General features: G+C 37.2%; 1 protein-coding gene across 3 annotated transcripts; it reads right to left on the bottom strand.

Moving 5' to 3' along the window:
* Window positions 1-8,644: 8,644 nt before the first annotated feature.
* On the bottom strand, window positions 8,645-57,289 carry TRIQK (triple QxxK/R motif containing). Of its 3 annotated transcripts, none has more exons than XM_032223038.1 (5): window positions 57,183-57,289; window positions 55,159-55,306; window positions 37,930-38,009; window positions 14,811-14,896; window positions 8,645-9,076 (listed from the first exon to the last, which is right to left on the bottom strand). In XM_032223038.1, the coding sequence occupies exons 3-5, from the start codon at window positions 37,988-37,990 to the stop codon at window positions 8,963-8,965; spliced, it is 261 nt and encodes an 86-aa protein (XP_032078929.1). In that variant the 5' UTR covers window positions 37,991-38,009; window positions 55,159-55,306; window positions 57,183-57,289; the 3' UTR covers window positions 8,645-8,962. The 3 variants fall into 3 exon arrangements, with proteins under 3 accessions (XP_032078929.1, XP_032078930.1, XP_032078931.1); XM_032223039.1 differs by having other exon boundaries at window positions 55,159-55,203; window positions 57,183-57,285; XM_032223040.1 differs by lacking the exon at window positions 57,183-57,289 and adding an exon at window positions 56,964-57,173 and having other exon boundaries at window positions 55,159-55,203.
* Between the last annotated feature and the right edge of the window lie 14,800 nt (window positions 57,290-72,089).

A 72,089-nucleotide genomic window follows, 5' to 3' on the forward strand; every position in this document is an offset into this window, starting at 1 on the left:
GTTTTTTTAAAAAGCAATTCCTTAGGCTCAACTTTTAAAGGCAGACATTTTGAAAAAAAATGTGCAGTTTTTAAAGCCGCTTCCTTGGCTGTCATGCAAGAAGCCCTTTTACAAATGTGGACAGAGATGCCACCGGTCCCTCATCAAAGCAAGGCTGTTTGTAACAACTGTCTCAAGAGTTCTCCCTGGCTTAATGAGCTGGTAGCTGCCTGTGCTGGAAAGACAGGCAATCATATGTGTCTTTATCTGTTCATTAATCTTCACTATTCTCAAGCTGCTCTTCTCTTGCAATTCTTTACGTTTGTGCCGCATGGTCTCTCCCACAACTGACACACATTGTGATAAATATAATACAGGAGTTCCAGGGCTCGGCTGTATCCTCATTAAAGACTAATAATGAATCTAAAATCTAAACCACATACCCTGAGAGGAGATTTGAACATAATAGGGGAGTTTTGTCTTTCCCCTGTGTCACTTGAGAATTCAGTACCTTCCGAAACCTGATCTGCAGAGATGTATTCACTTTGACAAGGTATTTGTCACAGAGAGCTTGTATTAACAAAGCTAAGGCACATTCATTTAGGTACAGTTTCTATTTGGCCTTCTTTTGAATTATGATAAGAAGCTTGGTTAAACTACACATTTGCTTCAGAGCAGTGGTGGTTGCAGGTGGTACGCCCCGGTACAGTTGTACCAGAGCCTGCCCGGAGCACCGGGTACCATTCTGGTATGGTGCTCCAGAGGGCCCATTCGCCTGCATGAGCTCCTTACCTGTGCTTGAAGCCTTTGGCGCTTCCGCGCATGTGCATGATGCGTACAGCACCTATGTGATGCTCCACCAAGCAGCTGAAGTGTCGTGGAGGCTTGTGGAAGTGTCACAGGCAGGTATGATGCATGTGTACACCATGTGTGTGTGTACACGCACCGTGCACATCCATGTGGGTGACGCTAGGCCCGTTCCAACCATACTGGTTGGAATGGGATCCGGAACCCACCACTGCTCCAGAGCCTATGAAGAACTCCATTTTAAATCTTAGCAAATCTTGGCAAAACTTAGTGCACATGGCTGATCTATGGTTAAAAAGGGAACTTTGATTACTTTTATTAAGCACAATTTCCTTATCTGAGTGTATAATGTTGGTTATACACTTCATATCATTATGAAAACATTGTCTTGGTGGTCCAAGGCCAGAGTTTATTGCATTTCCCAATCTAATGCCCAAATACATTGAACTGTAATATCTAACATCTATGACCATAGATGGTGGAGAATGCTACAGTCCATTGTATCTGGAGGGCAACTGTTTGAAAAAAATTAAACTTGGCTGATCTTAAAAACCTAGGCAGAATCATACCTGGTTACTATTTGGATGGGAGATGATCAGGAAACACCATGTTGTAGAGTAGATGTAAGTAAATGATTTATCCAAGTCAGACCTTTTAAGTTGTTCTAATTTCTGGTGTACTCTGTAGGGTGATATTCATGTACATGGATATCATTTTGTTTGAAGGCTGTGTTAAATATGAAACAATAATTAGATTGATATAAACTGGGAAGTCATTCTCCTGCTTAATTTCAATTTCCTAGGCCAGTTTTTAGTTGAACTAGTTTTTCCTCCTCCCTTTTTCCAACTTTGAATTCCAGTCTTCATACACATCACATTGTCAACCTCTTCTTCTGGCTCAGTGGTTGGAGTATAAACTTGGATAATCATTATGTTGGTGTTTTCAACAAATTCTAATTGACCTTATTCAGTCATTGATTACATTGTACAAAAGCAGTGTCCTTTCTCCATCCTTCCCATGAAAACACTGCTATTTCTTTTTTTCATGTCTTAAATGGTAAACAGTATGATCTTCTGAAGTCTCCATCTCTAGTCTGTTTCAATTCACTAATGACCATGTCAAAGATGTCAATGTACAGTTGCTTCATTTTAGTGTTATGCTTTCCCATATTCATGCTTCTTGCATTCCATGTTCCAACTATAATCCTATTTTGGCAGTTTTAGATTTTCTTTCATGCATAGAAAGGAATCAACCAGTTGACTTCCCAAAGGTTTTAATTTAGCCACATCATAAACACCATTAGTACTCTCCAGGGACGTGCAGTCACTGGAGGCAAGGGAGGCGGGGTCTCACCAGTCTCATGAGGAAAAGGAAAGAATTTTTAAAATAATTAAAAAGGCCAAGGTAGTTGCTGCCAGACTCCAAGTCACAGTGACTCTGAGTCTGCTTAGTGTTAACTGTAGGGGGAGGCAAGAGAACTATGGGCCTCCTTTGCATAAGGAATTTTTTGCCTTTTAAGAGTTAAGCAAGGGTTAAAAAGCGAAAAATTCCTTATGCAAATGAGGCACATGATTCTCTTGCCTCCTCCTGCAGAGGGCACTTTGTTTAGAGGCTTTTTAAAAACATTTAAGCAGAGTCATCCACGTGGTGACTCTAGCAGCAACTATCCTAGCCTGACTGGCCCTGGCTAGACCAAATCTTGCATTTTTGACACAGCTGGAAGGTATGTGGGTCAGAGGGAGGGGGCAGGGGGGAGGAATTTAAAATTATTTGTAATGTAAGTAATTGTAATTTGTTTTTATTGTATGTGTGTGTGCGTGTGGTTTTTTTACCCGCCTCTGCTGGCGCGCGGGCTGGCACATTTATTTTTCATTTTTCGGCCCGCCATAGAGCGAAACATGTCCTGGTTTGTGGCCGGGAGGCATGCTGGCACTTTAAAGTGCATGCCGCCGCCCCGCTGTATGGCTGGGGCAGCGGCATGCACTTTAAAGTGCCAGCGGTCTCCCGGCCACAAACCAGGACATGTTTCGCTCTATGGCAGGCCGAGGCGGCATGCACTTTAAAGTGCATGCCTTCCAGGCCGGCCATTCAGCGGGACATGCTTGATGTGCTCCATCCTGGCAGGCGGAGAGGGCGAGGGAGGACAGGAGGCAACGGGCGGGCGGCAAAGCGAGGCTGCTCAGGTGGCTGAGCCAGCCTGTGGGACGAGGGGTGGTCACAGGCTCCAGAAGCTGAGGGGCCTCAGAAAATCTACTTAGCATGGGCGCCGGGACGGCAGCAGGAGCTTACACAGCACAGCAGGTCTCCTAGGACCTCCTAGACGCCGGCTGCGCCACTCATTACCATCAGTCACCCCGTGTTCAGCAAAGCAAGCGCGGGGAAGTTCTTCGCAGGCGGCTAAGACTGGCCGCCCGCAAAGAACCTCTCCAGACTTGTTTTGATGAGTGCAGGGCGACTGACGGTAGTTTGCGCTGGCCGCACCCGCTCAAACTAGTCTCAAACTAGCCTCAGTCGCTCCGTGTTCAGCAAAGCAAGCCCAGGGAGGTCCTTTGTGGGTGGCCAGTCTTAGCCACTTGTGCCCGACACTGCGGCTGAAGTGAAGCCCCAAAGCCCCTGCTGCCACCGGAATATCTCCTCCTCCTCCAACAGCACTGCCGGATTTGCCGCCCGATGCTGTGGCTGAGGTGAAGCTGGCAAAGGTCCCACCGGCGCCCCCGCCCGTGGCAGCGGCGTCTCCCCCTTCGCTCAGAGCACCTGAGTTGGGCTCCACGTTACCCCTGCCCCCTCCTCCTCCACCGTGCTTTTGAGGAGCCATGAGTCCGTGGGCGCAGGAAAAAAGGCCGCAGCGCCGGGCAGCAAATGTGGTGGTGATGTTGGAGGAGGTGGTAGCAGCAGTTATTTTGGTGGCGGCGGGGGCTCATCGGCATCTTCAGCGGCAGCCCTCCCCCCAGTGAATAAAGCGAAGTAGAGCAGATCCATAAAGATGACGTCATTGCAACCTGACTGGAGGGGGAATTCTGGGAGTTGAAGTCCACAAATCTTAAAGCTGTGCCGGGGCTTCAGCAGGGTTTTCGCGCTTGCCTCACCGACCATGAAGCTCATCGCACGTCACTGGTACTCTCAAATATACTCAACTGCTCCTGAGTAGCTTGTTTTATCATCATTGGATTTGAGAGGCCCATCATCTAGCATTATATCATCAATCACTTTAACTTGTCTTCCATGATGTTTTCGTAGTAAAATTAGGAATTCCTTACTATTGGCTTCTGCCATGGAGTATGAAATGGTGCCTTTGCCATTGTCGCAAAACTGATCATCATTTTCTTATTTATCAGCAGCATATTACTGCCTGCTCACTTTATCTGGACACCTGGATGACTTTCATTTCCCTGCTAAAGATAGATTATCTTGGGATATAGTCCCAGCATTGTTTGCTCATCCCTCCCAGGATTCCCAGACTAACAAATGATGTGACAACATTACAAGATTTGAGAGGGTAGGTTAGACTACAAAAGATCTGATGATAATAGTGGCATTACTTTTTTACTATTGACAAGATCAATATATTGACATAGACAAAAAATCACCAGGAGTCAAGCTCAATTCTTTTTAATATTTTTTAGTACAAATCTGAATCAAGATTGATGGCCTTGTTTACAAACTTGGTCTTCATCACTTTTGCCAGTTATAGATTTATCCAAAGCTGACCGTTGAATTGTTTAAAGTCACACTCTGGGGAATACCTTCATCAAACAGGTTTATATTATTAATTAATTCCATGTGCTAAGTAGTAGACTTGAAATATTCATGCATGGCTTCATCTTTGTTCTTGAATCCAGAGATTTTTTAAAAAAATAGAAAATACAGAATATGCTAGCGAGAATAAGCTCGCATTTTTAATAGTGGAATATAGTCTTTAAATTGGCAAACAAAATGCAGTAAAATTATATAGTAATTCCAACATTTAGCCTATGTGAGTTCTTATGAAATTCCTAGCTACTTGTTTCATCCCAGTAATTATAGGGCAGGGCTGCTATTGCTTCCAAAAACTGGCAAAATCTGATATTTACAGAACTGGAAATTATTAAAACAAACAAATAAATGGCACCTACAGTGTAGTAATTCAGAATTATGCATGTTTATTTTTCCAACCACGTGACAAAATTATGCTGAGACATCTGTTTGAGAAATACTAGCACCTAACATTTTGGCTGTTTCCTCACCAATTTGGATTTTTAGTAAACATGAGTTGTTGTTGTTAGTATACTGATGTGCTATGTGAAATTGTTTTCATCTTCTCAGAAATTTTATACATACATACATACATACATACATACATACATACATACATACATACATATATTGCATTTACTATACAACACATGGAATCCTGAATTACATTAAATAAGATTTGCATAAAAATGATCATATCCAACTCGGGTCCAATCATATAAACTCACAGACCAATGGTAATGGACACATATACAAATATATAGCCCTCCTTGACCATAGAATGTGACCAATTATATAGCCTAATCACCGTAAATTGCCTTACAAAAAGGCAGAGCTTGTGCAAGGTGGAGGTCAACACGATTACATACTGATAAGTGACCCCTTCAATGAGAAGGAACATTTGTCAGTCAACTGATTTACTAGAATGAATTCAATTGTTTATTCTCCATAATATCAGCAGAATTTATTAGTAAGTTATCGGAGAAACATTTGCAATACCACGATTTTTTTTTCTGTCTCAAAGAGCTGTATTATCATTTGCTTAATCACAACAATTTTTCCTGATTGTGCAAATCTATATAAAGTATATACTACAGTGGTGGGTTGCAAATATTTTTACTACCAGTTTGGGTGCGCTCCCATGCGTGCTCGCACGTGCAACATTTCTGTGCATGCGCAGAAGCGGCCGGGTGGGGCCTCCCACCGCCGCTACTAATGGTTCGGCCGAACTGGGCAGAAATGGGAGCAACACACCACTGATATACTCCACACATTTTTATTGTTTAAAGTAATTGCTTAAGTTTGGAATAATCAGCATTCTCTCAATTAGCTTATAGATAGAACCAAGAAGTATTGTGATCCCATGCTAATAAACAAACTGAAAGCATGTTTATTAAACTTCCTAATTCTGATCCATAATTAGGGTCATGTTACCACCCCACTGCTATTTGGTTGGTGTAAGCATCTGTGTTTGTGGACCTTTGCTGCCAACATTTCTGAACAGAAAAACACCAATGAAATACTTCATTCATATATATTTTAAAATAATATTTCTTTGGAATGAAAGTTATGAAGAAAGAGAGGGCAGTCGTGATATAACATAACTAGAATAATATATTTCAATAAAGTAAAGAAACTGTTGTTTTCTGTTTGAGAACGATTTCAGAGCCAATATTGAGATGAAAATTGTTTTAAAGCTACCATATATTTTGCATTTCTTGCTGATATTGCATGAGACCATTAAAATAGAATTTTCATCTTTATGTTAATGAAGCAGTGTACTAATTAAAATCAGCACTGAGTGAACTTTCTATTTACACGCTTTCAGTTAACCCAAGAGGAAGGAACTTTGCTTCAGAGCATATGTGAATCCTAGTGTTTCTATTATCCAGGTGCCATTTCTGACAGAACACATGTGCTCTGAACAGTTGGCAATGAACAAAAAATATGACTGCTGATACCCAGCTATAAAGGAGTTAGGAGAATGCTGAAAATAAATTTGCACCAGTGGTGATGAGATAGGAGTGATTTTTTTTTTCTGAGCAGAGAGATTTGATGTAGCCCCCATATAAATGTAAAGGTTCACCTCGTACATATGTGCTAGTCATTCCCAACTCTAGGGGGCGGTGCTCATCTCTGTTTCAAAGCTGACGAGCCAGCGCTGTCCAAAGACATTTCCATGGTCATGTGGTCGGCATGACTAAATGCCGAAGGTGGCTGTTACCGTCCCACCAAAGTGGTCCCTATTTTTCTACTTGCATTTTTACATGCTTTCAAACTAATAGGTTTGCAGAAGCTGGGACAAGTAACGGGAGCTCACTGTTATGCAACGCTAAGGATTCAAACTGCCAACCTTTCCGATCGGCAAGCTCAGTGTCCTAGCCACTGAGCCACCATGTCCCTTTTCCCATATAGATATATTGTCATTAAAAATGAGTAAAATGTGACTATTTGATCTCTTCTTTCTCTTGACAACACGAAGCTTTTATTTCTTAGTAAGGTGAAACTTTTCCCTTTCCATAAAAAGATGTAGTAGAGCATGAGTCAATGGTAGCTTGAGGTTGTCCTTTCTGTAAAACCATGTTGCATAGTACCCATCCCACTTTTTTTTTAGAGGATTTGGAATAAATTTCCCTTGTTATTGATTTACTAGTTTTTCTCACAAACAGTAATATTCAAACATTGTTTAATTTGATATTAGGAAATACATTCAAATATATCACACATCTCTGATATCTTTTGTGTTTTGGTTTAATGTTAACTGTTTTTCTAATAGATTCCCAGTTGTTTTTTCTAAAAGAAACTTTGAACTCAAGGTAGCCATTGGAAATTGTTTTTAAAATACATAAATAAAAAGTACTTTGTTCACATCTGCACTTGCAGAAGTGCAGCCAGCTTGGTAGAATTTTTGAACATGCATATTTCAGTTGTTTCCATTTAACTCAAAGGCCTTTTATTTGAATTAGGTTGTGCTCTGTATTCTACTCTTAATAGACCGACTGTGAAACATTTTGATTTCTAGGGCTTTGCTACAGAGCTAATATGCATGTCCTTCACGTAATATTAACATCAATTATTGTGTTCTACAAAAAAGAAACTTTTAAAAGATTCCTAATGAAGTGGAATGTAGGCATGTGGTTTGCTATCCTATTAAAACCAAAAGTATAAGATACATTGGTTTTATGGTACAAAGAGGAAGCCCTTATAATGTTGTAATGACAGAACTGTGCATAAGACGGTCACTTCCTGGCAAATCAAGTTAACTTATAAAGCAAAATATGCTATAGACAGTCCTCAACTTATGACTGGTCATTAAATGACCATTAGAAGTTATGATGATCAGCTGTGGTGGCGCAGTGGCTAGAATGCAGTATTGCAGGCCAATTCTGCTAACTACCAGGGATTTGATCCTGACCATCTCAAGGTTGACTCCACCTTCCATCCTTCCAAGGTCGGTAAAATGAGGACTTAATTTGTTGGGGGGCAATATGCTGACTCTGTAAACCACTTATAGAGGGCTGTAAAGGACTGTGAAGTGGTATACTATATAAGTCTAAGTACTATTGCTATGATGAACTTCCCCAACATTTCTTATGACCCAGTTTTGCAGTCAGATGACGGTCAGATGATCTCACATTTTGGTGCTGGGCAACTGTTCTGCATTTGCAGCATCCTACAGTTACATCACCGATCACATGGCGATTTATGCTTTTTGCTTGAAACCAGCATTTAAACCTGCATTAAAATGCCCATTGGGTACAATGGGTTTGCTTAACAATGGCAGTATTCACTTTAAAAAGTCACTACAAAAAAAGTCATAAAATCGGGTGCAGTCACAAGGTGACCCACTTAAAAAGTGGCATGACTTACGACTCTAATTCTGTGCTCAATTACAATCGTAAGTCAAGGACCAGCTGTATACGATTTTTAATCCCAGATTTATCATGCATGACTCACATACACATTCAGCACACTTAAATTATTTTTGTGTTGGAGATAAGAATTAAAAATGTGCCGAATCACTCACACAATTAGTACAACCTGGAAGTAATAGAAATATGTGTACAGATATGAAATTATATTGATTTCTGTTTGAGCCATATCTGTAATTTGTATTTGTTTGCCAAGCTCTAAGGAAATCTAATTCTTTTCACCCACACAATAACACTAATGAATATAGAAAATTGTTTTCTGAAATGAAATATTTCCAGTTTAAAAAAGAAATGAGGGAAAAGGTCAACTTTAGCCAATAAGCCACAGTTTGAAAAGGAGAAGAACCTCATTAATATCCATACGTCTGGCAGAGATATTCTCAAGTGTATTATTAATTTCAGAGTTGCAGGAACTGATTCCCATTTTGTCCACTTTCATGACGAGCAGCTGTTCATGGCTGAAGCCGACAAGAGTCATGCTTTTCTAGAAGAAATCTTCGAAAACAGTTTGGCTAATTTCCATCTTTTTCCAGGCCTAGGTCGTCTTCTTCAGAAAGGTTAAGATAAAAGAAAGCATAACATGCCAATAATAATACCAATATAGCCACAAGGATAAGGCTGACTTCCTGTATTAAAGAGAGAGGGGAAAAAAGAATTAAGCATCACTTTAAGCTTAAGTAAGATGCAATATTTACATTTATACATATAAAGATTATAATCAGTAATAGCCACTGAGATCCTCCAAATAGTTTTAACACAGACCATAATACTGCAATTTACGCAGGATGCTAAGATGCTGAGCTTGTCAATCAGAAGGTTGGCAGTTCAGCAGTTCGAATCCCTAGCGCCATGTAACGGAGTGAGCTCCCGTTATTTGTCTCAGCTTCTGCCAACCAAGCAGTTCAAAAGCACATAAAAAATGCAAGTAGAAAAATAGGGAGCACTTTGGTGGGAAGGCAACAGCACTCCGTGTGCCTTTGGCATTTAGTCATGCCGGCCACATGTCCACGGAGACATCTTTGGACAGCACTGGCTCTTCAGCTTAGGAACAGAGGTGAGCACTGCCCCTAGAGCCAAAAATGACTAGCACACATGTGCGGGGGAACCGTTACGTTTACCTAAGTATTGCATTGGAAGTTTTTTGTTTTTAATCTCATACCCAAGAGAATCATAACACCTGGCAATATCTATCTGGATAGAAGATTATGAGCAAATTTAAGGGCTATAGATTGCACTACTAATTTTTTTTAACAACAATCCTGAAATAAGGCAATTGCAAACCATTTCTATATTGCTATCAAGTAAACTATCTTCATGCATCTACATAATCAGAAGATTTCAGAGAGTTTTTGTTTTTACCTTGAACTTCAGAGCCTATATCTTAACACAATATTATTTTGAAACAGCTACTTTTTGTCAAAATTTTCTAGACCAAGGCTATGAAATTGGTTAGCAAAGCTGGGAGATTGGTTAGTAACTCTTGAAAATGCAGTCAGTGGTGAGGGATTTGGGGTGTTATACTTCAGCAAAAAGCTATTTCAGATTATGGCTTCCAACCTGTTCTAGACTATGAAATGACATATCATAAACACACCTGAAATATTACGTGGAGATCTGTAGAAGCAGAAGTCAGTTAGGGAATTTAGTTCTTCCTGCCACAATCTTAATGAAACTCATTTCTCACTTCCCACTAGACACACAATTTGTCAGAGGATGCTGTTTCAAACTGGAATAAAAGCTCTTATTATTGCCAGCCCTTATGGTAACAAGGGACATTTTTGACTGGAATTGGGATCACCCTCATTGTGGTTTCAGTCTTGCCTGTGGTTATAGATCTATATTAGGGGCCAGCAACGTTTTCTATTGGTGGACATCATCGTGATTTCACATATGCATAAGAGGCTATGTGATGTACTAGTTACAGCACTAGAATAGAGTGAGTAGACCCAAGTTCTGTACCGCATTTAGGAATGGAAATCAGCTGGATGACTTTGGATCAATCAATCCCACTTAGACTTAGAATAAAAATAAACACATATGAAGAGGCATTCATTCTGCAGGATATTGAGATTCTCAGTCATCCAGGTCATGGTTGTCTCAAAGGTGCTTTTTCAAGAAGCAACTGGACTTTCTTTGTTTTTCCTTGAAGACATTTCCCTTCTCATCCAAGAAACTTCTTCAGTTCTGACTGAATGGTGGGGAATTCTCCATTCTTGTTGTTAGTTGTGAAGTCATGTCCGACCCATTGCGATCTCATGGACAACCTTCCTCCAGGTCTTCCTGTTCTCTACCATCCTCTGGAGTCCATTTAAGCTCACGTCTACTGCTTCAGTGACTTCATCCAGACACCTCATTCTCTGTTGTCCCCTTCTTCTTTTGCCCTCAATCTTTCCCAGCATTAGGTTCTTCTCCAGTGAGTCCTTCCTTCTTATTAGGTGGGCAAAGTATTTGAGTTTCATCTTCAGGATCTGGCCTTCTAAAGAGCAGTCAGGATTAATGTCCTCTAGGACTGACCGGTTTGATTGCCTTGCAGTCCAAGGGACTCGCAGGAGTCTTTTCCAGCACCATAGTTCAAATGCCTTAATTCTTTGGTGCTCAGCCTTTCTTATGGTCCAACCTTCACAGCCATACATGGCAACTGGAAAAAACCATAACCTTGACTATACACACTTTTGTTGGCAGGGTGATGTCTCTGCTTTTTAGTATGCTGTCTAGATTCATCATTGCTTTCTTCCCCAGAAGCAAGCATCTTTTAATTTCTTGACTGCAGTCCCCATCTGCGGTGATCTTGGAGCCCAGGAAAATAAAATCTGTCACTACCTCCATTTCTTCCCCATTTATTTGCCAGGAATTGAGAAGGCCGGATGATCTTAATTTTCTTAATATTGAGTTTCAAGCCAACTTTTTCACTCTCCTTCTTCACCCGCATCAAGACGCTCTTTAGTTCCTCTTCACTTTCTGATATTAGAGTGGTATCCACTGTTCCCTCTAAGGTGCGCGGCTGCGCGGCCGCGCACGTGGAAAGAAACCCCGGCGCAGCAGTTTCTAACTGCCGCGCAGAGATTTCTACCAAAGCAAACGTGGGGAAGTCCTTTGCAGGCGGCTAGAACTGGCTGTCCGCAAAGGACCTCCACAGACTTGTTTTGATGAGCCGCCCGTGGCAGTGGTGCCTCTCCCTCCACACAGAGCACCTGAGCTGACCCCCGCGTTATCCCTCCCCCTTCCTCCTCTGCCGTGCTTTTGAGGCCGCAGGAGCTAGTAGGAAAGCGCCGGAGGTGGAGGCGGCGGCAGGGATAACCCAGAGCCCAGCTGAGGTGCTCTGAGTGGAGGGGGAGGCACCACCGCCGCTGCCATGGGCGGGGGCGCCAGCGGTAGCTTTGCCGGCTTCACCGGCAAAGAAGGAGAAGAAGCAAGAGGACTGGCGGCTTTGCAATGCAACCCCCTGGTCCCGCCGGCCGCGGATTTGATTCGGCATAAGCGGGGGCCAAACACATGCTGCGTCGACTTTGCGCCGCGTCTTTGCTGTGAGGCGGAGTAATTCAACAATCCCCCCAAAGAACGTGTGTGTGTGTGTGTGTGTCTGTGTGTGATTCCACTTGATGAGATGGTGGTAGAAAAAGTATACAAATTGCAAATTGGATCAAAATTGGTGGCCAAAGGAGTGGAGGGAAGGAAGGAAGGAAGGAAGGAAGGAAGGAAGGAAGGAAGGAAGGAAGGCCTGCCCCCTGTGAAAAAAACTGAAGATGGAGCAGTGAATGAATAAACCATAAAAGCAACAAACAGTTAATGCATAAGTAAGCTGAGGAGCAAGTTCTCAACTAAGGAAGCAATATAAGAAAGAAATATAAAAAGCTCAATATGCCAAAACACTTATTTTAGTCTTCATTTAATTACTTGTATTGTAGTCTGATGTAACATCTTTTTAAAGTTAACGTTAGTTAGAAAAGATAGGGTACAAAACTTAAATAATAATAAAAATTGTACATTCATTTTGAAAAATAAATACAATACTTGATTAATTTCATATCTTTATTTAAAATAGTTTTGGCATGGCATATGATTTTATTGACTCAGTTGGAAATGATGTGGATGTTGTATCTGACTCTGAGGTATATATATTCTTAAGTAACATAACATATAGCATATTGTCCAAACTTGCTAGACTGTTTAATTGATCTTACTACTTTAAAGGGGGAGAGTTTCATGATAAATTATTTTATTACATTTATGTTGCATTTATATATTATATTTATTACATTTATATTCCACATTATATATTTGTATTGTTATTTTAGTGTTTATTGTCAATTTTGATAGATATTATATTGATATATCAATACTGATTTTAATCATACTAAATAACAATTACTGCTATTATTTATCAGCATTAAATATTTACAGTTTTTAATATTGAGTTAGTCATATTTTAGAATAATAGCATTATCTTTTAATAGGATAATTGGCAAAATCTAATTCAAATGTGATGGGTTGCATTCCAAAGGAATGTGAGAGGACAGGTTGCCTGCAAAATGCCAGGACTGTTGGTGCCATGTCTCTCTCTAGCCAGTCTAACAATCTAAAAGCTGAGCAGAGAACTTTTTTTTTCAGGGTGAGCGGAAAAGTATAGTGTTTGAGTGGCACTTTTCATGCGTGGCATTCATCAGGCTGAAACCTCGCTCACAATCGGCGCTTGACGCTTGGAATGTTGCGCAAATGTCCAGCAGAGGTGACAGCAGTTCAAACTGTTGCTCTCTTAGGTGCTCAGGCATGAAACTGTGCAGCTCAAACACTATACTTTTCCGCTCACACTGAAAAAAAATTAGAGGGAACATTGGTGGTATCATCTGCATATCTGAGGTTGTTGATATTTCTCCCGGGAATCTTAATTCCAACTAGTCCCGCCTTTCTCATGATGTACTCTGCATATAAGTTAAATAGGCAGGGCGACAGTATGCAGCCTTGCCGGACTCTTTTCCCAATTTTGAACCAATCAGTGGTTCCGTGTCCAGTTCTCATTGTTGCTTCTTCACCTGCATATAGGTATCTCAAGAGACAAATAAGATGATCTGGTACTCCCATCTCTTTAAGAACTTGCCACTTGTTGTGATCCAAGGATTTAGCATAGTCAATGAAGCAGAAGTAGATGTTTTTCTGGAACTCCCTAGCTTTCCCCATGATCCGAATTCTCCATCATTCAGTCAAAACTGAAGTAGCTTCTTGGATCAGAAGTGAAACGTCTTCAAAGAAAAACAAAGAAAGTCCATTTGCCTCTTGAAAAAGCACCTTTGGGACATTTATACTTCAGGGGACTGATTCAGGGGTGTGTGTGTGTGTGTGTGTGTGTGTGTGTGTACATGCATACATGGAATATACACACATATGGTATTTTTGATTAAGTAATTGTTTAGCCTAGAAAGTTTCATTCTGAAAAAATGGGCAATCATTCTAATTTGTGAGAGGCAGACTTCACAGAAGACTTTAGGGTCATTTAATATTTCATGCCATCTAGTGATAAAAGAATATAACTCTTTAAATTCTTTCAGATTTAAAAAACAAAACAACTGAAATCCATAATAGGTACGTAAAACTTGTTGAAAGTTATGAATTTTATGGAGGGTTGATGAGCAGATGAGGTGTTTAACAAAGCATCTTGTGAGACATGGCATGAAACTGTTCATTTCTAAACTTGGGGAAATTATCAATGATGGTCATGGTTTGAATGCAGGTGTGATTTTTGTTGAATAGCTAAAAACAATACCCATGAAACTAGCATTTTAATACTGGAACTATCAACACACAAATAGCTCGTAATATGCACCAAAAAGCATACAAATACAGCAATCAAACAGTCATCCTTCTTCAGGAAGAGTAAAAAATAGTGGATATTTATTGCTCACAAGTTGCTACACTGACATTATCAACATAGATAAAAATCACTCTTTGGGGAAATTAACAAAGTATTAAATGGCAATGACTAAATGAAACTTTTTTTATTTTCAAGCCTACATGAAAATGGCAGGCAATCAAAATATACCAGAGTAAACTAATTAACATGCTAGAGATGAAATCAAAAGTATCACACTGGGGTTGATTTAGAAAAGTTTAAGGCCATACTCTCAGGGGGGGGGAGCAAACTTTTTCAAACTTTTGTAAACCTATTTCAAGCGCCAGGGAAAACAGGAAATCCAGGAAGGTATAAGATTTATTGTAATCTCTCTACAAGAATCTGAACTACTAATGGTCAAGCAATTTGGTGGGAGATAAAGAATTCACAGAATTCACAATTCATCCAACAGTTTTTTCTGGATAAAAGAAACTCAATATTTATTGGATATTGATGCAAATATATACTAGCCATACCTTTATACCTGGTGCAGTTTTTTTGGCCTCTGCTTTCAGTCGTGCTGCTTTTAACATTGGTTTTGTTTTCTTATAATCTTGTTTTCCTGTTGAGGAAATGTGGAAATGTATCACTGACTGCCCTTCCGAGTCAATGTGGGGCAATAGTTTAATGACTGTGGAGTGTCCCAAAAAAGATACCATTGCTATCTTTAATAGTCACAAAGAGCTAGTATGGAAACACACTGAGACATTTGCTTAAATGGGGGTTGCATGAGACTCTAGTCTGAACAATTTATTATTTTGTGCTTGGGATGATCACATACAATTCTAAAACGCTGCTGCCATAACATACCACATTGTCATGCCAATTCCAGTACATGGAGAGGGAGAGGATGGGAGGGGGGTACACAAACAGAGCAATTATTTAATGAAAAAAATCACATAATAATCAAAATGTATATAATGATTCCATGCAGTGAGGTTAATTCATTAAATTACCCTTTGAGGCCACCCTATTACTTAATAACTCTGGCTCACTTGCAATTAAAAAAGAAAAAAACAACATATATGGAAAAAAATTACAGCAGACTGGAAGTTATCTACACTACCAATTTAAAAAAAACCTCAAGACCATGGAGATACCATCATCATTCTTTTCCAACACCTGTGGGGAAAAAAACCAAATTGTCATTAGGATGGGAGTCACACAAATCTCTGGGGATCTCAGAAGGGGGATGTAACTTCACAGGCGTGGGCAGCTATGGTAACTTTATGACCTGTGAACTTCCCAGAATCCCTGAGCCAGCTATCCAGAAGGTAGCACACTTTCTCTGTTTGCCATGAAAAACTATACTCTTTGGAAATAACTCTACTCTATATAAAAGATGATTATCCCTACTCCCATATTCAGTCCTTAAAATAAGATGCATTTCTCCTTAGTAATGATAGGTTTTGACAACTTTGAAATAATTTCAACTGCATGATAGCAGTTTGCTATTTTTTGCCTTAGCAGAGTCAGATTAGCTGAAAGCTACACTTTATAAAGTTGTTGTTTAGGCTACAATCATAGGCAAATGTATTGACAATAAGTGCCATGCCAAGCATTTGTTAGATTCAAGTTTAGCAATGGTAATATACCATTTGGGGCAAGAAGTGGGAGATCAACAAAAGGTACCAGAAAAATCTATTTCATAATATGTTTTGATGCTGCAGAGAGCCATTCATTATTTTTTAAAAAAGATTTTCCCATGAATCTACTTTTTATTAAAAAAAATGTATCCTACTCCACAATGAATGCAAATTTAAATGTCATTTCTGAAAATCTACCCTACCAACTGCTACTCTGTGGTATTTTTCTTGTTTGCTAGTTCCTTTCCCCTCAGTTTTTTTAAAAAAACCAGCTTGAACTTCTAGTATCTTCCTTTTAACCAGAGCTGTAATTTATTTTGACTGTTCCTAAGCATTATTTTGCTAGCATATGAAATGAAGGACATAGTACTATAGTTTGCAGACTGTTATGTCTCCTTTCTTTGATATGGATGTAGAGGTTAACCTATTCTAATATGTTCGCCATTGGCTTTTTTCCAGATTTGCTGACATACTTTGGGTTAGAGCAGTGGTTCTCAACCTTCCTAATGCCGCGACCCTTTATTACAGTTCCTCATGTTGTGGTGACCCCCAACCATAAAATTATTTTCGTTGCTACTCTATAACAGTAATTTTGCTACTGTTATGAGTCGTAATATAAATATCTGATATGCAGGATATATTTTTATTGTTATAAATTGAACATAATTAAAGCATACTGATTAATCACAAAAACAATATGTAATTATATATTGTGAAATATTTATTTCTAATTACAAATAAATGAAATTTTGTCTGGGCTTTCGTTGCTGAACGGAGAAGGGGGTCAGAACAGATGCCTACTTGCTTTATTTGACCAACTGAGATAACTTTCACACCTTGAGTGAGTCTGGGGAGTTCTTGGCCCTACTTCCCGAAATTCATTGCTCATTCTTCCCAAGACGACTGTCCCCGTGACAATGAGGTAGCATAGGAAGAGTTGAATGGGAACTGCTTTTTAATGAACCTTAATTTTGTTGTCAAGAAGCTAATGGTTTAAATATTTAGTTTAAGTTATTGTTTTAATATGTATTTTATCCAGCCCTTTTTAGTTCACATTTTTAGATATAAGATTTTTAAGCCTTCGTGAAATAAATGTTTAGTTTGAAGACAACATATAAGCATAATACATTTTTTAAAAAAATAACTAACACCTGGTTTATCATTATCCTGATCTGCAGGTCTAGCTATAATCATCAAGAAATTATTTTGCTCTTTCACAAAAAACCCTTAACTAAGACAGTATTAGGAGGGATATTTGAATCAGCCCTACAGCAATATACCTTCTTTTTCCATTAAGTAGAAAGATGTAAAACGAAGTACCTTCTTCTTCCAATAAATCATTCATCTTCGAAGCAATTATGCAGTACAAAACAATGATATATAGGAATAATTTCTGCAGCAATAAATTTAAATGCAGATAAAAATAGTTTGGGCTGAAGCACAAGGTCTAAGGACAATTACGTGCATTGGATGCACATCAGATCCATCTGAGGAGAAGTAATACAAGATTTTAATCGGTACCATTATGTCTTAAGAAGAATCAGTTGCTTTCAACAAAAGGTTATTGATGTGCTGCATGACTATGTCCAAGTATGCATAAAGAGCCCATTAATCAGGGCAACATAAATGGTTTCAGGTAGTCTGCTGAAATAAATTTTATGTTCTCTATTATTATTTCCTAAATCTGACTGTGAATCAATTTATAATTGGCAATATATGCAAACAGAATTTAAAGTCAGTGTTAACAACTTGAATCTACATTTGCTGCAAACATAGTTATGAAGAAATGAAACCACCCTTACTGTAAACAATCTATTTTTACAAATGAATCTACAGTTGGTAAATCTCAAAAGAAAGCATCTGTGATTAATTTTTTTTCACTCTCCTTTTTAAATATTAAAATCAAAAGAGAGAATACAAGTTTGAATCAATTGTGTGTAATTCACAAAAGACATAATGAAAGATAAAAGGAAAATAGTAACTTCCTTTAAATACTTGACTCATCCTTTTTTAAAACAAAAGAATAAAAATCCCAAGATAGCCACCTGTATGGCAAAGCTACCAGAGGAATCCAAAAGACTGCAAACCGAAAATTCAGCTTATACAAGCAATGCAAAATCCTTTGAAAGTTCTTCAAACAATACATTTGCTAGATTAGTGTTTCTCACTTGATGATCTCCAGAGGTATGCAACTAAATTTGTGATCATTTTCATTCACATGGGCTAATCAGGTAAATGAAAATGATAGTAGTTAAATGTGTAATTTACAGGTAGAATTTTAGTTGGCTTATGACTGGCCTTAAGTTATCACTTAAAGCAGGGGTGTGAAATTCAAGGCCCGCGGGGCAGATATGCACCCTGTGATGTGGTCAGATCCAGCCCATCAGCCATCCTGGAAACTGTAAGGGGCTGGTCCGCGTAGATTCAGCCCGGCCCACATCATCCGGGTAGGTGCTTGTGCACACAGAAGGCGGGCGCCCGTCTGCACAGTCCTGGCCCATGCCATTTGGGCAGCAGGCACGCACACGTCTGCCAGGATGGCGTGAGCTGAGCCTGTGTGGGCAGGTACCCACCTCCTCCTGTGTGGGCCGGACCTGTGTGGGCGGTTACCAGGAGGTGTTGGGCTAGTGTCACCTTGGGTCAGTGCACTTTATCTCGGTGTGGATGCCACCAGGTTGAAGATAAGTGCCGCGCCCACACCAGCATTTCAGGCCTTTCATGTGTGTGTGTGTTTGTGTGTGCACGTGGGGGGGAAGCTGTCCAGCACCAGGGGCTTCACAGATGGCCCTCCAAGAAACAGGCAGCACCGGCAGCAAGCAGAGTTGGGAGGGAGGCACGTGATGCAGACCACTGGATGCACCTGCTCCATCTCACATGATCACATGATCAAAATTCTTGATCTGGATAACTTGGAACTGCACTGTTTGCAGTCAGACTTAGGTATTGCATACAAAATTGTACATAGTAAAGTTTCACCTGTAAATGTCTTTTTCTGTTTTAATCTCAATAATACACACACAAACAACCATTTTAAACTCAATGCAAACTTGACTGTAAAAAATAAGATTTTTGTAATAGAGTTGTCAAAGTCTGGAATTCTTTGCCTGATTCAGTTGTCTCAGCTACAAATTTTCATAGGTTTAGTCACAAATTGACTTCTGTGGACCTAACTTCATGCTTAAGAGATCTGCAGTGGGGGCATGTATAAGTGTACTAACGTGCCTATTGTCCCTGTAATTGTATTTTATATTATTCCTGTTTTGTTTTTTGTTTGACAAATTACAATAAATAAATAATAACTAAATAAATAAATAAATAAATAAATAAATAAATAAATAATAAATAAATAAATAAATAAATAAATAAATAAATAAATAAATAGGCAGGCAGGCAGGCAGGCAGGCAGGCAGGCAGGCAGGCAGGCAGGCAGGCAGGCAGGCAAGCAAGCAAGCAAGCAAGCTTCAAGACTTCCTTAGTTGGCAATTGAGCTCCTGCCATAGGCCAACCCACAGATGTTATCCTTATTATCCTCAGCCAAAGCTGTTCCTTGCTTGCATTTACAACTCTAAAAATTAATGCATTACTATTTCTTGAATATCATCACAGTGTACGATGTGTTGGAGCACATTATGCTTTCAGGCAAAAATTATCTTTCATAGAAAATACAGCTGGTTCAAATTCAAAAAACATTTCTTTTCACCTGTAAATGGACTTGCTTCTAACTTGTTCCTCAATTCATTGTCTTTTATGGATGCCTGGAAATATCTAATTGTCTTTAATTCAAAAACAAAACTAATTTCAATTATTTAACTCTCACATGCATGTTCAAGATAATTCCTCCTGGGATGATTACCAAGTTCTATTCATTGCTCGATCTCCCAAACAAAAGTCCATAAATTTATTGCCCATTTATACAGGCCACACCAATTATGCTACAATTGAATGACAAACAAGGAAGAGTCAAAATATTTGAAATGCGAAATGTACAATCTAAATTTAATTACACAGGCAAAGTATCTGAAAATGAGTTATTTACTCCATGCCAAAAACTGACATACAGTAAAAGAAATCAACATTACAGATTTAAAATCCCTTTCAGCACTTTCTCTCCAATTTATATCTGCCAAGAAACTGCTGTCCTGAATATTTTTGTGCTTGTATCACAATAATTGTCTAATACTTATTTTTATTAAGGACTTTTTAAAAAATCACGACTTTTTTCTACGTTGAACAGTCCTGTTACATTCCTTTAAGTTTTGTGCATCCTGTTCTGTGAGGTAACACAATTTTTTTGCCTTTTATTAAATGGATATGAATAATCCTACCATTCCAGAAGACAAAATGAGCACACATGTGGTGTTGGAATAGAAGCTAATGTAGCATCAATGCTCAGTTAGTTTTTGTGTTTCCAGCACTGGGAGGTCAGCTGTTACTTCTTTTTCTCTAAATGTTAAGGATAATTTGATATCTGCAACACCAATTCCTACTTACTAATTTATTCAGTGTGCGCTCCCTTTTAAGGGTGGTTTAATTTGCAGATCTCTTTGCTAAAATTGTGATTCCACCCACCCCATTTTTATTTTCAACATCTCTCCTTCATGAAACACATCAAAGTTGAAAGCAAGCACATTCTCATCCATTGGTGCACCAAATATCCTTGCTGTCTGAATTTACTATGAGCTCTTTTCCAAGTGTAATTTTACCTATTTATTTTATTTATTGGATGTGGCATCGTTAAAAGTATTCACAGTACACAAGGCAAATCTACACAGAAAGAGGTAATCTACAAAGACACATTTCTGAATTTATCATTATTGTTGAAAATATATCCTGCATTCCCAATATTTAGTATATGACCTTAATATTTGACATATATTTTTAAAAAGAAAAATATTTAAAAAGCATTTAGTGTCCTTGGGGTCATTTATATCATCATTGCCAGCCTATCAGCTTCAAATAAGTTCTTTTCTATTTAGTTTAGAGTGTGAAATAAGGCTTACCATTTATCAAAGAGATAAACTAGACATTGTTGATGCCTTAACAGCAATTTTCCAGAAAACAATCCATCCATAATTGCTATCATACTCCATTATGCTCCGTATACCAGTGATGGCAAAGCTTTTTGGCACTGCGTGCTCAAACCGGAACACGCATTCAAGCTCCAGAGCTCTAGAAACCTAAAGACCAGCTGATCTTCGGTTTTCTGGCACATGTGAAGACCAGCTGGCTGGTGGGCATGCTGGAAACCTGAAGAGCAGCTGGCGACAGGACAGGTGCCCACAGAGAGGGCTCTGCATGCCATCTCTGGCAGATGTGCTATAGGTTTGCTATCACGGCCCTATACCAGTTCTATTTATGCATTTATCAATTTTGTATTCTGCCACAATCATGTATGGATTCTTGATGGCTCATTACACTTAACAGTGCAAGATTGTATAATAATAAAAATCAAAAATACAAAAATGTACAACCCAAATCAGCATCTTGTATCAACTCTCAACCAAACCTTTGTTTTCAGCCACTATGAGAAGCCAACTAAAGATGAGGCAAATTGAACAACTTGTTTTTCTGTTTGTTTCCAGAGCAAGTGGATATGAAGCATTGGGTTACAGTCATGGTTGTCATTTAATAAGAATGCTTAATAAAAGCTGGAGGCTTTTTTAAAAACAAGGATGATGTTATAGATAAGTCCTTTACATCACAAGGAGAAGGCCTCTGTATGAAATTAAATCATAATAGGGCAGAAGGTTTTGTAGGCATCAAGATAGGTTTCTCTGCCCACCAAATGGGAGTTGTTAATGCTATGAAGTTGATAAACATATTTACATGCAAGGGAATTCAACATTTGATGTTTGTGCTAAATTTATTGGATTGTCCTAAAGGTGGACAACTTCAACTGACCCTTGTACAAGGAACATTAAGCTATTTTGCAGTTAATTGGCATGCTAGTTAAACATAATCTATTTTCCCATGCAGGCATGAATACCTTTAAATTAAAATGAAATGAGTTGTCCAAGAAGAGATGATATATAAATCTTATTTTTGGAAGTTTTCTCAAAACTCTGATAGAGGAAGAATCCACTCATTATGGTATCAGGTGCCTGTTTTCCTCTGGCTAATACCATAGGGCAATGGTAATTTTTTTTTTAAAATACTACCGGTTCTGTGGGCGTGGCTTGGTGGGCGTGGCAGGGGAAGGATACTGCAAAATCCCCATTCCCTCCCTACTCTGGGGCCAGACAGAGGTGGTATTTGCCAGTTCTCCGAACTATTCAAAATTTCCGCTACTAGTTCTCCAGAACCTGTCAGAACCTGCGGAATTTCACCCCTGCCATAGGGCCGTGATGGCAAACCTATGGCATATATGCCAAAGGTGGCACACGGAGCTCAGGCACACATGAAATGAAATGTGCACGCCAGCCAGTGATTTTCGGCCTTCTGGGGCACAGGGGGAAGCCGTTTTCGCCCTCCCCAGGCTTCAGGAAAACCTCCAGAGCCTGGTGAGGGTGAAAAACAGGCTCAAAGGGCCAACTGGAAGTTCGGAAATGAATGTGTGTGCATGCGCAGGTGGGTGGTATGCATTGAATTGTGGGTATGAGCATACACACGCACTTGATGGCACGCATGGACACAATTTTTGCAAAAAGTTTTACAAAAAGGTTCACCATCACTGCCATAGGGCTGGGCACTATTACAGAGCGTACTTGGGAAGCCTATGGAGATGGGATGTTAATATGCACAAAGCTAATTGTATTAGTAATGTGAAACTTCACACTTCAAATAAAGACTCCTGCCACACTAGCATTTAAATTAATAGCAAACCTATCAAACTATAACTTCATCAGCAATATCACAGTGCCCTTTTTATTGGATCTTACTATTAACACCCATAGATATGTGGGGATTTTTCCTTTATAAAAGAGGAAGAGAGATTTTGCTTTAATACAGTTTCAATTGCTGTGATTAAAGATGTTTTTAGAGTCTCTTGCGAACTGAAACATTTTGATATGCATTGAATATAGTCAGAGCATAAGTACTTCAAGTGTGCATGAACCTCCTTCCCAGCACACAGCCCTTTTCTATTTTTTTTAATTCAGGTTTAATGGTAGCTCAAATCATTGGCCATTTCTCAATCTTGAGAGATGGAACAGCTTGACACTAATAATACATTTGCAAAGGACACATCATCATTTAACACAACATTAAGTGCTCAGGAACAACTTTTTTTTATAGCAGACACAAGGCATTCTGAGCTCAGGGCTGACATATCATTACATTTTATGCCACAAAGATAATCCAGCCAGGCATTCATGAGAGGTAAATTAATTTTCAAGTAACTGTATTTCAGCTTTAAGCCAACAAGAAGGATGCATTAAAGTGAATAAGTTTCTTTTATGCTATCACCAAGGGTTTCTTTCCCTGAATAAAAGCCTTTCTTGAGTATAGCAATATGTATACCTTCAATTAGTTCCCTTCCCCCTGCAGTTTCAGCTGAGAGATCTGGCTTGCACAAGTTAAACTGTAATTTTAAATCCATAAAGCAATCCTTTTCTATATGCTGAAGCGAACTTCCCCAAACTGATATCTCCCAGTTTTGGTACTGGGAATTCTGGGAGCTGTTTGTCCTAATATATTTGTAGGGCATCCTGTTGCAAAAGTTGTACAAATACAAAAAGCCAAACCGATACAAAGTTCATGTAAATCAAAGCAATCTATCATGGGTCATACTTGATACTCTTTAGTATTTAGAAAAGATACTAAATCTTTTCCTGATGGCAAAGTACATCTGCTGATAGCGTGGAGATTCTGCAAATCAATCACACTTGTATCCAGTGGTGGGATTTAATTTTTTTTACTACCAGTTCTGTGGCCGTGGCTTGGTGGCATGGCTTGGTGGGCGTAGCAGGGGAAGGATACTATAAAATCTCCATTCCCACCTCCATTCCCACCTCCCACAGTAAAATCTGCATTCCGTCTCCACTCCAGGGGAAGGTTACTGCAAAATCCCCATTCCCTCCGATCAGCTGAGCAGGGTCAGTCAGAGGTGGTATTTACGGTTCTCCGAACTACTCAAAATTTCCACTACCAGTTCTCCAGAATTGGTCAGAACCTACTGAATACCACCTCTGCTTGTATCTATGCTTAAAAATAATCCTTGACAAACATTCATTTAACAATAGTTCAGAGTTACAATGGTGCTGAAACAAGTGACTTACGACTCATCCTCAAAATTACGCTTGTTGCATCACCTCGATGGTCACATGATTGAAATTTGAGTGCTTGGCAACCGGTTTGCATTTACGATGGTTGTATCATCCCTACTTAGGCCCTTGCCAGCTGGCTTCCAACAAGCAAACTTAATGGGGAAAGCTGGATTGGGTTAATGATATGATTGATTTAACAACTATGTGATTCATTTCATGATGGTGGTAAAAATGGTTGTGAAATCAGTTCCAGTCAAGTGATGACTTGCTTTAATGACTGCATTGCTTAGTAACCAAAGTTTTGGTTTCAATTGTGGTTATACGCCATGGATAACATCTAGCTCCTGTTTCTATGGTGCATGCTAAAAGAGAGCAACAGGGAAACAAGGTCCAAAAGCCCCATGAATCTCATTATTGTGTATACTATGTGAAGCCTCCCACCATTTTCCACATTCAAGCAGTTTTAAATATTTAGCTTATATATTTCTGTTTACATATGAAGCATTACTTTGTAATGCTTTGTGGGAAAGACCTTGGGAGAAGAGGTGAAGAGATGATGCCTAGGGAACAGTCAAATAAGAGACAGCATAACCTGCGACTGGATAGTGGGTTGGCCAAGAGGCTCGGATGGGACCTTCAAGCTGCAAATGGGAATTGTACTTTTAGATTTGCAAGGTTCTGTTAATGTAGCTTTATAATAAAGTAGAATTAGCTTGTCATGTTCCTGATGTTCCTTGGTCTACCTACTAAGTCCAACAGACTTTGCACAGTCATGGCTGCCGTTCTGATTTGACACCTTCCAATTCTATAATCAGTAGCCTCTCTCTGAATGAAGGCTCCTATGACATATAATTTGACCCTATATTCTGCTTTCAGCTACCATTATAGTCCATTTCTAGTTGGATTTAGAAACAAGGACAAGATATTGAGTGCAGGTGGCACTTAACTGGAGAAATATTGGTAATATTTTCCCAAAGATGTTTCAGAGCTCAAATGAAATTGATTTACTCCTGCATGCATTTTATCTCTTGCGAAGAATCTACTTGTGAGGAATAAAAATAGAAAAGAAAAATTGTAGAGTCACATGAAGCCATTTCAACAAATATACTAATGTACAGCTCAATACAAAAATTCAAATGGAAGCATTGTATACTAATGGCCATCTAGCTTTTGCCTGAAGACATGTGTTTCTTGCCCTCACATATTCAGAAAGTGTTTTTTTTCTGCAGCTACACTGGCTTCCACAGCTGTCTTCCATATTTTTCCTCTTCATTGGCATTATTTGGAATTGTGCTTACAATATTTTTCCCTTACTGCAAACTACTGTATCATCTCAATCTCTCTGAATCACTCATAATTTCTGCACTATATCATCTTCAGGGAACTTGTAATTCTAAACTACTTTCCTTCAAAATAAATGTCACTTGACAGGCCTTAACAGTTCAACCATAAAATAAATGACACCAATATCAGTTTACATAAGAGAATAGAGGCTGTGGATACTTGTAACCAGATGGAGCATGAGCAGAGAAATGCAAAACAATGTGTTCCAACTATATGGAGAAATATTAACTAAAATATCAGTCAAGAAAGGGACTGCAGCTTTGGACTGTGAGAATGATTTGTACTGGACAAGTTAAAAAAAGCACAGAATAAGCAAGTGTTGAAAATGATGGATGGAAGGCTACCTTTGCAAATTTCAACATATCTCAGATCATGGAAAAGTGACAGCCATGAAAATGTCAGTGTGTGCAGAATGCAAAATAAAAATTAAATATTACTCCGCATCTGTTTACCTAGGTGTTAAATGCCACTCCAAAGCCTTTCTGTTCAGCTATTGGGGCTTAGATTTCAGTAGGGGAAAGGATTTTCAACAAAATAATTGTCAGAAAGCCATGGTGAAATATCTACCTGCAAATTCTTTCCGTTTTATATAGAGCACAGATGCCACAGCCAAGAACATGTGATGGAATGAAGTCAAGGAACAATCTTCGACTCTTGATTCCAGCAATTCTAACAAGTTGTTTTCTTTCCATGGGCAAAATTTTGGCTCGCCCCTTAGTAATTTCAAATTATTCCACTGTTTATTAATTTCCTTTTCAGCAGGCTTCCAATTTTATACTTGGTTTGGTTTGATTGGTGGGAACAAGTTTGATCATTTCAGGGAGATTTTACAATATCTGTTTTTTACAATATCCAGAAAACCTTCTGAAATGCACAAAATGATAATTTTATTCAGAATTAGAATATAATGGCTATAAGAATCAGGCCCAATGTAAGAATCCACTGCCAAATAATACCTGACATCTTGCCTCAATGATTTCAACAGAGTCTACCACCTTTGAAGGCAATTTCTTCCATTTCTGAAGAAGCTCTGATCATTACAAAATTCTCCCAACATCCATCTGAAATATACTTCCTTGTAATGTTTTTCAGCCAGTTCTCTGTAACCGTTGAATAAGTCTGCCCTTGTTTTCCACATGACTGCTTTTCAATACTTAAAGGCAATTATAATATCTTTTTTCTTCAAGTTAAATGTATCCAGTACTCCCAACCATTCATCCTAAGTTTTTCCTTCTTGGCCCTTTATCATCCTGGCGCTTTTATCTCCATCTACGCAAGTTGTGAATTTTCAAATGTGTAGTTCAGGTGAATAGTGTTGTTTTTTATATAAATAATTTTATTTAAGTTTGTAGATATAAAGATTTAAAAACTAATACAAACTAAGGAAAATATAAAGTAAAAAGTGCTGAGAAAAATATTTTTTTAAATGAGGAAAAAATAAAGAAATTGTAAACAGTAAAAAAACAAGATGGATATTTAAAGAAATTACATCTCCCTTCATCACGCTAAGTACAATTTCAGAACTTATCAACTTCTCTATTATTACAACAAAGGTTCTCTTCTTCCCATATCTCATCTCTTGATCTAATTTTAAAGCCTTATCATTCAGTTCTAACTAGCAAAAGTTCTGAGTTACCAACAATAACTTTTACATTTTAACCTTAATCAAAAAAGCCAACTTTAATTTACTTTCCTTTATTTTTAACACCATAACATATTACTTTCTCTGAAAATAAACAAAAAAACTCTCTTCTACCTATCTCTTCTATAAACACATTATTAAAACCTGCTCATTTAGTCCTGGTCAAGAAAAATCCATTAAGAGCCATTAGAAAGAATAGCATATCTATTTCAATCTTGATCAGATAAGTCAATTTTAAATTCCTTCCTTTTGTGTTTAAAAGTTTGGAAAGAAATCTATATTCCCTTTAAATAATCTCCCAAAAGTTTACTTTTTTTCTCTTTGTCTCTGCTAAGAAACTCCATCATAAGTTTAAGATGTGTTTTTGTAAGTCCAAGATAAGAAAGTTGTCCAAGATATCTTTGTTATTAAGAGATCAGTCAGTATGTAAATGCAGTGTAGCATCTTTCTCCATTTCATTCTTGTAACTTGACATTTTTAAATTCAAATTCAAAACAGCCTGCCTCTCAATTGTATCCTCTTCTAATCTCTTTTAAATCCATTTTTTATGGTAGCAGATAATCTTAAGAGAAATTTTAAGTGCATTGTTCCCAAATATCCTTGAATTCTTCCAAAGTTAAAATGTTTTCTCCATTCTGCATTAGTGGGTCTCTATAGTTCTTGCTCATTGCCTCTAGTATTCAGCCTTCAAAGTCTCCTCTTATCAGGTTTTCTTCAATCCACATTTTCCACAGGAAGATTTCTTATAGTTAGATTCAAAATATTCATATATTTTAATGGGATTTTAAACAAGCGTCAGGATGGATTCTTATAATTAATTTCAAAATCATATTTCCATTCATCTTGCCCCTTAGTCTATTTATGAGTTTCCAAAATCAGTGTTATAGTTATCCTTTTGCTTAAGCTGAAACTTACATGAAACCTTTTTCACTGAGAATTGAAGGAAAGCAATCAAGTATGATAAAACTTGTCATTTTGAAGATTTTTAATTAACAAGCAATTTCCAGAAATGATTAAGAAAGGAAATGGGCAAACCTAGTGTCTGTCTAAAGGTTCCAAATCATGCCTTGGGCAAAGCTGGATTTTCTTGGCTGTCAGAATTCTAACATCCACTAGAGACCACTGTTTTATGGACTTCTTTGTGGGAAACCTCTGTATGGCTCACTTTTGGGCGATCCCAGATCTTCACCATATCCAGAGAGGAATTTTGAGGGGCTGATCCATTCATTAGCTCCTTGCTATGGTGGTTCCAAGGAAAGCAAAGCCATCTTCAATCCATCATTGCTTCCTTAGAATTCCAAATTCTATACGTGGTCTGACCAACACATAATAGAAAAGAAAATTGTCTTCTCTGATCTTGACATTATAGAGGCTAGTCTTTGCTTTTATATGAAGTATATTCTTAAAATTGTAACAGTTATAAGGTGCTTAATTTCATTGCTGTTTAATTAACATAATAACAATTGTGCTGCTGAAAAACTTTGTTGATGAGCTTTGTTGCTTAATTGTGAACTTTGTTGTTTCATGACTTTTGTTGCTAAAAAACTGAACAAGCTAGGTTTTTATTATTAGAGCAAACCTAATTTAAACTTTTAGGGGGAAACAGTGGCAAATAAAAATCCCACTTTATCTAAATATCATCTATAGCTTGGCTTCTAAAATCATTCAAAAAGTGCATCTTTTATATTTTAGTTCTGCCAACAGATAGACAGGAAGTTGGCAATAGTGCACTGAAGATGTTCAGGAGGTTGAAAAAAGAAAAATTCAATGAGACAAAGTTCAGAATCATTTGAAACTGTAAGCATAATAAAGAAAACAACATTAATAGATTTGCTTGCTGTGGTTTCAGAAATCCCCAGAAAAAGCTCTGATTTAGTTGAAGGGAAATAGAAGTAGAAAATAACACACAAGAATCACCTTTGAGGCCTTTTCAGTGAAATACTAATTAATCCAAACCAATTGTTGGGAAGATTTGTTTACTCCACCAGATTGAACACTACATTATGCCTTTTTCCATCTGATTTCTATTCCTTTCACAGTATGAAAGTATCATTTTTTGGTATTGAAGCCTGATTTATTTTAGTATATGGATGCCACCATATGGCGCATGGTACCAAGAAGTACAAAAAAAAACCCTAAACTGAACCAAAATAGATTTTATTAATAAAACTATTAGACCCAGAAGAACAAATCCAAACAATACACCTAAGAAGGGAGATTATCACAGCCATTTCAGACCAAATGCCAGGATTCTGAAAAAGGAGGAGTCAAAGCAAGTTACGCAAAACCAGTTGGAACTCTAAGATGTAACTTACAACCAGGAACTTCTTAACCAGAAACTTGCAAATGGAACTCTCACAAATATTCCTAGGAAACCATCTCCCTCAACACAGAAACTCCCAGACCCCAGAAAAGCAAAGCTCAAAACGTGACCAAAACTACAGAAGTCTAGCACCAGGACAAAATCTCTCTAGCTGTGTTTATATGTAATGTTATATGTTATAGAGTCGTAATGGGACCTTCTCGTTTGCTTCTTCAGGTATGTGCAGGAAACAAATCAGCTGAAAGAACGCAGTCTGACATTTAAAATTGGGAATACGGTTTAGTTTTGATTATCATAATTTAAACTATCATGTTTTGTTACTGGACTTATAATTTTCCTCTTCCCACTGGTGAAACATTGAGATAATATGCCAATGTTTTGGGGTTACAATGACAAAGGCATATTTAATCAGCTGTCCTGATGCTGTGTAGATATTCTTCACATTCATTCTCATAGCGGGACAATTGCTGACAAATTTCAACTATTGAAGCTTTCCTTTCTGCCATGTGAGGAACTTGTCTTGCACAAAACTTCCAACATTAGTAGAACATTAGTAATATACCCTACACATTTGTGTGAAATGCCCAACTTGACAGCAATTTTCCTTTGAAAGATCCACCAATTGAGCTTAATCAGTTCAACCTTTTTCACATGAAACGTCAGTTTCTGTCACAGGTCATCCACTTTGTTCTTGATCACCCAAATAAGATCTTTCCAAGTCACCACCTTCTTCTGGCCCAGTGATACACTTACAACAACAAAATCAATACCATAAACAACTTACATTTGGCAGTGAATTTCAACCGGTGAGACTCTTTCGGCAATCAAAAATCAATTATGGCAGGTTGCTTAAACCATGCCAATGAGTATTTTACTGCAGGTTTCCATTTCACAAACAACAGCAACACAACGTTTTCTTACAACAACTGTCCAGCAACTGAAGTGAAAAAAAGATGCTTAGGAACATGTCAGAGCTTCTAGCGTATCAGTAGTGCCATCTGTCAATTATTTATAACATAAGAGGCATTACTTCACATTCAACCCTAATACGTAGAATTTCTAAAGATGGAAAGGAATTAAATGTAACTATAAGATCAACAAAATAATATATTGTAAAAATATTTCCCTCAAAGCACAATATTAAATAAACAAATCTCATAATATTTATGTTCATAAAATATTTATGAAATATTTATTTTGCACAATTGCAAAACTTTCCAGACTTGAAAACTAATGTATCCTCTTTCTTTCCATAAGTGAGTGTGTGTGTATGTGTGTGTGAGAGAGAGAGAGAGGGAAGGAGGGAGGGAGGGAGGGAGGGGGAGAGAGAGAGAGAGAGAGAGAGAGAGAGAGAGAGAGAGAGAGAGAGAGAGAGAGAGAGAGAGAGAGAGAGAGAGAGAGAGAGAGAGAGAGAGAGAGAGAGAGAGAGAGATAGATCATTTTCTGAAAATTTTAAAATAAAGTAAACTGGAGAGAATTACACAATAATTTCCAATAAATGTATGGGATTTTTGTAGATCATATGTCAAAATAGGGGAAGAAAAATGGAATTTACATGTAGAAATGCCAATCTCCTTATCTGAAGGCAATAGTAAGTTCTTGTAATTGCAGAGATGATAATGAAATTATTTCTAGGTTTCTCTCATGTAGTCTATTGATATTCTTATTATATCAAAGCTATTTGAGGATTGGAAACAAAACATTTAATCTCAATATGAAGCTAAACTTATCACATCTTTATTATTACTTCCTAGCAAAAATCCACTATTGTTCTTTTATATAAAGCTTTTGTTAGACACAGACAGTGCTCTCCCCACTACATCCTCCATTCCTTGATTTCCACTGCTTCTCTTTCATACCCTCATGCAGAAAACAGTGGTTATTATCTCTAATCTAGGAACAATTCACCTGCATCAAACAGTAAAGTGTATATTTTGCATGAGAAGATTCTAAGTTCATTTTCTGATATGACCAACAAGAATTAAAAAAAACTCATTTGGAAACCTGGAGATTTCTGTCAGTGTTGAAAATAATGCGTTAGGTGCATCAAGGATCTGGCTCAATAAGAACATCTTTTAGTATTTCATCAAATAATGTATTCAATTGGATAGACTCTTTTTCTACAACAGGGACTGTAGAATCCACTTTGACAGAATATAATAATTGTTTTCGTAATAGATTTTGAATTATTTTTTCATGCTGAACAGTCTTATTGATGGGAATATTTATCTTTGTTCTATGACATTAGAGCAGTTTCATCAATCATTGTATTGACAAAAGAACAATAGGATATGTTTTTTGTTTTATAATTCAAACTATATATTATTGTTCATAACTGTACTGAAGACACAGCAGTGACACAGAGGTAGTTGACATGTTAAAAATACACTTTGTTGTTACAAAGCGCTGCTTGGAAACAAGCCCATTTCTTCTATATCATTTTGATAGATGTAGCAGTTCAAGGGATGCTTGGCAAAATTTAATCATGACTATACAGTCACTTGGCATGCATTTCTTATTTAATTCAACAAAATAAAAGTATTAATCATTCTGTTGTGAATTCTTTTGAACTACACCATTGGTCATGATGAATACAACATTCATTCTCCTTAAAATATACTAGAATAATATGTGTATCACAATACTGTGACTCTTGTTTCAATTCATCTGCAGTGATTGTTTCATTCAAGCAAATCTTGTTTTCTTTTCCTAACTTTTGACCACTGGGAACAGAAAAAGGTAGATGAAGAATGAAAAATTCCCATTTTTTTCAGATTTTCTCCTGATCCTAAGTGTCTCTATATTCTGTTTGCATAGAGAAAGAGGATTCTTATAATTCCATGCCAGTTATTCCATATACTGTAAATACTGTAAGCCTGCAGATACAAGGTCAACTGTTTTAGGCTGAATTCAAACTATCCTGTCGCTGTACTCTGCCTACAAATGAGGAATAAGAAGTTTCCATTACAAGTTTCCATTAAAGGTAAAGATTCTCCTCGCATATATGTGCTAGTCATTTCCAGCTCTAGGGGGCGGTGCTCATCTCTGTTTCAAAGCCAAAGTGCCAGTGCTTTCCAAAGATGTCTTTGTGGTCATGTGGCTGGCCTGACTAAATGCCAAAGGCGCACGGAGCACTGTTACTTTCCCACCAAGGTGGTCCCTATTTTTCTACTCGCATTTTTTATGTGCTTTCCAACTGCTAGATTGGCAGAAGCTGGTACAAGTAACGGGAGCTCACTCTGTTACATGGCACTAGGGATTCGAACTGCCAACCTTCCAATCGACAAGCTCAGCGTCTTAGCCACCTGAGCCACCGTGTCCCTTTATAAGTTTCCATTACCTATTTGTAATTCACATGATATTGTGCTGCATATTTGAAAAAGCTGAGCATATCCTACTCATCATTCTTGCAATTGCCACTCTTTGTTGTCTGAGTGTCTTAAATATTTGCAGCCCTATCTACTTGGAAATAAGCCAAACTGTGTTTGATGTAATTATAGAAAGGATTCAGCACAAAGCATTTTTTAAAATCAAAATCAGAAAACAAAAATTAACTTTCAAAAGATATTCACAAAAGAGATGTTAACACCATCATTTTTATGTATAGTACAAATAGCAATAGCAATAGCAATAGCAGTAGACTTATATACCGCTTCATAGGGCTTTCAGCCCTCTCTAAGCGGTTTACAGAGAGTCAGCATATTGCCCCCAACAATCCGGGTCCTCATTTTACCCACCTCGGAAGGATGGAAGGCTGAGTCAACCCTGAGCCGGTGAGATTTGAACCGCTGAACTGCTGATCTAGCAGTAGCCTGCAGTGCTGCATTTAACCACTGCGCCACCTCGGCTCATTATTCAAATATTCCTGATGACAATATGGATGACATTTTCATTGTTTTAAACTGGAAATCCAGTCTAGATTTGGTAACATCGTTCAATTACTGGCGTTCATCATTTTAAAGATGGCAGCAGAATATCATAAAATTTAACTAGCAGCCTAGTAAATAACATACCTATTTAACTGGAACAGCTGTAAGAAAGAACAGTTCCTAGACCTCGACTCTTTTGTCTTTAAATAAAGAGTTAAAAGAAACTTTGATAGTCTGCAAATCAATTCTAAGTAGATAACAATTGGGTTTTGGCTTCTTATTTATTTATTTATTTATTTATGAAATTTATAGGCCGCCCAATCCCGAAGGACTCCGGGCGGCTTATGTAAGCTTTCAAACTCCACTGTGACTTCTAAATCAACAATTAATAGACTGATTGGCAAATACCTACAAACCTACACATTCAGGCTTGTAGGAGTCCTAACGTGATTTAAAGCAGGTTCCTTTTTAGTTCCTCCAATTGTCAAATAACTCTTATTATTCCTGATCAACGTAACTAGTATAGCCATGCATTTCAGAATGATGAGAATTCTAGCAACACATATGTTGAAGAAGGTGGGCTTTACAGCATACATTTGTCAATACTACACAAGAACAGGCTACCAGTCCTATGTCATCTGAAAAGAGAGAATGCCAAGCCAGGATTAAGAGATAACCAAAAATTCTGATCCACTCATCTTGTGACAAGTACTAATGTTGCAGTGGGTAATATACCATAGCAAAGAACTTGCCGAGAATTTTGCAAAAATCTTTTTTTGCTGTTATATATTTGGAATCCATGCTTCCTTCTAATTGGCATTCGAAGGAACCTTAATTTTTTTTATCTGCAGAAAACTTCCCTAGAATTAGTCATGCCTATCACAGTCCACATATGAAAGGCTAAATATGGCATTTGGGCATTTACTGGAAATTTTTATCTCCTCCTTCAGTGCTACTTATAGCTAAGGAAAAACATTGGATAACAGTGGGAGACTTTAGAGAATACAATTCTATGGCAGTGAAACAAAAACAAATCAATTTATGATCCAATCACATATCCACTAGGGATCCCGACTAGTTCTTCCTGAGTTTGGTAAAGAATAGTATACATCCCAACATTCTTACAATGCAGTATTGTGTAATGAGAAGTAATATACCTCTAACTGTATGTGTGAAATTAATACAAGGATGTGAAAAAGAGAAGTGGTTTATTAAAATGTGAATTACTGGATTTATCTTTTGACAAGGAACAGTCAGTTGGTACAACTAGCCATTATCTAGATGTGCTAAAAAATGTTTATTTCACTGATCTTTGCAAGGCAAAGAACAAAGGAACATTGGAGACTTAATTCAGTTTTAATATGGTAATAAAAGACATTTTGAAAATATATATTTGTTGCATTACAGCATACAGTATGTATTGTATATGCAGCATTTTTAATCTACATTTTATGGAGATAACTTCTTATTATGAATATGACTTATATGTTTAAGAATTTGTGTCGATTATTCTATTAATGTTTACTGTATGTGTTCTGAAAGTTTTGCTCGGTCTACTATAACAAAAGCATCAGTTTCCCTAAGTAATTAAATCACAATATTGGTTAATGGCAAAATTGGACATCCATTGAAGACTTTTTGATAATGATTAATTCATTCAATGATTAATTACAACTTTCTTCCCTAATTACATTTCATTGAATAGTTCAATTATTAAAAGTTATTAAGTAGTGTCCAAACTCATCTATTGTAAAACTCCATTACAAGGGGGATTTTCTAGACATCTGTATCATTAGCATGCTATCTTGCACACCTTTTTCAGGTTGTTGTATTTTTATTCTCTTATCAATATTATATGACAATTATTTTGTCATTTTTAGGAAACAGTCCATACTTATTATATGGGCTTGAGGGTCAATCCCTGTTTTAGCAAGCATTAAGGCTATGCAAATCTTTTCAAAGTGTTCATGCGGAAGCTCATACAAGCTCATCTCTTTGAAACATTGAAGCAGCCATATTCAAATTGGTAGAACTGACTCATTAACTGAATGCACAGACAAACAGTAACTGATTATGAAGCAACTGTGCAAGTGTGGAAAAAGATATGGCTGTTTTAATGATCTTAAGAAAGGAGGGTTTTTTAAATACACATCTGCTTGTATAGTGCACATCCTTTCTTTCAAATGATTTGCACAGTTGTAGTAGTTCTCAGAGTTGTCTTTTCCACAGCTGCTCACAGAGGCAATTATCTATATTCAGTTTGTGAATGCTGCTGAGTTAAGATGTAAGGGTGATGATACATAAACAAATATATACAGTATCTCTCTTTAAAGCCATGACACCGAGTTTAATAGCCAATAGTGTGTTGGAAATATTTATCCAAGATTTTTGCTGGTAATTTCATCAGTAAAATATGCCATGATGTGCCTTGGAGGCGAACTTTGACAGCTTATGATGCTTTGCAAAATTACCAGTCACCCAGAACCATCTTTAGTGCATATTGTAATTGGCTAATGGGCATTTCTTCAACTATCTCGGTTGCCTTGAAAGAGTAGCATCCTTGACACTTAGCATCTAGTGTTGCCGGCAGGTCCTTCATGTGCTTGGACCAGGCTGTTCCAGCATTCAAGGCATCGGGGAGTAAGACACTCTGCTCCTCCAGGGCAAGCAGTGAGTGTAAACAAAATATTCTAGTCTAAGATAGGAATGAGACTCTTATTTTTCATCAACAATGCAAATTTCACTTTATACAGAAGTAGATAAGTATCCCAACATTTCATGTCAATTCATGAAACGTATAGTAGATATGAACATCTGTTTCAAAAGTGTATTGTAGGAGTCTTTTATTGCCTGAATTTTTGTTGTTCTCAGTCTACTTCACCATATGCACCAGTGGTCGGATTCAACATTTTTTACTACTGGTTCTGTGGGTGTGGCTTGGTAGGCATGGCTTGGTGGGCGTGGCAGGGGAAGGATACTGTAAAATCTCCATTCCCTCCCCACTCCAGGGGAAGGTTACTGTAAAATCTCCATTCCCTCCCCACTCCAGGGGAAGGTTGCTGCAAAGTCCCCATTTCCTCCCGATCAGCTAGGACTCAGGAGGCAGAGAATAGATGGGGGCAGGGCCAGTCAGAGGTGATATTTACCGGTTCTCTGAATTTCTCAAAATTTCTGCTACCGGTTCTCCAGAATTGGTCAGAACCTGCTGAATACCACCTCTGATATGCACACAGAGTACAGTTCTGATTTATGAAATCATTATATTTAATGATAAAACAACACATTTTATTTTCATCAAATTAGAGGTGCAAACTCTTGAATGGATTGCTGAAATTGCTTCCCCCAAAGTAGACATGGAACAATGTGTAAAGGGTGGTAATGCGAACATCTGAACTTGATATGACTAAGTGAGTATTTTCATATCAGAAGAGCAATGGCTAAGGAGTTCAAATCTATTTTCAAGTTCAAAAACCTAACAACTCATTTAAAGGCAGCAAAAAAGTCGTCAGATTCACTGGTTTGTTGTACCTTTTGTATGCAAATATGATAATAAACAACATGCACTAAATTAAAGGTGGGATTGGATATTAATTGCAGAAACATACAAATAAGAAAAATCAGTTTTGGTGAAGTATAAATACGTTGATACAAAAGTCACTATGACTTTTTAAACATTCACATCGATATTTACAGAGTTTCAAGGAAATCTGACATTAAAAATGGACAACAGAAAACTCCACAGTGACTTGAAACATGTTTCCTAGATCTTAATTGTGCTTTTCAGTTGAAAAGGTATATCTAGGAACAAACTGTGGAGCACTTTCTCTTATATCTATTATTCACAGCAAACCAAAGAAAAACCACACAGCAGCCAGATGTAACTCTATAGATTCAATCCCGTAGTTGCTGAAACTCCTGAACAAAAAAAAATGCTGTGATCTTCTTTTCCTGCAACATTTTATTCTAGAGGTTTTTTTTAAAAAAAAAAATGGTTTATAGCCCATACAGAGGAAACAGAAAAGAGCATCATAAAATATACTCTGACTTTGACTCTTTGATTAGTAGAAATTCATTTTAAATTTTTGCTACTTTTGTTTTTTCTTATTTTTCCTTTTCTTTTGGAATTCATATTGGAATTTGGAAGACTGGCGACACAATGAAACAATCACTTGTCCATTTTGTGGCTGTCCTCAACAGCTTCTTAACTGTCCTTATCAGGGGTTAATTTAATTAATATGTTACAATGAATCAGTTGCACTTTATTTACATAAAATTATTCTGAGCATACAATACCTGGATTGCCTGAAAATGCATTTTCATATGGCTTGTTATTACAATTATTATTAAATATTTAATTCCTATATGTGTGTGCGTGTGTGCTGTATATATACAATCTATATTCATTCAGTTATTCTTATTTATCATTTTTATAACCCACCCCAATCCAAATACTTCACATAGGCAACACTGTAGAAACATAATAGCAATTATGTTTTACCATGATTTTTGTTTAAAAAGAAAACAAATTTATATTAATATTCACTGCGTTTTCATTAGGAAACTGTATTAATGCAAAACCTTTATGTAAGATGAGATAAGATAAAGATAAAATCCAAGAAAGTTTTACCTATTTGTTTTCTGTACTGATCCATAGGTATTTTTGCAGAAGCAGCATCCTTTCTACCCATTTTTCCGTATTTATGAACTCTATAACAAAATATTAAAAAATGCTTAAGAAACTTCACAGCCATTTTTAATGCAGGTCTCATGCATCATCATAACTAATCAATCAATACATTATATACATACAGGACAAATATAAACAGGACAGAACTTGGTTATGGAGAAAATAATCCATATAATCCTAAAATAGATTTGAAAAACCTTAGGAACAGCATAGATTGACGCTGAATGTGTGGTGAAACAAACGAAAACTATTTCTTTCAAGTTACATGTGTTTCATAGCTTGACAAAATGAAATTTATTCTGACTGTATTTGTATTTTCCAATCATTTCTTCCTAACATTCCTGAAAGTTCCAACTCTGTCCTCTTTTTCTCAATGACCCAAGCAACACGTTAGCTTCTTTAAGGTTTTTACCAGTCACCTGCCAGCCAGGAAGAGAGAATAATAGCAAATCAAGGAGGAATCAACTTGATCTGTAATATTTAGTGCCATTCACAATTCTAAACCATGGAATATCAGATGAATGCCTGCACCAACAAGGCATTTCAACATTATTCTAAAGAATCAGTCCTTCAAAATAACTACACTATAGCTTCTGTGAAAGCTCTAATTATCTTTTAATTCTTCAAAGATACACTACAGATATTAATAGATTTATCCCCTTTTCTTTGAATTGTGAGCATCATTCATAAACTATTTATAAATCCTGTAAGGAACATTTATAATTTCCTCTGCTGATTCTGTTTCTCCATCCGTCTGTCTACCTACACCTACACACACACACAGACACACACACACACTACAGATAACAATATAAATACAAAATCTATCTATCTATCTATCTATCTATCTATCTATCTATCTATCTATCCATCCATCCATCCATCCATCCATCCATCCGCACACATACAATGGAACTATAAATAAACCACATAAATGCATTCTTTTTATTTCACCCCTCTTTATTCTACCTTCAATTTCAGATATGAGGAACAAAAAGAAATAAAAACATACAATTAGATGAATAGGTATTATACCCAGGTTATAGTTTATTTCATTCATCAGAAAGAGCTAATTTTTTTAAAAAAAAATGCTTACTGCAATTTAATATTTGCCACAAAACATTAGCAATGAAAAAAATGTTTTAACTTCCAGTAAAATACTCAATGGATCATAATGTCAATGCTGTTATTAAAGAAGAAGAAGTTTGGGTTAGTAAGATGAAGCACTTAGATGTCTATGTGCTTTAAACTGTCACTAATTTTGTAGCAGCCAATACCTCTAAAACTGCTGTGACTTTTCTTTGTTCTTCAGAGCTGCTCAGTAATCATCATTCATTTCAACTGCTTTGATAGTTAGATAGCAAACTCCCAAGAAACCCACTGATACATTAGCACATGCAGCCACAATGTCTAATAAGACAGCTATTTGCATAAAAGATCAGCCACAATTTAAAATGTCTTGCAATAGATGTGGAAAGGGAATAACAGATCTATATTAGCATGTACAAAACTAAGATTGTTTTCACAATTGAATTCCCAGGGGACCAAAGCTCATCACCTTTCCCTGATTAAAAAAAAATGAAATCCTGCAAGTTGCTGTAAGCCTGTTAACTAAAATATGGATTCATAAGGAAAAGAATGTTGATTATTTATTCATCCTGTTGAGGAACAATTTTGTTGTAATCATCATACCACCTCACGAAATATTTTACAAAAGAAACCATCTTGTCTTTATACAATTAACCCAGCTTCTTTCTTTTTTTCTTTTCCTTTCCTTTCCTTTCCTTTTTTTTAAAAGAAGGAATGAGTTCAACCCTTTTTTTACTGTATAAACACGAGAAAGCCCTAATGATGGCAAATATAGCAGAAGTAAATGGTATTTTTTGCTTTGGCAACGTAAAGTGGAAATAGTGATTCCTATACAAGGGTTTGGCTTGGCATTAAAATATTGCATCAAAATGCTGTCACAAAGAGAAGTGCCATCTCGCTGTTCCCACCCTGGCTTTCTAATTTGTAAAGAACAGCTAGGTTCAGTTCAGTTTAGTTAGGGCACGTTGTCTCCATCTTAACATTTTTAACCACTCATTTCTCAATACAATAAACAAATGAGGTACACACACACACACACACACACACACACACAGAGAGAGAGAGAGAGAGAGAGAGAGAGAGAGAGAGACAGAGACAGAGAGAGAGAGAGATCAATTATTTAATGAAAATTTTCACATAATAATCAAAATGTATATAATGTTTCCATGCAGTGAGGTTAATTCATTAAATTACATTTTGAGGCCACCCAATTTCTTAATAACTTTGTCTCCCTTGCAATTAAAAAACAAAAACAACATATATAGAAAAATTACAGCAGACTAGAAGTAGCTATACTAAAAAAAAGCCGAAAGACCATAAAAAGCATTCTTTTCCAAGAAACAACCAATTGTCATTAGGATAGGAGTCATACAAATCTCTGGGAATCTCTGAGGTTACATTCAAAGCCTGATTCAAATATTTGAAAAAGTGACTTTGAAAAAGAAAAAATGGTAAAATTGATAAAAGCTTGATTTCCCCAAAATAAGTGTTCACGTTGAATTTATATTTATAATTTATAACCTATAAATGCATCAATTCAGTCTCTTAAGAACCAAAGTTATTAAATAACAATAAACTATCCAACGTATTATGTGAAGCTAAAGCTATAAAACACTTAGAACTTTACCATCAACTTTAAATGTTCAGCAGTAGCAAAACTGAATGTAATATTTGTTATTCCATATCACAGCTGCATTTTCCGCTGTACTAACACTATTAGAATCATTCGTAAATTCCAAGTATTCATCAATGACGTATTGGGAAATATGTTTTATTTTTTAATTGGGAAAGCACTATCGGTATGTGTGTGTAGAAATGCAATAGAAGTTCAGTTGGCTCTTTCTGTAAATCTATATTTGAAAGAACTTTATCATAGCACTGTAGAATAAGGAATTCTATTTCTGAATTTAGAAAAAAATATATTCAGACATTGTTTACTGCTGGAATTTGGTAGAAATCGACAATGCCTTGTTTATGTGTAAACCACTTGTTTTGTTAAATTTGTACTGTTCTTAATTTCATTAAAAAAAACCCAACATTTACTGTAAATAAATACCTGAGTAATACCACAAGAACTCTATATTTATAGAAAATCTTACATAAGATACCCAGTGGCAAGTTTGATCAGCGATAAAACAATAAGTATTTTTATTAAATGAACTGGTGATTTGTGGATTTGTTGAGTGGTTGAACATGGGAAGAACAATATTATAATGTAACTTTAATAGGGCGAAGGAATAAGTTTAACTGCTATAAAGAAGATCAGAAGTTATTTCTTGATCTTTCTTTTTTTCTTTTTGAATCTCTCCATACTTTTTGTAGCTATTTTCTTTTTCTTTATTTTTTTCTCTATATTGGTTCACATTTATTTTATTTTTGTAGTATATTATATTACTTCTGTGCTACAAGTAAAGTGTGTTAGATTCTGTTTCAAGGCTTAAAAATCCACTCAATTTTCATCCAGGATTAGCCAGCCATTATGTATGCACATGTAATTTTCTTCTTCAATCAACAGAAATTATATCCCATCCTTAAATGAAACATGTTTAAATATACCCCTGATGGCACTTTTATTGTTGTTTATCTCATACTTCTTGCACTACTCAAAAAGTCTATATTAAGGATTTACGTAATATTCCAATTTATTAGTGCAATCAATGAATATACTGATGACCTGCTAAAGGCGCAGATCAGCAATAAAAATAATTTCCTTAATTGAATGACCATTCTACCTAAAAACAATGCAAAATACATAATAAATCAAATAGGCAGAACTTTTCTTTTTGAAAGCATATTCCTTCTGGATTGAGGTTTTCAGAGATAAGTCCCCTAGTGAGAAGGACTCCCAAGTATTTAATACGGAGCTCTGACCAGTCATACATTCCCTTAATGCAGAATGAACTGAAGAAGCTTCTTGGATAAGAAGCGAAACGTCTTCAGGGAAAAACAAAGAAAGTCCAGTTGCCTTTTGAAAAGCACCTTTGGGACAGTAAATCCTGAACTGTTGAGATTCCATTGCTCCAGTATGTCTTTAAATGTATAGTTCTAATCCTACATAGGGATGCAGTGGCTCAGTGGCTAAGATGCTGAGCTTATTGATCAGAAGGTTGGCAGTTCAGAGGTTCGAATCCCTAGCACCATATAATGGAGTGAGCTTGTCCCAGCTTCTGCAAACCTAGCAGTTCGAAAGCATGTAAAAATGCAAGTAGAAAAATAGGGACCACCTTTGGTGGGAAGGTAGCAGCGTTTTGTGCGCTTCCAGTGTTTAGTCATGCCAGCCACATGACTATGGATATTTCTTCAAACAGCGCTGGCTCTTCGGCTTTGAAACGGACATGAGCACCACCCCCTAGAGTCAGGAGTGACTAGCACATATGTGCAAGGGGAACCTTTACCTTTACCTTTAATCTACATAGGCTTTATCTTTCCACAAAAGCCACATTCCAGCGGAACACTTTATTTGTGCTTTTTTATTTTATTCATTTGTTTATTATTTATTAAATTTCTAAACCATCCAATTCTAGACAGCCCTGAGCAAAGTCACAAAGTTTGAAAAGCAACAATTTCATAAAGAAAAAACAAAACTCTATATAATTACCATCAAAGGGAATAAAACCATCTTTTCACATTCTCCTTCAGTTCATTTATTCTGTTATTCTGTTCTGTTCTGTTCGATTCTGTTCTGTTCATCAAAAGGGCCCCTCCATCTATCTTAACCATAAACCTGGGGGGGAAGTCTTTTTAAAGAATGCTTCAATGCTGGTAAGATGGAAACCTACACAGGTCTTTGAGGTGGATGCTATTCCAAAGGTTACCATGACCAACACAGTTTTTCAGGTAATCCCTCTGCCAATGTTTCTGTCTTAATATCTGTATAAGGAAAGCCTACATATGTACAGAATACTAAAGAGGACTTGGCATTCACCTGGTTTAAGTGGAACCCTCTCCACCTGTTCTTGTACATGTATATTATTTATCCTGGAAATGTCAATTGAGACATTAAGTAGGGGCAAAATTTAACCAGAACATTCAAAGGGTTCTGGTTTCAACAGCATCTGAATACATCTAGTATTTATGCCACTATTCACAGTGTACTCTTTATATTCAATTGGGTATGAATAATCAGTTCCATCTCAGAATGGTCTAACATTAGGGTCCTTAAAGATGCATAAAGGAAACACACTTGCTGTTTAAGCATTACAAAGATGAAGATTGGTTACCTTTAAAAATTTAACACACATACACACACACATTCTCTTAGGCAACATATTTGAACTCACTCATCATAAAAGACATTATTTTTACATTTTAAGGAAGTCTATTTCTTAATCTCACTTTCTCAAGAGTCATTTATTGCATACACAGGGAGCTGCATATATACATATACATGCACAAAGATGCAAATGTACAAGCTATAAATCACACATACTATTTTCATTCATTTATGGTTCTTTATGCACTGAATGATTAATAATAATAAGAATATCCAAAGGGACATTCTGTATACATAGCAATATCTACTGGCATAGAAGAATTCAGGAAATTAGTGGATCTTGTTCAATGCTTTTTGCTTCAATTGCCGAAGATGATAAAATATTAATGTGTTTTTGATCATGAAGATAATGAAATTTTCATTAGAAAGAAACAAAATTAAGAATCGTAGCTAATAAATTGAATTAAGATTTTAAGTAGTGATCCAGCAACAAATATTATATACTGTGTTTAATTACTGTAAGTGTTCAATTTTCTACATTTTGAGAGCCACTGTAGTGCGGAGGTTAAGATGTTGGAATGACAACAGAGAGAATTAGGTTTTAGTCCTGTCAGGCACCAAAACCCAAAAATGACATGTGGAGTTATTTCCAAGCAGTTTCCTTAATTGTTCTTCATCTGTAGACAGAAATCTATGCTTGTATTATTAAAAATACACTTTGAGAATTGCTAAGGAGGTGCTGTCTTAGCCCATTTTCTCCCAACCAAACTATCTAAACTTTGCTATCTCTTGGCACTCTAAAATACAACTCCTCTCTCTTGGGACTAGACTACATTCCACCATAAAACCATTCATAGTCACAGTTTATTGTGGATGAAAGGAAGGAGGAATTTCTAAATTTCTAAAGATATCGCAGGAAAAATGAATAAAGGAAGCTAATGATTTTGCTGCTTTGCTGCATTGGTAATCAGTTGATTTCCAGATGTAATTCGATGTGATGCCTATCTTTGAGACTTCTCATGGTCCAGACTCGATTATCTGAGAATTGACTTTTCCTGTATTCATTTGTCCCCATTCAACCAGTTAAAATGCAATAAACTTCTTATAGATCATGTCCTTACAGGGCTGCCACATGACAGAACAACAAAAAGAAGTATTTCCAATAGCTGCCCTCCCTCTCTGTAGAAATTAGACCATCCCATCCTTCTGAGGCCTCAGGAAAATGCTGAAGACCTATGCTGTACAAAAGCCTGTTCTGTGATTTGAATATGGAGTTGGACACATTTATATTTCTTGGTGAGGTGTACACACACACACACAAACACACACACACATATTGCAGGCTTTCTGGTATATATTTTTTGTTTGCAGTATATTGTTAACTATCTAGAGCCTGTGGGAATGGGTGGCAAAGTAAATAAGGGAAGCGAAGGAGAGAAGTAAGAAGAGAACACATGCTTAGACAGTGAAAATAGACGAGCTACTATTCCCACTTCTACAGAAGTTCAAAATTTAGTTCGGAAAAATGAAGAAAAAAAATTCTGACTTTACACAATTCAGCAACAGAATAATTGTTGAGCTGTGGAATGTCTTTCCTTAGAGATTTTCAAGATGAGGTTGGGCAATCAGCTATGTTTATTAACTTACAGAAATGCACGAAACGTATAATTAATTTACAGAACTCATTTGTTCATGGAATTCATTTCCCTGAGATATTACAGTAGTCAATAACTTTGATGGCTTACAAAAGAGACAAATTCAATAGCAGTAAGTCTATTCATGCTTATTAGGAATCTAGGTAAATCAGCCCTCCATATTTAGAGATAGTGTTCTGATGTTTCTTAGCTGCTGTAGCATTGTAGGGTGCCTTAATGATAGGGAACCCCTCCCTGAGCCATCTTGAGCCATCACCTTTGAATGCAGGGTGATAGGCTGATAGAACAAGTGGTTAGTGGTTCATGGACAGCTTCCAAGTTTCTACTTTCATTAATTTAAAACATACCGATAAGAAATTCTTGTGGGTACTTAACAGAAGTGCAAGATACTGTCACCACATTGTCTTCCTACATAGTGATTGTCACAGTGCTTACACATGTTGTAGATTTTTCCCCCCTTTTTGGACTACTGGGTATTTTGGTTTACTTAAGTTGGTTTGGAGCGCTTTAATTGGTTTGTGTACGATGACGATGCAGTAAGTGATACAGACTTTGTCTTCCGGGTGCAATTCAAGGTACTAATTATGACCTTTAAAGCGCTCCATGGCTTAGGCCCAGGGTACCTGCGAGACCACCTACTGCAACCAGTAGCCTCCCACCGTCCATTGCGATCCCACAGAGTTCGCCTCCTCAGGGTGCCATTGGCCAGACAGTGTTGGCTAGCGACCCCCCCGGGGAGAACCTTCTCTGTGGGAGCGCCTTCCCTCTGGAATTAGCTGCCCCCAGAGCTTTGCATAATCCCTGACCTCCGGTCCTTCCGACGCACCCTAAAAAGTTGGCTTTTTCTGCAAGCCGACCTGGCCTAATAGAATAAAATATAGGATTAATTTAGTTGTTAATTTTAATTTAATTTTTAAATTTTTATTGTAAATATCAATTGGGGTTTTTTGGGTACTTTATTTAATGTCCCTTTTAATTTTTGTAATATGTGTTTTCTTTTATGCTGTACACCGCCTTGAGTCCTTGGGAGAAGAGCGGCATATAAATCCAATAAACCTAAACCTAACCTAGACAGAAGACTGGTGGGGCACATACTTGAACACAAGTAACAGTCAGATGACCCAAGGAAAATTCCATCTCATAATACATGGACAGATTTAACCATAGCTGGAAAGTTCATAGCTGCGAAGCTATGAACTTCTAGACCAAAATAAATCCAAAAATTCTAGGAAATTCCTGCGAGCTGTCATTCAGACAAATTAATCATTCACAAAGGAGGCAACAGTTACAGAAAACAGAACTACAAACTAGTAAGTTCAAAATAAGGGAAGTGTGAGCCAGATCTGATGGAGACAATTTTAATCCTCCTTTGTCGCAATATGCTCTGTGGAAAACTTCATCCAGACCAGGGATTCTCCAGAGCAACAGGAGTGGCAAGGAAAATGATATTACTTAGCCTGATTCCAGTGGAAAGCCTCTATTGAATCCTAGTGTTTTCCATCAATGGAAATGGTACCATCTGTTCCCAGAATGACCAATCTAGATCACACTATTACCCATAAATAATAAAATGTATTAATGGAAATGAAAATAACTGAATAAACATGTGTGCTTGCATATGTGTGTAATTATACATAGAACTTGCACATCAACAACACGAATACTTTCCACTCACTAGAAATATGTGTCATAAATGTTATTCAGCTGTCCTCTTCTCTTTTGCAATGTAGTACTATAGTTTTCAACATCTGCTACATAAAAAAGTAAGTGTTCTTCCAAAGGCTTGCTATGCCTGCAAATATGCTTAGGAAGACTTACATCAATAATTACACTAACATCTGAGGATATAATTGTGCCTGTAAGGGAAGGAGGCTTCTCTTGCTGCCATATTCTGAAATCCTTCCATGAATTTTCAACTTTAATTAAATATGTGAATGATATTCTATGTAGAGCAAAATGCCACTACTGAATTTCCCAATTCTTGTATTCAAGGCAGTCAGGGTACTGGGGGAATAAGAAGAGTGACAAGAATTGAGTGAATATCAGCATATTGGGATGATGTGACTGTTTTACGTTGATTTCTAGAAAATCTAACCCTGATATAAGGGGTCAGTTCTCAAGCTAATAAGCATTCTGAAAGCAGTTTCCTAAAAACACTAGTAAAATAAGCAATTACCATAAAACTATGGACCTTCTTGTTAGTTCTGAAGAAAGCCATTAATAAATTTTTAAAAGTCTTGATCCTTTCATTTTAGGACTTCATTTCATTTTGGTTTTAAAAGGGAAGTAGTTCAGTTGGAAACCCGCCATCCTGGGCCCAACGTTTGGGAAGCCAGGCTCTGCCTGTCACAAGCCAGGACAAAAGGTGAGTGATGGAAGAGTAACACCTCCTTAAAAAACCTTGGTCCAGCTGGCCCAGCTGGTAGCACCTCATAAGGGCCCCTTTCCAGGGTTACAGGAGAAGCCGATCAAAAGTTTTGAAGGCGGAAGAGGGCTTTACGCCCCAATGGCAGATAAAGCAGCAGAACCATCTTCTAGGAGAAGGGAAACTCTGATTACAAACCTCCACTGCCTCATGGCTATATCCATTACTGGAAAAGGCTTCAGGAGTCAACCTCAAGGCAAAATCCCAGAAGTCCCAGAAGAAGTTCGTAACTGTGTACAACCACATACTGGTAACTCCTGTGATGCAGCTGGAACCAATCGTATCGGTTCTGCCGTTCCATTGGACTATTTAAGGGACATGGAGAGGGGGGAATCTGCTGCTTGGGTAGCAGTCTATCCTCCATATTAATCTACCAGGCCTCGTGCTCTGGAGACGATACTTCAGCTTTACCTCTTTCCAGAGCACGATACCATAGCCTTTTGAGACTGAAGGATGCCAATGCAAGTTCCGTTGGAGAAGTCCTTGTTATCCCATTCCTTTCACTTCATGTATCTTGAGAGTAGATTTGGTATGATTTGATCCTGGGGAAACTAATGGATTTTGATTTAAATCTATTGACCCAAAGCCTGATACCAAGCTAGCTTTGAGGTCTCACTGTGTTTAGCCCTTCAAGGTAGTCCAGACAAGAAACCAAAACCATGAATCTAACACTACTTTTATTGTAAGGTTACATAGCTTGCAAATTTCAAATCACTTCTCTTGTTTCTCACCCTTGCCTTCCAGAGAACTAGGGAGGGTCCCTTCTGAGATGCTTCCCGTGCTCCCCATTTCTTCTACAGGCCTGAGAAATCTCTTGTCTTACCATAACCTAGGCTGCGTCTCCTCCTCTTCCTGTTTTCCAAGGTTATTCTCACACACCATTACACATTGGAAGAGCTTTGTCACCAATATTTCAAAAATCTTTGGAGGCAGATGTGTTATTTCAAGCACTTAAAATTAAGGTGATAGGTGATGTGGACTTAATGTACTGTCCTCCACGTTCATGAATCCAACCTGATCAGATCAATGCTCTATTCAATTCAGCATCCTGCCAACCATACAGAAAGTTCATTAACAAAGGCATGGAGGCAACTGTTCTTCCTCAGAGTTACCAGTGCTTGTTAGGAGAGGAAAAGCAGCTCTGCCATCACTGACTTTCTTTTGCTGCCTGTGAAGTGGTCCAAATATAAAATAGTTGAGTAGCTTGGATATCCTTAACTTTGGGACAATTCTTTTGGGTGAAGCAATTATAAGAGGTCTGAATGTAATTGGCTAGTCCTGTAGGCAATACAGTCTAGCACAGTGATAGCAAACCTTTTTCGCTCGGGTGCCAAAAGCACGTGCATGCTCATGTGCCCCCATAATTTAATGCCTTTCCCTGCACTGTGCCCCTGCACATGCACACATGACCCTCCCCTGTTGCCTCGTGCATGCACGCACAGCTTTCTTGGAGCCCGGGGAAGGCAAAAATAGCCTCCCATGCCCCCCGGAGGCCTTCCGGAAGCCGGAAATGGCCCGTTTCCCGACGTCCAGTGGATCCAGTGGGTCTGCTTTTCGCCCTTCCCAGGCTTTCTAGGGAAGTTTGGGAACGGACTGAAGCCTCCGGAGAGTGAAAAACAGCCCAACGCACAAACCAGATGCATGCTGGAGCTGACAGGGCAACACCTCGTGTGCCCTCAGAAATGGCTCCACATGCCATCACGAGTCTAGCCTGTTCTGTTCTCTACTTGGATGTCGAGTCGGATCTGGAAAAATTCCAGGTGACAACAGATCCAGTACGGTGATCATATTATGTAAGCAGCCTGAACACAAATAAAGAAAATAACATGTGGAGTTATTATTAAAAGCTAAAATGGCAAAGCTAAGACACCTGTCACTGTTAGGAAATGTGGCATTCTCTATATACAAAAGTAAGAGCTTCCAGAGGTAATTGGAATTCTTCTACCCTCGTGATAAAGAATATCAAAGACCACCTGGATCCAAAGATCATTCAATTTTCTAAGGCAGAGTTGTTACAATAGCAGCAATAGCAATAGCAGTTAGACTTATATGCCGCTTCATGGGGCTTTCAGCCCTCTCTAAGCGGTTTACAGAGTCAGCATATTGCCCCCAACAGTCTGGGTGCTCATTTTACCCACCTCGGAAGGATGGAAGGCTGAGGCAACCTTGAGCCTGGTGAGATTTAAACCGCCGAACTGCAGATAACAGTCAGCTGAAGTAGCCTGCAGTACTGCACTCTATCTACTGCGCCACCTCTGCTCTGTAGTAATAATGTTACTACATTTAAAATTATGCAATCTGACTCTTTGTACATATCTTCGCTTCACTCTCTTCCTTCTTCCATCCCACTTATTTTCTTCAAGTCTTCTCTTCCAAAGCAGAATAAGAGCAACCCAATAGGATACAGAGGAAAGTAAACATTATTTGACCAACAAATACAATTCTACCTAAAAGGACATGACTGGCTTTTAAAAAGCTGCATTCTATATCGGCCTCCAAAATGGCCAAATTTAGATATGGATTATGGCATGAACATTTTGTAAGGATTTATAAGAACATGTTATAATTATTCAGAACATTTAAAAAAAATGATGATCTTTGAGTTCTCAATCTTTTATCTATTCTAAGCAGGCTTATATTTCTTCAGTGATATATTCAGTGATTGTCCTGAGAAGGGAGACAGATTTTTCTGCCCTTCCATTGGATCTTAGCAGAACCTGAGAGAGCGTTACTTCAACAAAAATTCAGGAAGGAGAATATGCTCCAGTCCAAAAGAGTGCTTGGAATTCAAAGATAATTAATTTCATTTAATAATTTAATTTCTTTTGCTATGTGATCTTATCTGGATTCAGAAATTAAGAAAGACCTGATCTACTCCATACTCAGAAGGGATGCTCTGGTATGACAAGCTAGATTCAGAAGCTTTTGTTAAAAAATCCATGAAGAGCAATAGCAAAACATTTTTTGTTGCCCAAAAAAACTCTACATGAGCTGTGCTTGAATTGAAGCAGAATTTATTTTATTTATGTAGAAAGAGAAAATGCGTTTCCTTTTGTTGAGCTTTCTACAGTTCAAAAAGCTTAAGCAAGGGAGGAAGAGCACATGCCATACTATGGAAGACTGTGCATTGTTTGGGAGAATTCATTCTGATGTGAAAGCTGTATATACAGTATGTGCAGTAAAGCTCAGGTGTGGCCATATGTCAGTTCACAGAACAGTTTTTCAGTTCACAACTGTTCAATGGCAACTGTCCAACTCAGAGCTGATGGATTCATTGCAGACAACAGACTGGGTTGCCAGATGTGCTTTATTTTAGAGGATTATCTCTTATTCCAAAACATCACAATACTACGGAAAACAACAGTTGCCCTTTACTCTAGGCACCACAGCCTTATTGCTAAAACTGTGATCTGCCAAACCTGGCAATATACAAAGCAGACTGATAAACAGCAACAAAGCTCTTAAATATGAAAGTCAAACAATATATTGCCTGCAAGCCCATAGAATACATGTTTCATGGCAACAGAAAAGCCCCTTTTGCAAAGTAAAAATGAGATAGGAAACAAAGAGCAGATTACGCTTATTCCTTGGTGTTGAAACAGACATGAAAGTTCCATAGGAAGCGGGGAGGAGAGTATTTAGAAAGGAAAATAGCAATTTCTATGTTGCAAGAATATTGTAAAAGTACTAATATATACTATTGCATAAAATGTTTCTTCGGCCTGAACTTTAACATTCAGACTTTGGGCAACCAACGAAAAAAGAAATGGGGAAGCATCAGAGGTGGTATTCAGAGGTTCTGGAGAACTGGTAGTGGAAATTTTGAATAGTTCGGAGAACGAGTAAATACCACCTCTGACTGGGCCAGCCCCCATCTATTCTCTGCCTCCAGAGTCCCAGCTGATCAGGAGGAAATGGGGATTTTGCAGTAACCTTCCCCTGGAGTGGGGTGGGAATGGAGATATTACAGTAACCTTCTCCTGCCATGCCCACCAAGCCACACCCACAGAACGGGTAGTAAAAAAATTGAATCCCACCACTGGGAAGCATGAATCTGAAGTCCAGAAAGATCAAAATTCTGAATGCCATAGTTTAGCTTTAAGAATGGATGCAGCATAGCTAGCAATTTTCAAAGGAAACTTGGGCTTCCTTAGAAGTCCATCAAACAATTTTCCATGCATGGGCATGTTCTCACCAAGACACAAACATGCACTAGCAACCTCCTCTTTTCCTACCTGATCTCCATTATGTTTCCCACATTTGTCCCTAGACCCTTAGAAAGTGACATAAGCCATCCTTAGCTGTTCTAATGTTCCAATAATGCTAGTTTTCCTCTTATTCTAACATGGTCCAATGGTAATGTCAGGCCTTGAAGTCATGTTTTGCATTGGGCCATCATACCTGCCACATTTAATGCTGTGGGAAATTGGGAGGGGGAATTATATGGAATGTGATAGATATAGTCAAAATAACATTCCTTTCTAAGAGCATCAAAGACGTCTTGCCCTGGACCTGGAGTGGTATGACTGGGAGGCATCTCTAGTTGGGACGGTGCCTGATTGGGTCATGTGGTGCTGGGCAGGGACTTGAACTTTCATTTGGGTGGAAATTTTCAGATTCAAGTTTTCCCACATGTGCCAATATGACATCTCTAATAAAATGGAACTTTGAGGAAACTCAAGTCTCGGAGTCTTCTTTCATTATGGGTGTTACTTGGACTCCTGACAGGTAACTTCAATGCATGTAAAATAGGTTAGTTTTGTTTTACCCCATACATTTGGGGAGGGGTGGGGGTCAGATGAACCAAACAGAGAGGAGAGACCCTAGTGATAGGAACAGAAAAATTCAACCTAACAACTTTAGGTTTTGCAGATTCAGGTTTGAGTGGATAGTCTGTAATTGTGGAGAAAGATCCTAAAACCCATAGCCACCTGGGCCAAAATTGTCATCCTTTTTCTACAGTGCAGTGGATCTTTTCTGACATTCAATATGAGGCTGAAATATCTGTAACAGCAAAAATCCACAATCAAAGTCCTAACCTGAAGGGAGAGGTGATTTTTATCAGTACTACTGAGAAAGTTATTAACCAGGCTGAAAGGGGGAAGTGTTCCATTAAGCAAATAAGTAGATTAAATGTTATCTACATCAAATCACTACATAATACTGCAAGATTAAGATTCTTGTTAAGATTGAAATTTTTCTGTAGACATTATTTTCTAGCTCCTGGGTAGCCTCACTGAACCGAAGTGGACTACAGCTCATTTATTTCCATATGTAATATATAACTCCCACTTTGGTAATGTGATGTCTAATTTTATTTTGTCTTATCTATTATTTATTGAACAAGGTACCAGAAAAGTCCATTTGATATTGATGATGGCTACGTCTAACCATCAAGTACATTAGGCTTCAGTACACTAATTCTATGTCTGCTTTGGGACCACATATAGCTCTGGCCTTTCAAATAGTAACTGGCAATATTGCTTAAGCTGCCTGCTAATTCTAAAATGTAAATATCTAGCCTGTTTAGACAGCAACATACATTTTCACTTCTGGACCTGTTTACATGGGAAACAGCTCACTTTGAGTATTTTAAAGCATAGATGATCCAATAAATAGGACCAGGTCATTCATGTATTTTATAAAAAAAGACAGAATTAAAGCACTCAAAACATGCAATGATGCACGATCCAAGTCTCCAAGGTTGCATTCAGCCCTTTTAAAAGCCTTGGATACAGCCCACTGAGACTTCCAAAAGCTACCATATAAACTGAAGCAGTAAATTATGAACGAAATGCCTGAAGAAAAGTAGTTTCTACATTTAACTTTAATCAAACGGCACAAAATCAAACCTAGTTTCCTTTTTCCTATTTTTGGAAGTGCAGGCATTCCAAGACTAAAGGCAAACTTCATCCTGAAAAAAACCCCAAGGATCCTAGCCTTAGGTCTCAGGACAAGAGAGTCACAATAAACTACAGACTATACACAGTTCAATATTCATAACCTGCTGAAGCTAGAACTGTAAAAGTTAATGATTGATTTTTCTTAGTGTATGTCACAAAGCTAACGTACAAGCTGGCATGTTTTGCTTGAGAAGTGAAATGGCAAATGGTACCACATGGAGCTGAAACAAGCTGATAAAGATTTCTGCAGAACTTCTACAGTTCACGCCATCTCTCTCACCGCTGTTGAACCTAATGTGATTGCTATCTCTTCATCATAAGCACTAAATTTGCTGCTAATGTGTTGAAAAATTGTTGCAGCTCTGGCTTCAATTTACAGTTTGTCAAGATCATCTGCGCTGGAAAAAGAAACAAGACCCAGCCAAAGACAGCATGAAATATTTGTAAACTGAACCTGTTATTAGACTCTTGGGGCATTCTTATTACAAACAGAAAAGAATAAGCAATAATACAGTATTTGTAATACACTAACGGTTATCAATTCAGTTTTTTTCTCTTTTTAGTTCATTTTCATTAATTTTATACATAGTATATTCTTCTTAGTGTATTTTCATTGCTCTTTCTTTCATTTTTTACTAAATGGAGTAATAAAATAAAAAACAGAATATTTTGTTTTTAAAAAAACAAGTATTGGGAAATTTTCACAATGTACATTCTTAAAGATTTTTGTATCTAACTGAATTTGTGGATTTAGGACAATTTTTCCTCAATAAATATTAACTCCAAGTAATCTTAACAAAAACTCATTAATACATTTAAAATTAAAAAGTTCAATGGACACTTAGCATAAGAAATATTAATTCCTCTATACGTTTTCATTCCAAGTTTGCCATGCTCTTTATTTTAAATTTTTCATGTGTGAAGGTACTGACCCAGGTCTTCTGCTTTTCTCGAAGTTCCACTAAAGTACAGAAGTATTCTAAATAGACAGGAACAAAGAAACAAACCTAACCAAAGAAGCTCAGCCAACAATAATATCTGCCAAGTGTGTTATATAAGCATATGTCAGACAGATAAAGTATGAAATATTAGTAAAAGCAAACAAATATGATACGTGCATGTGGCATTTACATGCCCAAGTTTTGAAAAAGGATAGTTACAGGTTTAAATCACCAGCTGGGTTTGGAAATTCCTTCATTCTATCCCGGTCTCTAGTGTGAACTCATGAATTTTGAAACCCCTGACCTATGTTTCTAAAAAGTACAGACAAAACTTGCTTGGGCAGTTGAATATTTGTACTGAATAAACACATGCTTAGAGGTCTTGTTCTATTTTAAAAGCCCAAATTCCATTAGCTCTGCACTCCTAAGGCACTGCTCATGTTTAAATTCATTATTTTCCTGTTTAGGGTCTCATATCACAATATGATCCTTTTAGCTTGGCATATATAAATTCAGAGTAACAATATTGAGCCTCCTTCTTCTACTTTGATTTTAAAATTTTATTTCTCATTGGCTTCCAGTGTTCCCAGATTGCACCGAGCAACAGCAGTTCCCTCTACAATTTGCCACCAGGCTGACTTTTTATATGCTTGCATACATTTAGATAGCAGAACAGTTGCCAACACAAGCTTGGATTCGGTAGTATATCAGCTATTTATAGGCACAATTTTCTTAGTATGAAAGGGAGTTTAGTGACACTACTTCTCATACTCGTGAATATATTGCAAGATATAGTATAAAGGTTAAAATGTGAACTTGCTCGTTCCTCAGCCCCAAAATTGCCTAGCACAATACCTCCACTGCCAAAACAAAAAAACAAAAACCCCTTGATGGATCACCCAAAATCCATAAGTATATAGAATATTTTAAGGAAAATACTTACTGGAGCTGCAAGAGCACCACTGAAAAGTATCTTCAGGAAGATGATCTAGAACAGGAGATAATATACAGCTCTTAGACTAATTTCACATGACCCTTGGTCTGGTTCCAAGTGCTCTTTAAAAAGTGATTTTTTTCCTCCTGACAGGTGACTGCATAAGTAATAGACAGAAAAAGAGTTATATTCATACAACAAATAAAGCTATATAGAAATTCATTTGTTCTTCATTCTTGATTTAACACCCTGTAGAACTCCAACTATTGAGGTTAATAATTTAGGATGATGTATAATTCCTTATACCTCTGATTTGTCAGAATATCATGGCTCACAAATAAAAATGTGACATCCCATCCACTTTGGGGTCAAAGCCTGACTAATGATTTACAAGATTATCTGTTGCTGGCATAGACAGCAAAATATCTTGGACCTATACTTTCAAGGTCCAATTAAATTTAATGTTACCATTCTAGAACTCCACAAACATACTCTAGCACTGATGTTACCTAGTTTGGGTAACATCAGTGAAACATCAGTGAAACAAGCAAGCTGGGAGACCCATGTCCCGCATCAGTCCCAGTGGATTTATATAGTAACAAATAACAAAGTGTGCAATTTGATGGGAAAGGGAGGTAATGAGAAAACATTTTAACATATATGATCTTCACTGTTTGAGCCATTATCTCTGTGACTGAAAACAAGGGAAATAGTCTCACAAACTCATATCCTGGCCAAAAGCATTCATATTTACATGGACACCAATAATATTTTATTTACTCCTAGTTATAAACCCAAGGTCATCAACACAAAAAGAAATTCACCTCTTCCTGCTATCAAACTCAGGTTTAAGAGGTTAGATGTGGAACAAACTTTAGAGCTGTTAAGGGGGGGAGGGGGACAAGTCAATTGGATAATTCCTATCTATAGCCTAATTTTGGTTTCCAGTTGTTTTGGGAACTATACCTTCTGTGATTCCTATCCAATGTATTCAAGAGAAATGTTTGCACATTTGGAGTATCCAAGGTGGGAAGCTTTTGCCAGCCTTTCTCAAATCAGGCTGAAAGCAGGAAGTAAATGGGTAAATAACATCTCATGAATTATATCGCTATTTTTCAAATTTGGCATCTTCAAGATCTGTGGACTTTAACTCCCCGAATTTCCTGGTAAGCAAGTTGCTGGTTGGGGAATTCTGGAAGTTGGAAGTCCACACAACTTAAAATTGGCCAAGTTTGAAAAACTCCGAGTTGTATTTTCCCAATTTCAGTCACTTCTTACCATGTAGCGCTATCTACTTTGGCCACTAGATATAATCAGGATTACTTTCCCACTCCATCAGCGGATGCAAAGTTGGAACTAACATGCCTGGCTAGCGATTTCTAAAAACTGCGGACGAACAAAGCAAAATTTCCCCAAGCAATCTGACTTTAGGAATGCGATCCCTTCCAACTAAGCGAGATTGGCAAGAAAAATAACGTCCTAAAAATCAGAGGGATGGCAGAAGGACAGAACTTGCCTCCTCCCCCGCCGCGAGGCCCACTTGGGAAAAAAATGTATTTCTTTTCCCTTTGTGAGAGACATAAAGCTGAACGATGAGTTGCAAAGATTTAAATCAGTGGAGGAGAGTTTACACCCTCCCTTGCCCGTTCTTCCTCTTTCCACCCCATTGCCCAAGTGATATTGCCCGAAATCAATATGGCGGCTCTATCGCTTTCTAGACAACACCCCGCGCCGAAGAAAACGTATGAGCCGAGACCCTGTTTAGATGGGCAGCAAGTTCTAACCAATAACGACCTAAGAGCTTCTTCCCCTACCAATCAGACAGGAAGTACGAAGTTTGACCAAGGGAATGGCCCACCCCCTCTCTTCCTCGAGCTATGATTATGATGGCGGTCCTTTCGGGCTTGTCAGGCGCCGCGCGTGCGCGCGCGTTCGCGAGTCTGTCAGGCTAAAGCGAGAAAGGTTCATTCTCCGTCCCTTCCCGTCCCCCACAGCCGCCACGCTCCCAACCGTAGCGGTTACTGCTTCGGTACCTTCTGAGTCAAGTATATCAAGTGCCGCCTCCGCTGCTCTTCGGTGGCGGAGAGACGCCTCCCCCGTTAGGCGGAAACGGCCCGCCTCTCTTGGCTGCCCGCGAGAGGCAAAGGCTGCTCTAGGTAGCGGCGCTGACTGGGGAAGCGGCTCTCCCGCGACTCCTTCTCAGCGGTTGCCCCGGCTGCTGAGACCATTTTCCGCGGTTACCTGTTGTCCGTCCCGTAGATCAGTAACAGCTGGAAGGGACCTTGGAGGTTATCTAGTCCAACCCCCTGCTCATGCAGGAGATCTGTACTAGGGATTCGAACCATCGATTTTTCTGATCAAGAAGCTCAGTGTCTTATTTGATCCACCTGTACAGCAGTCGACTGTCAGGGAATTGTAGTACAAGTAGCCCTCGACTTCCAACGTTTAGTGCCCCTTCAAAGTTACAACAGCACTAAAAAAAATGACATAACCGTTCCCCCCCCCCCCACTTGGCACCATTGCACCATCCCCATGGTGCACATTTTCAAAATTCAGACTGGCTCACATTTATGATGATTACAGTGTCCTGGGGTCATGTGATCGCCTTCTGAGACTGACAAAGACAATGGGGGATCCAGATTCACTTAACCACGTTACTAATTTAACAAATGCAATGATTCATTTAACAAATGTGGCAAGAAAAGGTGTAACGGGGCAAAACTCAATGTTTCACTTAGCAACATAAATGTTGGGCTCAGTTGTGGTCGTAACTCGAGGACTACATGTATCTGGTTCTGGAAAAGTAGGGTGTTGGGCTGAGTTATGACTTGAGAGTCATGAGAGCCAGTTTGGTGTAGTGGGTAAGGCACCTGACTAGAAACCAGCAGACGCTGTGTTCAAGTTAATGGCTTAGGCTTCAAGCTAGCTGTGTGATCTTGGGCTAGACACTTTCAGCCCTAAGAAGCAGGCAATAGCAGCAATACTTGTTTGTTGCCAAGAAAATTAGGTGTTCATCCATGAAGTCAGCAGAGGTTGGGCTTGACCTAGTCTGACAGGGTGGCGTAACAGTGAGGGTGTCGTACCCCAGTTCAAGGGAACATTTAGATAGATAAGTGTGCCCATTTCAAGCTCTTGGCCCAACTTCACAAAAGAAAGTGTTTTTTAAGGTGTGTCTAGTTGGTGAAAAATAGGATTAAACATCAAGAGAATAAACTATTTTTATTTACTGTGCATTGATATTTAAGTCCAGTAAATAAATGAAAACTTGGCAGGCTCAAATTGAGGACTCTTTATAGGAGCAATTGTGAAATGCATTACTTGTGTAGTAACAGAAAAGCTTTTGATACAGGCAGTTGTCTGCAGAGATTCCAGCAGCTGCTGTAGTAGCAGCAATGGTAGTAGCAGTCACAGCAGTAGTAAAGCTAAGTCCATTTTCTATTACCATGCAAACAAACACCAGCTTAAGTCTCCATGGCTATAGTCTTCAGGGACAGTGAGCAGATTTTCACATCCTTTGAGATTGTGTCCCCAAGTACCCCTTTTATTTCTTGTCATGCATATAAATATTTAAAAACCTTTGCCCTTGGAGACATTGTTATCCCAAACACAACAATCTGCCTTGCATTCAGAGCTGTCCTAAACATTCTTCAAGCCTATTTTCCGTTTTCAGCTGGGAAAACAGAAAATACAATAAATAAATATAAACAGATGTACTTTTTTCAGAATACCTCTGATGCCTTGCTCTGCTTCATGGGAGGACCGATTATAATGGTTGGTATAGTCCTTATTTTAAAGGTCATTCATTATTTAAATTTCGAAGCTCTCAGACTTCACAACTATGCTCAGCAAATTATATAGATGAATATATCAAGGTTTTAAAATCTAATTGGAAACCAAAACCCAAAAAACCAATCAGTCAGTAACCAACCAAAGGGTATACATGCCACAGAGCTTTGTACATTGAGAAACAACTTATGAACCTATGTCTCTGCTTTTCTATCCATATTCTCTTAACTTGATTCAATGAAAATATACAGTGACAATGTAAGATGCCCAGAGTTGCTGTATGAGTTTCATGGCCATATAAATTTGTTTAATAAATATTGAATGAATATGAATAATTTGAAGTAGTATATAATAATATTAAGTAAGCATCTCCTCACTGGGGAGTCCTCTAAAAATAAAGTTAGCCATAAGAAAGTTGTGCACTGTCACTTAAACTTTTCTCATGTGGGGAATAAGGACAAATAGCTTTATATTCCATTATTTGAAGACTGGGCCATTGAGTCTATTTCTCCCCATCCCTTGCTTTCACCCTATTGATTTTATAGCATTTTACTAAATGCTATCATCCATACAGTTGTCTACTATCATTTTGTTGACAATATGAGTCAATATTTCATTAAACATTGCCTTTTAGCTTTATCCTGAATTGTCTAGAGTATATGATTTTTTTTCATTATTTATTCAACGATGCCACTAAATTATGTATTCTTGATTTTAAAGATAATAATAAAATATTTTGTTTACAGTTATTATAGTTCTGGCATCAACTTTTGGATTTCTATATAAAATAATTAATCTTGTTTTGGGAAGGGAAATGGGAAATGACAAGTCCCAGCTCTTGCTGCCTCAGAGACATAATTATGATCAGAAATACAAAAATGGAAAAATCATAAACTTCCCACAACTGAGGCTCTAGAAATTTTCATCTCAGCATGAAACTATGTTTTAATTATTACTATTGTTTGCATTGTTTATACTGTCAATGAACCACACAGAGTAAGAATTTGTCCTATTTAATTCTTCATAGTACTTGCTTCACTGGAAGATGCATTTAATTTATTTTTTGTCTCTCCCCATGCCAGCACTTTCAAATTGTGTTTTATAGCCCAATTCAGAGCACTGACATATAAATGAAACTACGATCTAGCAAAAATTGAATAGGACAAATTCCTGAAGCTACAATTAGTCTTCCGTATAACTTTTTTTACCTCCAAAGGGATTATTTATATTTTTAGCTTCCTTAGAAAATGAAAATCAGATTTGTTAATGGGTAGGTATTTGGACATTTTACTTTGACCTTTAACTAAAAAGATTCCAGAGTAGTTTACTTAGATTAGTAGTAAAATACCTCCTGCCTTTAGATATACAGTCTAAAATCATGAAACAAAGAGAAAAGGAGAGAAACAAGTTCTGGCACCAGTTCTTTTATACATACATACATACATACATACATACATACATACATACATACATACATACATACATACATAATGTGTGCATCTGTGTGTATAATATATACAGTTTAATACAGTCACTTTCAAAGAAACTTGCTATAAATGTGAGAATGGGACTGCAATTAGAGAAATGCATTGTAATGTCTTTTGGATCCATAGTAATTATTCTATAATTATTTGTATCGTAAGCATATATTCATGTGTTCACAAATGTGTATGCATGTGTGTATATGTAAAAAAAAATACTGACTTTTATAAAGAAGGGCATGCAAAAATACATAGCTTTTAAAGATGCCTGCTTTATTAGAAAAATGTTTTTCTTTTTCCATTTTTATAGCTCTTTGTCTTTCAACTCATTTACTAACCACACAAGTAATGGTATAAAGACTATCTTTGTTTCTGTAAGTTTTAATCACATATATTTCAAGGAGTCAAGCAGAGTGTTCAAATAATGCATTTTAAAGGCCAGTATGACACTATGCAGTTGTATGTGATGAGGAGATGCTACATTTACTTTGAGAGGGAAAGAAAGGGAGAAATCTGTATTTCATTTGTTACACTACTAACTTCACTTTAGGTAATTGCATTCAGCTTTATTATTGCCCAGAGCAATAACTGATTGTTAGTTATTGAAGTCTGAAATGATTTTCTCATCTCCCAGGGGAATCTGGAGATTTACATGGTGCACAGCAGTAACTAATAGATATAATCTGGTCATAATGTAGCCAAAGAATGTGTTATTTACTTGTTGAGAACATAGATGTTGAGCGTTCTAACATTTCCTCATGAAGTGGGGCAGATTTTATTTATTATATTTGAACATTGTGCATGTTTTTCCCCCTTTATTTTGTTTTGTTTCTTTAAAAATAGATTTAACGGGTTTTCTACTGTTGAAAGAGGTTGATACTTAATTCTGTACTTGGGAGAAAGTTCCATTGCACCCCGTGGGTCTTTCAGGATTCAATCTGAGGATATCAAAAGAGAAAAAAGCCAAGAATTGTTCTCTACCATTCCAGAGTGTAGGTACAGATTAATTAAGAAAAAAAATCAAAGTATCAGATTTCATAGCACTTTGAACAATGCAACAATGCAATCAATTGCCAAAATGGTGTGGGTTCAATTGTCAAAATGGTGTGGGTTGCCTTCAGTGTATATGTTCAAGCAGAGACTAGAAAGCCATTTACCAGGAATGTTTTAATTTATTTCCTGAACTGGGCAATCAATTTAATTCAGTGGCCTAAATAATATTCTGTTCTTTTATAATAATAATAAGCCTGTCTCCTATGTTTCTATTAAAATTAGTGCTTCTCCATAACCAAGTTAAAGTTATATCCATCAGTCTTTCAGCAACCAGAAAAGTCAGCATCAATTGTGATGACCCCATTGTTATCTCCACTCTGTTACAGTAATAAAGACCATAAATCGAGATATTTCCCCATATTCTTTTCCACTCCCACCAACTATAACCTATTAATGAGAAAATAACTATTAACCCCTCTCCCTAAAATGGAGTGGAACAGTGAAGAGCTATTTTAGATTGACACTTAGAATGACAAGTGCCCAATTAATAGGTGACAGAAAATGAGAGGAGGTTCAGGGTAGAGTGAAAGGAACTTCTCCTTGTTATCATCACAGTCTGTTGTCCATACCTCTTATGTATCATTAGAACTATTTCTGAACATGGATATCCCATGGAAAGGGGAACATAGGATGATACAAAAGAGATCTGTTCTGATACTTCTGCCTAACACAATTCTTTGCAAGGGAATAGGTCCTGTAGTGACCAAGGACTTCTGACATTATGGCTAGTATCTGAAAATTGTCAGGAAATAACTGCAGAGAGCATATATGTAAAAATTAAGTAATTGAGATTGGTGTGTGCTTGCAATCATCACAATGGCACCTAGTGCTACTGCCAAAATTAAGTCAATTACAAAAGTATAAAGAGCCATTCGGGAATTCTTCCAGCAAAAGCCCCTGAAGATATCAAGTGTCCAGTTTCTCCTGCAGCCAGAACAAAATTATTCCATAAAGCAGTGTCTAGCAATCCAAGCACTGTAAAGTTTGCTAGATCGTGTCTGTTGCAAAAAGTGTGTTGGATAAACACTATGATAAAGGCAGATCAGTTGAAGGCTCCTTTTTAGCTACTTCTGTTATGGGATGGGGCTGAGACAAAGGGTCTGATATGAAAATGTGGCATTGCATTCTAATAAAAAAAACAGTGAGCGTGATGCTTAAACAAATAAATACCAGAAGTTGGCAAATAAAGCCCTTCTAGTAAAGTCATTTTACTTAAACAAGTTTTTTTCCCCTTCAGCCCTCATTAATTTTTTATTATGTTTTTAATCCGTTCCTTTTGGCATTGTGGAGCTCAATCTTTTGTCAATATTATGGAAATTTATCTTCACCTAACAACTAATGAGTATTACAACTCGTTTGTACTCAAGGATAGAACTGCAGGAAGAAAAGTACATGTGTGTGTGTGTGCCTGCATGCATGCGTGTATATATATATATATATATATATATATATATATATATATATATATATATATATATATATATATATATGACAGTTTTGACATATTGCTGCATTTCCTGCTTCTAATTCTATTTTTATTAATATGAAATATTTTCATTTTAAAAAAGCAGAATTTTTAAGATGTGTAATTCTGAACTTTTGAATATCTTTCCTGTCATAATTTAGCTTTCCCGTACTTAATTAAATGCTTTCTTATGCTCATACAACAAACTAGATTCACTAGCAATGTAATCTGGGAGTCAGTTGACCAAAGTAGTTCAGAGTAGTCCACTGACTACAAATGAAGTCACCTAAATCAAACCAGGAAGGCTCCAGCAGCTAATGTGACACATTATTCCATGATGGACTGCAGATAATGTGCACTAAAGCTGTCATGTATTGCACTCAAGTTGTATATCATATTGGTCCACTCTTGGAAACCCACTCATGTCATTGATACAGAGGAGGATTTTTTTTTTTAGGTAGAAGAAGAGTGCAAGTTAAATTAAAATCTCTTCTTTTCCCCGGAGCACTGTCCATCTCTTCTTTCACATTCATCTTTTCACTAACCTTTCTGCTTCTTCAGTTGTATCATGCGCTCCTGTACCCGCAGAACTTGAAACATGCCAAAAGAAATCATATAAAATATCCTTCTCTACCTTGGTATTCTCTAGATGTGTTGGGAGTATCATTCCCCAAATTCTAGGAAGTTCCAAAGAATGGTATTTCAGTCTACCAACACTGCATCTTCAAATTGCCATCCAGCAGATGCTGTCATACTTTGGATCTAACAATACTTCTCAGGTTTATTCAAATCTTTCTCTCATAAATAATATTTTTCATATACAACGCCACTTTTAGATACCATGATTCAAATGAAATTGAGTCAGAGGTACTAGTTTGTTGTCTTCTTGTAATTCCTTGAATCATTTGAGCTTGTTTTCCCCCCTAGAAGTTTTCTCCTAAATTGATGCATCAAACAACATATTTATTTTGAGTTCTGGATTAATAAATATGAGGCATGTCAGTCCTTAAATTTAGAGGGCCTATTCCATCTGATTTGTTAGCTACATAATTTACTCTGAAATTTGAAGTCCATTCTATTTTTATCAAGTTGATTTCCTATCTAAAGAGTAAGAATTTCATTTTCATTTTTTTTTTCATTTTAATGACATTTATAGGCCGCCCTTTTCCCTGAGGGGACTCAGGGCGGCTTACAATAAATAGGAAGGGGGTGCAAGACAAAACACAAGAAAAAAAAAACGTGTGAATAAAAAAATAAACCAGTAAAACACAACATTCATTCAGCATTCAGGTGGAGCGAGGTTAAGGTCTTATCCCCAGGCCTGACGGGATAGCCAGATCTTGAGGGCTGTGCGGAAGGTCTGGACGGTGGTGAGGGTGCGAATCTCCACGGGGAGATCGTTCCAAAGCGTTGGAGCTGCAACTGAGAAGGCTCTCCTCCGCGTAGTCGCCAGTCGGCACTGACTGGCAGATGGAATTCGGAGGAGGCCTACTCTATGCAATCTGATGGGACGAAGGGAGGTAATTGGCAGAAGGCGGTCTCTCAAATAGTCAGATCCACTACCATGGAGGGCTTTATGAATGGTGAGTAGCACCTTGAAGCGCACCCGGAGATCAACAGGTAGCCAGCGCAGCTCACGGAGGATCGGTGTTATGTGGGCGAACCGTGGTGCGCCCACGATCACTCGCCCGGCCGCATTCTGGACTAGCTGAAGTCGCCGGATGCTCTTCAAGGGCAGCCCCATGTAGAGCACATTGCAGTATTCCAGCCTGGAGATCACAAGGGCTCGAGTGACTGTTGTGAGGGCCTCCCGATTCAGGTAGGGCCGCAACTGGCGTACCAGGCAAACCTGGGCAAATGCCCCCCTGGTCACAGCTGACAAATGATGGTCAAAAGTCAGCTGTGGGTCCAGGAGGACTCCCAAGTTGCGGGATGACATTCTGTCATTCTATAATATTCTATTATCTATCAGTGAGCCAACTTTAATTTAATAAATATGTATTTATTAAATTTATATGTTGCCCATCTCCCTTTCAAGTGACTATTTGTTTAGAACCTCCAGTTTCAACTTTAACAAAATGAGATTAAAGTATGCCCAGTTTTGTACTATTAGTGACTTAACTTAATGCACTGGATTAGATCCAAAATCGAGCTATTGCATCAATGGGATTTAAGTTAGCCTTTATCCAACCTATAATTCTGAAGCCTGCTTACCATGCAAGTGGTCACTATAAAAATACTTCTCCTGACACTGGTTGTTTACTTAATTCTCTTTGTAGACTAAATATGCATTAGTCAATGCTGACAGTACTGTAAATAATTTATATATTACATTACATGATTTGTATTGCAGTATCATTAGAGAAATCTAAAGCTCTTCAAAATCAGTTTTTAAAATGAATTCTTCCATTGCTGTTAAAGATGCCTAAAATCCAAATCAGACCCAATTCATTAATATACTATTCTTCAATATAAGACATCTGAGTTATAAAGGGTACATTATTATTTGCAAAAATATTAGGATTTCAACAACAGTTAAAATGGCTTTACATATAGCGAGATCCTACTTTTGAATAAAGACAACTACCTTATTATTATTTAAATTACCTTTTCAGTAAAGTATATCTCTGTTACACATAGCTAGAAATTGGTGTTTTCATCTGATGGGTTCCAGGTAGAGAAGACTGCCTTATATGACATCAAAAAAGCTTGTGGAATCAAAGTATTTAAATCAAGCTAATCTGTTATTCCCCTTAAGATACTAACTAAAGAGATTCAGAACAATAGCCTGAAATTATATGATCATTTCAAACAGAATTTTTTTTAAAAAAATGCAAAAAACAGAGCATTGCTTCATTAAATTAGCCATTTTAATATACAACATGTATATTAAATACATTTTAATATGCAGTATGTACAATGTAAAAGAATGATGCCAATTTATGAATGAATGAATGAATGAATGAATGAAAGAAAAAGAAAGAAAGAAAGAAAGAAAGAAAGAAAGTAAATAAGTTTGTTCTAGTGGCTAAGGTACTAAGCTAAAAAACAGGAGACTATGAGTTCTAGTCCTGCTTTAGCAATAAAGCCGAACTTACCTGGAAAGTAAGAGGAAGGTATAAAGCAGCTCAATACAGTTGGGATAAAGCTTTGCAAGCTATTTGAGATATGTGAAGGGTGCAAAAAAAAACAACACCAACTTGACCAAGCATGGTCAGTACCAAATAAAATCAAAAGTGTTTTCATTTTCAACAATTCTGTAAGCATCTGCATGATAATGCTTCAGTTCCAAAGCATTGTGGCATTTGTTGTAGCTTTGTGCTGTGTGTGTGTGTGTGTACGCGCGCGTGCGCGCAAATGAAACAATACATAAATTACCTTTCACCATTTCTCCTCAGCCATGTTGGTACAGAAGACTGATGTATTAATAGTGTCTATTTAATTGCCTAATTCTGGAATAAATGTTAAGAAAATACACTTTATTTTGTTATTTTCTAATATAAAAAGTGTAGAGGGAATTTCTCCCTCAGAATCCTTAATGAATTACTAACTGACCTAGTCAGCTGCTGGAGACCAACCAAAACAATATTTTCCTGTGAAATAAGTTTTTTATTTTTGTTTCCTTCATACAAAATTGCCTGTAGTTTTTATTATTGCAAGAACTGGCCCACTGAACTTAGCAGAGAGTCGAAGGTCTCAATGAGAACACCATGATTAATGAGTTAGCCATTAATGCCAGTAGATTGAACAACTAAAATCTGATTATATTAAAGTGCTTCCCAAACATTAGGGTCACATTAACAGTTTATTGAAACAAGCTGATAAAATTTTAAATGGTCATCTAATTCCCCAGGGCTCCTAATTGTTGCATGATATATCACTCTGTAGAGAAATCTATTACATTGTTCCAAATGAGAAAATGCAATTTACTGTACCATTAGTGGGGCGGCCAAGGCATTTTAGTCCCTTGCAGAGGCCAGAAGACTACAAAATACATAGGTGCTTCCTGCACAAAATATTCTTAGCTCTCAGACATATTTGCTAAAGAGACATCACAATTAATAAAACATTAAAATCAAATTCATATATTTAAAACACATATTCAGAATTTAATTCAGGATTGGTGTATGGTATAAAGCTGAAATTACAATAAACTCTTTTTTTTAATAAATCCTCTTGATCATCAATGAATCATTTTCTTCTTTTAACTGATGGAATATTTGAGTATCTGCCAGACTCGAAATAGTAAAATTTAAAGTTGAAATCCAGTTTTTTACACATATATTACCCTTTCTTTTTTCAGCACTGTAGTTTTGTATAAATATAAGATGAGGCAGATATGTAAAATAAAAAAAATATCCAGCCTAATTGGATTAATCGAGAAGAAAGTGCAGCTCAGCTATTACAAAGGATCATTACTATTAGTAACGGGCAGGCTCTGAATTAGTCTGCCCATAGCTTTAGTTAAACTTGTCCCTAGCTTGATCAGAGAAGACCTATTGGAATGAAATTTTGCTGGTCCAATTTATAAAACCTTGAGCAGGTCAATGATTGTAACTGAGAATTGTAACTGTTTCTAATTTTTAAAAATTATTGTTTTTAACACTACATAGCATATAATCTTATCTGTATCTATAGCTATCTGTAATCAATCTCTTTTGGAGATTACAAATTAACATTATAGCAGGCCCCTGGCTGGAATGGAAATGCAGAAACAACTGCCTAACATTTTCTCTGCCCCTTCCTAAATATTAAATTATCTTTAAGCGAGTAGAGAAGCTTCCTCCTGCTTGTTTTAATGTCCTCCCAGAATTTTTAGATTAGGTATGCTTCCTAGTGGATTTATTTCTCTGTCTCTATAGAGTGATATAAAAATTCTGCCAAAATAGGTGCATCTGTTCTGGATAGATTACCCCCCAAAATTAGACAAGATAAAAGAAAATAATGCAATTAGAAAGACAGTTTGAAGACATTAATGATCTGAAAGGTTAATTTAGAAAGAGAATGTCATAATTGCTTTAATGAAATATTCCTACATCTTTTTCATCCAAAACTGCATTTTAACGGAAACTACTCAGATGCCTCTGAGAAACTCCTAAGCTCTGAATTACAGAATTTTATGGTCAGAACCAGTCATTTAGATCATTAAGTCCAATTCCTACTTAATGCAAAAATCAAATTAAACCATCTCTATTAGATGGCTGTTTAGTCTCCACTTGAACACTTCCAATGAAGAGAAACCCACCCACTGTCTGAGTAATTGTTTCATTGTCAAATTGCTCTTAATGTGTTCTAATATACATTCAGAATCTTCTTTTCAGTTGTCTATAACTTTGTGTCCTAAATTCTGGAACAATAGAGAACAAGTTTTGGCCATCTTTTATATACATCCTTTCAGATATTTGGAGAGCGTTTTTATATTTTACATCAATTTTGTCAGGGTTAACTGTTTTCAATTTAATCATCCTCTCTTCAGAGGATTCAGGGTTTTTTTGACCAAAATTCTCACCTCTTCCGGCTTATCAACCACATGGCCCTGGAGCTAAGACAGCAACCAGGGCTTCCATTAAGCATTGTGGTCACATGATGCCACATAATATCATATTTACAACTTCTTAGTGATAGTAATCCTGGTCCCAATTGCTGTTATAACCTGAAGAGTAAGGACTGCCTATAAGTCTTCTATTGCTATTATACTTGAGTGAGTCATCCTGAATCTCTTAATTCTGTCTCACTTCCTAGGACTTAAAGAATGATTCTGTGTTCTTTGTTTACCTAAGGGTTTCTAAACATTTGCTTCAGGGCCTCCTCAGTGACTGTAAGGGAGGCAATCACTATCTGCTTTAGAAGCTCCCATTATCAGGCTGACTAGTATGAATCTTCATTTTTCACCATTTTTGAAGATAGGAACAACATTGTTCTTTTCCAATTATCCTGTACTTTACCATTTCTCCAAAATTTCTCAGCTATTACATAAGTTCAGGCCGTCGGTTTCTTCAGAGTAATTCATTTAGTTCTGGAGATATAACAACATTTACTCATTCAGAGGAAATAGTTTTTTCCCCGACCATCATTCTCTTAAGTCTCAAGCTTTGGTCTTTCTCCTTCTTCTTGCTGTTTACAACCGTTGAATGGAAGACTTAACTTGTTGGAAAAGACCAAATGATTATAAATAGTAATCAAGAAGCTTTTAGTATTTTCCTTCCTTCATTGAGCTGCTGGTATACCGTTGCTATCCTCTTCTGTTTTATTTATTTAATTATTTGAGACTTTGCAGAATAAGCTCTTTTGTTCTTAGTATGCTTCAGATTATTTTCCATTTTGCTGTCCTAATGTCCTAATAGCCACCTTTCCAGGCTACTTCTATGTAGTCTTCCTTAATTAACTGGTTCTCTTTCCATCTTTTATACATGTTCTTTTTCTTCTTATATCTTCAGTAAGTTTTTTTATGTGGCAAATATACCTACTGTATATATTGGGTTCTTTTGTTGAATTTTTCCATCTTTGGAACTATTTGCAATTGTATTTTTAATAACTCTTTTTTAGGAACCTCCCCCTTATTTTGGGTTCCCTTTTGCGTTAGTTTCTTTTGCCATGAAATGCTATTTATTATTGCACCATGTTGATTAAAATCTACTTTTCTAAAGCTCAAGTGACACACTTAGCCTTAGTTCCCCTTGAGATCAAGAACTCCAAATTATATTTGCCTTGGCAATCATGTAATCTAGCTTTCCTCAACTTGCCCTCCAAATGTACTGGATTTTGGCAAGTACAATAAATATGCAAAACATGAGATGAGAAAATGATGATTTTCTCATGATATGATGTTTATTTAACCATATAAAATATCACCCCTAATTACATATTTTATATTCCAAGAATATTCCATATAAAATGGCATGTCTCTTCATCAGATGTATACCTTTTTCTAATCAGCACTAATTATTCAAATTTATTTACTATCACAGATATAGCATAGGCTAGGAGAGGACAGAGAAAAGAAAAAACTCATAGGTTGCCCTAGTTTAAGCACTGAATCAACATATGTTTAGATTGCTGCTCCAAATACTTAAACAATTCAGCCTGATTATTTTTTCCCACTAGAATATCAGTGAGGTTTTCTGACCCTGTAGAATTCCCATGAGGCTGTATAGTTAAAATATCTTTTAGACAAGATATTTCTAAAGGAAGTTCATTGAGAAGCATGTCATAATTCATATATCAAAATCACTGCAGGAAGCACAGAATTGTGGATTAGTTCTATGTCAGCCTGATAATTTAAAATATCAGATTTATGTGCAATCTATGTTTAACTTTGTTTTAATGTTAGGAAATACCTTAGGTATAATTTGGGCCATTTCTTCAGAGAGTGCAAATTGGTTTCTATCATAGAAGGGAGATTAGCTTTTCATCTGAAGGTGACTAAAAATGAAGGATTTTTTTATTGATAGCTGAAGTAAGTATCATCTGACAGCATCCTCTTAGCATCCTTTCAAATGTCACTGATGGCATAAATATCACAATAACATTTAATTAATGTTAAGTTGGCACATATCCAGGAAAAGCATCATAAATTTTGACATTCTGACATGTTTAGTATGAGTGTAATTCAACAGTTTAAATTAAGGGGAATCAACTTAGTTAGAATGCAGATATTCCTTTCATTTCAGATGATAACCTATGTTATCATATCAAGCAATATTCTTATTGGGAAACATTCGACTGTCCACCAACTCAGTATTGCTATTGGAATGCCATAGAAAAGGAACCTAGAAACTAGAAAAGAAAATAGGGAGAAGATATAGAACCCAGATGAGGCACTGATAAATGGAAAAGTGGGGGAAGAAGGGGAAAACAGAAAATAAAATATTAAATATATAAGTATACATCCAAAAGCGAGACATAAAGGGAGGGGAATATAATTAGGGTAGATTAGCAAAGGTAAGGGAATAAGAAATGATATCAAATTATATTTGGGTTTGCGGAAATACCATCCCAAAGAAACATAAACTGAGATCTGAAAGAGACACCTAACTATAATAGAAAAGAAAGAGAGAAAAGAGGAGAAAATGAAAGGAAGATGGGAAAAAGAAGAAAGAGGTGAGGAGAAGAGGATGGAAGGGAGAGGAAGAGAAGGAGAGAGGGTAGGGAGAGGAAGAGTAGGAGTAGGAGAAAGGTAAGGGAAGAAGGAAGGGGAAGGAGAGGAAGAAGGAACAAAGTAGAGAAGGGAGAGAGGGAGAAAAGAAAGGGAAAATAAGGTGGTGTTTCAACAAGAGGAAGGGATGATAAATAAAGCAACCCAAACTATATATTATAACCTATTAAATGAAATAACAAATGTATAAGAATGATAAATGTAAAGAAGAATAACAATTATGTAAATGAAAACTTAAAATGCTATTTAAGAGAACAAAAAAAAATCTGGGAAAAAAAGAAAGGAAAAGGAACCTAGAACCATTCAAGTATGGCTACCATCTCATGCAAATATATGAGTGTATGTAAGTAGGATGATAGGAGGTAGACTTTTGAGCACACAGCAACATAGTAAACATTAAATTCAACCAGCTCATACTCTTAAACAGAGGGATTTGTGATTTTTATTGGCTGCAGGATTGCATCAATTGTTGAATAGGATGAAAAGGCTGTTCAGTACAAGGGGATAAAGTCACATTTTTTTAAATAAAGGGCTTTGAAAAGATAGCAGCATATTGAAATTTTACTTAGAGTCTAAGGAGTTTTACACATTCATTTTATAAAATTGATATTCAAAAATACCTCCTAATTAATATACTGAGAACCACTTTGGTGTAGTGCTTAAGAAGAAATGCTAACTAGAAACCCCACGTTAGGTATAAAACAGTTGGGTGACCTTGGTCCAGTCACTCTTTCTCAACGCTAGGAAGGCAGCAATGGCAAACACTTCCAAAATTTTGCAGGCAAACAAACAACTTGTCCAGGGAGTTGCAGGAATAAATACTGTTTGTAAAGCTCACACATTTGTTTTTTAATGTATTAAAGTATTAGGAAATACCATAGCCCCTTTGGATACCCCTCTCACCGATCTGCTCTGATGTTTTCATTTCTCATGGTAACACAATGTGCTATCTCCCAACATACAAATCTTGACTTAGTGAGAAATATCTATACAGGAATTT

The sequence above is a fragment of the Thamnophis elegans genome, chromosome 8, assembly GCF_009769535.1.
Source record: "Thamnophis elegans isolate rThaEle1 chromosome 8, rThaEle1.pri, whole genome shotgun sequence".
Classification (NCBI taxonomy): Eukaryota; Metazoa; Chordata; class Lepidosauria; order Squamata; family Colubridae; genus Thamnophis; species Thamnophis elegans.

Excerpts from the sequence above, each read along its gene's own strand:
- TRIQK (XM_032223038.1), bottom strand. The coding sequence starts at position 37,990 with ATGGGTAGAAAGGATGCTGCTTCTGCAAAAATACCTATGGATCAGTAC. Across the intron at positions 14,897-37,929 it reads TCAGTACAGAAAACAAATAG|GAAAACAAGATTATAAGAAA; the intron begins GTAAAACTTTCT and ends TTTCCTCAACAG. Across the intron at positions 9,077-14,810 it reads AAACTGCACCAGGTATAAAG|GAAGTCAGCCTTATCCTTGT; the intron begins GTATGGCTAGTA and ends TCTTTAATACAG.